The 72,089-nt window shown below is 45.9% G+C and overlaps 1 protein-coding gene and 1 long non-coding RNA gene across 2 annotated transcripts; one reads left to right on the top strand and one right to left on the bottom strand.

Annotated features, from left to right (window-relative positions):
* Positions 1–16,165: 16,165 nt before the first annotated feature.
* LOC140264548 (DNA topoisomerase 2-beta-like) lies at positions 16,166–39,709 on the top strand. The gene is made up of 22 exons (XM_072360401.1): positions 16,166–16,172; positions 17,372–17,523; positions 20,955–21,047; positions 21,143–21,257; positions 22,445–22,566; positions 23,360–23,508; positions 24,075–24,306; positions 25,868–26,002; positions 26,478–26,678; positions 27,760–27,955; positions 28,090–28,181; positions 28,827–28,982; positions 29,148–29,231; positions 30,157–30,354; positions 30,907–31,051; positions 33,941–34,099; positions 35,054–35,258; positions 35,755–35,837; positions 36,150–36,260; positions 38,004–38,120; positions 38,946–39,043; positions 39,238–39,709. Exons 1-22 carry the CDS (start codon positions 16,166–16,168, stop codon positions 39,397–39,399), a joined length of 3,012 nt encoding a protein of 1,003 aa, XP_072216502.1. The 3' UTR covers positions 39,400–39,709.
* A 26,264-nt stretch (positions 39,710–65,973) lies between these two features.
* On the bottom strand, positions 65,974–67,696 carry LOC140263717 (uncharacterized). Its single transcript, XR_011905947.1, has 3 exons — positions 67,456–67,696; positions 66,382–66,584; positions 65,974–66,103 (listed from the first exon to the last, which is right to left on the bottom strand). It is a non-coding gene; the product is annotated as an uncharacterized lncRNA (long non-coding RNA).
* Positions 67,697–72,089: the final 4,393 nt, after the last annotated feature.

The following is a 72,089-nucleotide window of genomic DNA, read 5'->3' as shown; positions in this document are numbered from 1 at the left end:
AGGTAAAACGTTCCCAGTGCCACCACGCTGCAGCACCAAGCCCCAGCACAGCACAGCCGCAGCCATCGGCTGCACCAACCGTGCCCCCGTGCCAAGGAACTGACCCAATCAATCGACCCAACACAGCCTTCAGCCGCTTCAGCGTGAACAGGCATGATGCTGCCAGAGTGAGGCAACACCTGGAATCACATCATCGCCCTCTGAAAGGCAGCAGGGCTGAGCTCAGCAGACCGAGCGCAGCACTGACCTGTAGTGAGGAGCGGGCAGCTGCTGGATGGCGTCCTGCATGCTGAGCAGCCGCTCCTCCTCCGTAGCAGCACAAACAGCGTCCTGGAAAAAGGCAGGAAGGGATTCAGACACCAGGCGGGAATAGCAAAGGGAAGGGAATTCTCGCAAGCGTCGTGAATGGTTTAAGTAAGCACCTCCTGGCACCACCAGAAGTGGCATCAGACAGAGGCAGGAGGTGGCAAAGACATGCCTCATGGGGCTAACAGAAATAAGACCTCGGAGCTGGGGCACTGCTGCAACCATCAGCCAGGACGCCCAGGGGAGAGGTACGTGTCATTTCCAAGACATTGCCCTGAGCTTACCGAGAACTTGCCATACAGCTGCTCGGTCAGCAGAGGGTTTGGGAGCTCCCTGAAGTACATCTTGCACAGGGAGCTCACGCTGTGAATGTCTCGGACGCTGAGCTCGGGAACCTGCTCCGACTCGAATTCATGGCTGCAGAGAAGGACACAGGATTGGGCAGAGGGCTTTGAGAAAGAGGAAAGCAAGTCCAAAGCCACACAGAATACAGTCAAGAAAAGGAAGGGGTTCCTCTGAACGCCCGCAGCATGGCACGTGCCCCTGCTGACAGCTGTGTCAGTCGCAGCACTCTTACCGTAGGTGCTGGATTCTTGACGCCACGCCAGACAGGCGGTAGATCCCCTGCACCACGCCATGCTGCTCAATGAACTCGGCGCAGCTCTGCAGGACCTGGGGGACTACAGAACAAGAGACAGCGGTTAGCTCAGCTTCTTCCTCAAGTCCTGCTTCAGGCCGTGCTCTTCTCACATCCCACCTAGTACGCCCAGCTGGGCGACCGCTTGCTTCCTCCTGAGAGGAGAAAGCTGGCAGAGACAGCTGTGAGGAAACTGCACAGAGACGTGTTCTTGGCTTTCCAGAAATGCCACGACCTATCATGTTCAGATGCCCAACCGAGGAAGATCTCAGCAATGGGCTGTTCCTTACCATCACGGCCAGAGCGGAGAAGGTGCTCCCCCAGGTCACACCCAAACACCCCTTCCTTCGCTGGCTCCGGCTGCTCCGATCTCCTGGGGCGGGCCTTCACCAAGGATCGAAGGAAGGGTGTGAGCTTGCCCCGTTTCCTCGGCACTGCAAAGAAACAAAACAAAGAAACCAGTTCATTTCAGGCTTGGATTGGTTGGATGAGGCAGAGCACATAACAATGGGAAGAACATTCCCAACAAGGACACGCAGGAACAGATTTTCCCCATCCCTGCTCTTGTCTCCTACTAAATGCAGAGGCTGGAGACCCAGACCGAGGCAGGGGCCTTGGAGCCTGAGGATGATCCTTTCGGCCCCTTCCAATCCCAAGCCATTCCAGGAGGATTCCGTGACTTCCCCAAGCCTAATAATAAACACAGAGGGACTGGAACAGATCTCTGCGTGTTCCCATGGAGCTTAATGCAGTCCTCTTGCTAAGCTTGCTCAATGCGGGCATTAACAAACCCCCCGAAAGCCATGCTCTGACTCCATTTTACTAACCCGCATTATCAAATGTAACATGTGTACCTGGCTTTGGCAATGAATCGACGATGGACTCAGGAACCTTTCCGCTGATGAGTTCCACGCACTCACCAGGGAAAGATCCAACCTGTAACAAGAACAAAAAGACAGCTGGGCATTAGCCCGAGCCCAGAGCCAAAGGGAAAGTCCTCTGTCACCGACACAGGGCAACCGTTTATGTCCGGAAGCCATCCTGTGCAGGCAGAGCAGCTCCAAGCTGAGATTCCTGACTCTGCTGAAGTTGGGCTCTCTAGTCAGAAGCGTGTGCCTACCTGAAAGCCACGCTTGCCTCTCCACCAGGGGCTCAGCTCCTTTGGTGGCATAGCAATAATGCTCACCAAGTCTCCTACCTGCAAGAGATTGAAACGTCAATCCCAGCTTCAGCACAGCTGGCAGGAAAGCACAGCTCAAATGACTGCCTGCTTCTGCGCCGCAGAATAGCCTCAAGCTTGACAGCCATTGCACCAATGCAGCCCCCAAGGCAAGGAACGCCTGGAACTGCTTACCTCCAGGGAGAGCTCATCCGGCCCCTGGGCGACGTAGGTCTTGATAACATGGGCTGCCGCAATCGCTGGAACGTTAAGAGATGACTCCGCACGCACCAGCTGCGGCTTCCACATGTTATCAGCCTGCAAAACAGAGCACAGGCCGTGGTCAGGAACTGAGGACAAACTCTTTCTTGCAGGAGAGCACATCTGCGGCTCCCTCTGCTGGCTCAACACAGGGAACAAAGACAAGCCAGAGCTTCATACTCTACCTCCGTCGCTGCCACCTCAGGCTCACTGCTGATCTTGCTGCACGTGACGCCCATCACAACAGGTGTGACAAGCTGGAACAGAGCAGAAACACACTTCTATTGTCTCTACTCACACAGCACAGTATGGAGAGACTTCTTCAGAACTACCCTTGCATACCCTGCCGCATAGGCGTGTGTTTGAGAAACTACCCCTTGCTGCAGTCTGTTCCAATGTGACAGCCTATTAGGCAGCATTGTACCAAGTTGCTATCCCTCTGCCAGCAGATGGGGACTCTGGCACAGAGCAGCAGATGCATTCGCCCAGAGCGCTCTGACAGTGTGACAGCAGGGCATCAGACAGCACCCTTCTGAGGGCTGAGCTGGAGGGCAGTGAAGAAGCCCATGGCATGCAAAACAATGTGGTAGGACAAACATGGCACATACCTGGCAACAAGATCACCTCAGGCTATCTGCAGCAGTTCCTGGTCACTCTGCTCAGATCTTCTGAGAGCAAAAGCTGCACCAAGGCAGTGGGCGGAGGGTGGGCAGAGGAGAGAGAAAGAGCAGGTCAGTGAGCAGGGCTAAGACAGCCATGGCATAACGCACACAGCACAACCGTCCCATCCACTTGCTGCAAGACATGCTGAGTCTCAGGCTACGGGATGCCTGTCCTCCCAGCAACTTGACAATGCTTCCACAATTGAGCACAGAAGCCGATGGAAGCAGCATGGGACGGGTGCCACCTTTACGAATACCCCCTTTGGAACATGTCTACCAGGGAAAGTGACGTCTGATGCTCAAAAGTAAGCAATACGGTGCTGGAAGCTCCGACAGCCAGCACTTCTCAACACCTCACTGCCCACCCGTCCATCCCACGCTGGCTCAGCTTACCTACAGGATGCTGCACACGATGGTACTCAAACAAAGGCACTAAACGCACGAGAACAACAAGAAAACCAACCACTCCGAACTCCAACTCTCCCACAAAGGAACACAGAACGCACCGCTCCTCCCCTCATTCCAGCCGCTTATGACATCACCAACAGCCACCAGCCTGGTCCACCATGACCCCCCACAAGGGGGGGAGGCAAGACCACGGGGTCACATCTGATTCCAACACGGCACCACAACATTCCAAAACTCAGGGTGGGGTTGGAATTACGTCCTGGTGTGGCAGCGCAATGGGAGGTGTTTGGGCACAGCTGAAGAGCTGGCAGACACCGCAGGTTTCCAAAGGAGGGTGCCAGGTTAACTCTCAGCATTCTTTTGCAGGGCTCTCTGGGACAAATGCTCACTTTGTCTGGGTAACGCCTCTATGCATCATGAATGAAAAATAAAATAAAATGGGCACGCGACCCTATGAAACTTACCTCTCTGCTCTTGTTGTTAGCCAGACACCCAAGAAGAGCATTGCGTGTCCCTGCTCCTGAATGAATATGCACCCAGGTCTGTGTTCTACTCTGCTCCACCTCAGGGTTAATAAGAAACACAGACAGAGATGATTAGAAGATCCTTTGCGCAGACGAAAGCGCAGGCTGCACGCGTATTCTCTTTAGCAAGAAATACTACTTGAGGATCCACAGATAGATTTTTCAGAGGTAGTATGAAAGATGAACAGAAAGGAAATAGATTCATTAAAATAACCTAGTTAATACTCTCCCCGTCAAAAAGGAGGCCATCTGGGCACTGTTAGCAGCACCTCCTACAACACCTTGCACCACAAATTGTGGCACATGCAGTTTCTTCCCACAGGCCCCTCGCTTCTGTCGTTAGTGTCAGATTCACTCAGGTTAAAATACGTGGAACAGAACAGCCATTCAGTTCTGCTGAGGCAGGATCCCACCGCTGGGATGTCCCCCAGTCCCATTCCCTGCTTCTCCTGGCACGGGTGGGGAAAGGAACAGCAAGTGATATCACCTACCCAGACTTCTGCTGGGCCTTCCATTCGGTCGCCCATCCCTGGGAGAAGCAGGAGAGCTCTCGTGGCACAAAGCTCGCAGCTGGAGAAATCAAGGCTGCCTCTAAGATGGTGCTTTCAAACAGCACGAGTAACTGGATGTGGGACTTGAAACACAAGGGTAACATGAAAAAGCCACCAGTCGCCACGGATGGGGCTGTTCGCAGAGACAACAGCTGCGTGCTTTCCAGCAGTGTGATGCTCACCCAACAAAGCGCTCAGCCAGCAAACGCGTCCAGCGTCTGAGCACCCATTTGAAGATGGTTTTCTTAACATCCAAGCTGAATCTCCCCTCATACAACCTGAGGCCGTTCCCTCCACTCCTGTCACTACTTACATGGGAGAAGAGCAGGACAACCCCCACCCCCACATAACCTCTCTTCAGGTAATCGTACAGAATGATAAGGTCCTCCCTGAGCCTCCTCTCTTCCAGACTAAATCATCCCAGTTCCATAAGAAGCTCCCCATAAGATTGTGCTCTAGACACCTCACAGCTTCACTGGTCTCCTCTGGACACATCTCAGGATTTCAGTGTCCTTCTTGCAGTGAGGGGCCCAGAACAGAACACAGAACTCAAGGTGAGGACTCACCAGTGCCGAGTACAGGGGGATGATGGATTCCCTGCTCCTGCTGGCTCCAGCCTTCTGCATTCCAATTCCAATCTCAACCATTCCTGCCGTGGTAGGACTTGAATCCTCATTTGGGGCTGGAGCTCAAGAAGTCAGCACATCAGAAATAACACAACGTGCAACTGGAAAACGTGTCTCAAAGCCCAGAAAATCCAACTCTCTGACCTCAGCACAACTCACCAACCAAGAGCCAGGCCTTGACAACTTGGCTGATCTGAGCACGCGGGAGGGGGCCAGACAGTGGACCACAAATGTCCATTTCCACTGTAGCTCCCTGTAGAGAACAGCACCAATCAGCAGGCGTGAATGAATTCATTTACAAGCTGCACAATGATTCTGTTCTTTATACAAAAAAGAAAACCACATCAATTCCTATTCAAAAAAGGGAGGAATTAATATAGACCAAGATAGTTCCTGTTCCTATGCCTCATTCTCTAACCCCAACTTTCCATGCCTCATCCCCAACTCCTGGATGATGTCCACAAGCTTAATGGCAGGTCTCAAACCCATAGGACTCCTTTCACAATACTCCTTCAGAAAGGATGTTACACTTGTTCTATACACTCAAGCGGACTGAGCATCGGTTTCTCAGTCACTTAAAACACACAGAAGCATCCAAACCCAGAGCACACACTGTGGTACTGGAGCCTACAGCTCACCTTCACACCTTCACACCTCTGTCGATTCCCAGAGTTTTACACCCATGCAGCCTCGCTACGGTTCCATGGGTGTCACTCAAGACCTGCAGGACCTCTTTCTCCGCAAACCCCACCTGCAGGCATTGGCTCATGAGGTTCACCACCTGCCCTCCTGCGCAAGAACAAGCATTACGAACGAGAGCAAAGTGCATCAGATCCAACCTGGCCTGCTCCCACCCTCAGTCCTGCCAGGGATGCAGATTCATCCACAGAGCCAGGCTGGACATCAACACATGCATCATTCTTCAAACACCCCATCCCAGCAGCAAGGGATCTAAGCGCTGGGACAGCCAAAACAGAAATGCTGTGTTTCCTGTTGGCACTGACCATGAACAAATCTACCACTGAGCAACAGGATGGCAGACAAACAGCAGAAAACAACCAACCTGCAGAACTAACTCGTTTGGGGTTGGCCCAGATGTTTGCAAGCTCCCTTTCCACGGCCCAGGCCAAGCTTGATGAGCTGCTCCTCATTTGCACAGGGGGAGAACGCTGCAGATGGGATGTGGTGGCTATGCACACCATGCCTTTCTCCTGCTTTTTCTCTCTCCATCTTCCATTAGCAAACAGCATCTCCAAGCTTTTCTTCCTGAAAAAATCACTGGTAAAAAAAAGAACTGGCAAGCTTGCTTTTCAAATTGCCTTGTTTATACAGCTTGATGCTTTAAAGCAGAAGCTCACCTAGCAATGACCTACGTCAGAAAAGCTCAACCTGCAGGGAAAAGTTATTTCTCTCTGTCGGCAGGCTTTGCACACATTCGCAGGTGCAACAGTCTGCCCAGTTCCCAGCACAACTTCACTAATCGCAGAAATCCAGTTTATGCCCGCCACGTTTTTCTCTCTTCTGAAACACTGTACTGCTGCAAGAAGCAATGATGCAAGTACAGAACCACAGAACTGGAGCTGGAAGGGACCGCTAGAGATCATTCCCCTGCTGGCCACGCTCCTTTCAATGCACCCCAGGATCCCACTGGCCTTTCTGGCTGCCAGGGCACACTGCTGGCTCATGGCCGACCTGTCACCCACCAGGACACCCAGGCCCTACTCTGCAGAGCTCCTCTCCAGCAGGTCACAACCCAGCCTCGACCGATACCTGCAGTTATTCCTTCCCAGCTGGAAGACTCTACACTTGCTCTTGCTAAACCTCATCTGCTTTGTTGTTGGCCCAGCTCTCCAACCTGTCCACGTCTTGCTGAATGGCAGCACGGCCTTCCGGTGTGCCAGCCACTGCTCCCAGCTTTGACTCATTGGCATACTTACCGAGGGTGGACACTACCCCTCATCAAGGTCACTGACAAAGGCATTGAACAAGACCAGACCCAGCACCGACCCCCAGAGAGCATCGCCACTCACAGCTCTCCAACCACACTCTGCACCACCCTCTGAGCTTGGCCAGTCAGCCTGCTCTCAGCCCACCTCACCGGCCACTCATCTGTCCCACACTTTCTCAGCTTCATTACCAGGATGTCGTGGGAGACTGCATCAAAAGCATTGCTCAAGTCAAGGTAGACGACATCCACTGCTCTCCCGCCATCTGCCCAGCTGGTGATGCCATCAGAGAAGGCTAACAGGTTGGTCAAGTACAATTTGCTCTTGGTAAATCCATGCTGACTATTCCTGAAAGTCTTGCTCTTCTCCAATTGCTTGGAGATGCCATCCAGAACAAGCTGTTCCAGCACCTCTCTGTGCTTCTTTATACCACAAAAGCTAGGAAAGAAGAAAATAGTTCCACATTAGGCATACATTTCAAGGAGGCTCCAGACAAGTGGAGACAGGGGAAAGCACTGGCAAGCCAAAGCAGGGCAAAATTTCCCACACTGCGTTAGCTACAGGGACAATAAATCATGCCCCCAAACTGCTTGCACTAGAACACCCAACCTGAAATCATAGAAGCTGCCAAGATACGAGTTTATCACAACCCAGAAGTCCTTTAGATCGTGCACTCCCTGGTGCAGTGACACTGGAGGATCAGAACCCTTGGAGAAAAGAACCGGGCCTGCTCAGCTCCTTCCCACCCTCCCAAGGAAAAGCAAACCAACCGCACCGCTGCCAGCACAACCCCGCAGCACACAGCAGGGAACACAAACAGCTACCCAGTGCTCCCCTTCACTCCCAGCCTAACTACGAGTCCACCGGAGGATTCAGCGGGAAATCAATACAAAACACATGTGAGTGCACACAGGATTGCATAAAGCCGGGATGGAATTGCACACGCGCGTGTGTGTGCACAGGGCTGCACAGAGCACATCCCCCTATTGTCCACCCTATAGACATATCCCCCCCATATCAGAGAATCATAGAATGGCCTGGGTTGCAAAGGACCGCAGCGATCATCTAGTTTCAACACCCCTGCTGGGTGCTGGGATGCCAACCACCATACCGGGCTGCCCACAGCCACATCCAGCCTGGCCTTGAATGCCTCCAGTGATGGGGCATCCACAACTTCCATTCCCCCTTGTCCTATCACTATCCACCCTCATAAACTGCCCTTCCCCCTCCTGTTTGTGCGCTCCCTTCAAGTACTGAAAGGCCACAATGAGGTCTCCCCGTAGCCTTCTCTTCTCTAGGCTAAACAAGCCCAGATCCCTCAACCTTTCCTCATAGGAGAGCTGCTTCAGCCCTCTGATCCTCACAGTGGCTCTCCTCTGGACCAACCCCAACAGCTCCACATCCTTCCCAGGCCTGGACACAGTACTGCAAAGAGGACCTCACAAGAGCTGAGTAGGAGGGGACAATCACCTCCCTCTCCCTGCTGGCCACCCCTTTTTCAGTGCAGCCCAGAACACACGTGGATGTATCTTTTTTCATACTTAGATTCCCATCTATGTACATATATAGACCACACCTACACCCCCACCATCTGCTAGAACTCCATATTCCTCCCCATAGCATCCAACAGCCCCCAGGAGCCCCATATCACCCTTAGGCCCCCACAACCCTCTCTCTCTCTAGACACCACCCCTTCAAGCCCATATCTGGCTTGGAAATTGGAGGATCTGGCCCATAATCTGCCCATATCCTCCAATAGCTCCCCACAACCCCTAAACACCCTCATAGCCCCCTAGAGCCCCTAGTCCTCCTATGGCCCACCACAGCCCCATATTCCCCCTAGAGTCCCCCTCAACTCCCTGTAGGTTTTTACAGCCCCTGCACAGCTCCCTACAGTCTTATATGACTACCTAGAGTCCCCCCACAGCCCCCTACTTTCCTACATCCCCCAGTGGCCCCCCCACATCCCTCTACGGCCCCTGAAGAAAAAGCAAAACTAGAGCGGTGGAGTTAGAAAGAGACCATTGAAAACAAATGCAAAATGCACACCTGCACAGGCTCACAGGGAAAACTCCAAGAGAAGCAATCTACACAGAGAGATCCTTTCCCAGTGGCATTCCCCCAGTCCCAAATCCCCCTCTGGCCCCCCACAATCCCATATCGCCCTCTCCCCCCTCTCCCCCAGCCCCATATTCCCCTCTGGCACCTCCACATCCCCATGTTCCCCTATGGCTCCTCCACAGCCCCATATCCCCCTCTGCCCCTCTCCCCCCCACCCCTCAGTCCCATATCCCCCTCTGGCCCTTCCCAGTCCCATATCCCCCTCTGCCACCCCTCCGAGTGCAATATGCCCCTCTGGCCCCTCCCCCGCTACCCCATATCCCCCTCTGCCCCCCACCCTTCAGTCCCATATCCCTCTCTGGCCCTTCCCAGTCCCACATCCCCCTCTTCCCCCTGCCCAAAGCCTCATATCCCTGCCCTACCCCCCCCTCCCAGTCCCATATCCTCCTCTGCCCCCCCCCCCGCCAGACCCATATCCCCCTCTGGACCCTCCCCACAGCCCCATATCCCCCTCTGGACCCTCCCCACAGCCCCATATCCCCCCTCTCCCCCAACCCGTCCCATATCCCGTCTCAGCCCCCTACCCACAGCCCCATATCCCTCCTCTGCCCCCTCCCCAGTCCCATATCCCCCTCTGCCCCCTTCCCCCCAGTCCCAAATCCCCCTCTGCCGCCCCCCCGCACCATATCCCCCTCTGCCCACTCCCCAGTTCCATATCCCCCCTATGACCCCCCCCCCCCCCCCGTCCTATATTCCCCTCTGGACCCTCCCCCCCCAATCCCATATCCCCCTCTGCCCCCCTCCCCCCCAGTTCCATCCCCCCTTCTGCCCCCCCCAGCCCTCTCCCCGCACCAGTGCCGTTCTCCCCGCACTCCGGCGGAGCTCTCCTCAGCACTCGCTGCCGTGGTGCCGGTTTCCGTCCCGATGCAGCTCGCACAGCCCCGGCTGCCGCGCCGGTCCCGCTCGGCCTCGGACCGGGCTCCTCTGTGTGGAGCCGCCCCTCCAAACGGCCGGGACGCAACGCTGGTTCCCGCGCACTGCGGCTCAGCCAATCGGAGCCGGCGGAGCTGCCGCTGCCCAATGGGAGGCCGGGGGAGGGGCGGACACCGGTCAGGAGCTGGGAGCCAGGAATGGCCGCGGGGGGAGGACGGAGGTGTGAGGGAGCAGCATCCAAACAGCAGGAAAAACAGCACTGAACGGCAGCACAAACCACAGACAGGAAGCTCGGGCTGATCAAGAGCAGCACCGGGATGCTAGAGATCGTTTGCTCCCATCCACAATGGCAGCACAGCTCCTGCTGCAGGAGTGCCTTAGGAATCCAACTCCATCACCACAGAGCAGAGATCAAGCAGGTCTGATCGTGGCGTTCCTGAGACCCCATTAGCATCAGCCCCTCCCCCTTGCGCCTGCGTAGTGAGTGGTGGGGGTGGGGGTGGGATGAAGGCTCATCGTCTTCCTCGCCTTCAACTTTTTCACTATTCAGCCGTACAGGAGATGCCCCTAATGGCTACAGCTCCAGGAGACAGCCAGCTGAAGAGATGATCCATTGATGTTATGGAGCCGTTTATGCTTTCATAACAGCCTTGTTTCACATGAATCACGTGTGTTTTGAACATGACATCTACGGATGCAGATGTAAGTTCCTCTCCAGTGACTGACGTGATTCTGTTCGCTCCATGGAAAAGTCAAGGTACGTACATTCTGGAAATCTCAAACCGATGCTGTGAATCAACTTGGCCAGGCGTAAGTTCTTAATGTAATGTAAAAACGTGTTCTGTGCAGTGCGTTAAGCAATTACTTTTTCTAAGGCTATTTAAAGAAGTAGTAAAATAAATAAATGGCTCGGGTGCCAGAGACATCCAAACTCTGAAAATCAAAAGTCACACTGACAGCATCAGAAATTCTTTCAGCTGCAGTTATTCAAGCCTTAACTTTCACCTTGGATTCTACTGAATTCCAGACAAGATCCTAGAGCTCCTGAACTACAGAAAACAACTAGGAAGGAATGCTGGAAATGGGACAAGATGGGATTTAGGTCATGTTATGTTATAGACACGAGTTCTAAAGCAGCATAAAATCCAAAGCAGCAGTGACGGGCCAGGGAAGCACAGAGAGAGGTATGTAGCCAGCAGTGCTCGCTTGGCAGGATTACAGAAGACAGCCGTGGAACCAAATGCTGAGTCCCTATGACACTACCCCTGCCACACAGCTGGAGAATTGCCTGCACTGTGCTGCTTTGCTGAGACTGAGGCTTGACATTTGGTGGGGAGGGGAAAGTGATAACAGTGGCTTTGCCCCCACCCCGTCTGCCAGCTGTTTCTGATGCTCGGAGAAGCAGCAATGGCATGCTCCCAGTGTGATTACTTAATCTTTTCAACATACAGATAAATGGAGTTTCCACACTCTTAAGACTAAGCAATATTTGATGCTTACATGAAGTAACTTGCTAAAGTGTGCCTAAGGAAGAAACTGAAAAGGTATTGAAGGTGCGAGATAACTGGAAATAACCTGTTAATTACAAAACTGTTGGATGCAACAGCAACATTCGCTTTTGTTTCCTGAGGGTAACCAGGAATTAGCACTTACTTAGCCATCAGTGACTGTAACATGGTGTAGAGATCTCAGCCTGGGAGACAGCTCGTTGCACAAATGGCAGATGTTAATGCTCTCATGCCATGCAGCAAGCACAACATTGGTTTTTTGAACTAGGGTTTACAGCACCTTTCTGGGCATGTGATACTCACTACATAAGTGATTGCATCTGTCATGAGCAGCCTGTTTTGTATCTTGTCATGGATAGTTACCTGGTCTATTAGGTAATGATGCACTTGATAAGTACAAAGGTGTTAATGTCTTAATATTCTGTTTCTACTCAGAATACTGACCAAAGGAATAAGTTTGATGTCAGCAGTGGAGAAGCTGTGGAAAAAGCTGGCAAAGTCTTGGAGATGGTGTCTCAGTAAGTATGCTGGGAGTGGGGGGGGAAATAAAGGATGCTTCTTTCTTGCAATTTGCCACCCTCACATCTGGTCATGTTACACAGGATGTTAGTTACACCGGATCACGGAATACCGGCATCTTCACGATCTTGCAGTTCTTAAAACAGAAGTTTCTTGGACAATTTCTGCTCTGAGATAGAAATTCAGAGAAGAGAAACATTTATTTATTTATTTGTTTGTGTGCTTACTTACTAAATGCATGAAATAAATTAGTTGTTTTTAGGTTTAAAGCAGTGTTTTTAAATGCATCAATCCCCATGATGAATACAAAGAATTAGCTAGTCCCTTGCAAACTAAAGCAGGCTTTCTCCAATAGTTTGAATACTGATGTATCATCCTTTTAGTGAGTGGAAAGTATAGAGTGTTTAAGCAACAGGAATAAGTGTTTGTTCTTAAAGCATAGATAAGCATTTGAGTGTGAGGAGAAAAAAAAAACACCATTCCAGTGTGGGTGGTTTAATGTATATTTTAATTAATGAGTGTTTCCTGTATTTCTACTCAGTGGAGAAATGGCAGATGTGGTGTGACAGGAGAAATGTTCTTTACAGGAGAGTTAATAACAAAAACACCTTGTCTTTTTACTTAGTCCTTTTAAAGAAGGCGAAGGATGACTATACAAGGTTTGATCAGACATAAAAACACTTCAGCATTTAGTTCTGTTATTATCTTCCTTGCTGTATAACGTGGCTCTCGGTGTAAAGGCACAGAAGAAGGTGGTAGTTGTAGATACATCTTGTATTTGTACGCCAGTAAGATTATTAAGTTATTGTTATATTCTTATAAAGTTCCTGATACCTTTCATAGCCTTTGTTAAATTAGGTTGTTCTGCCTCTAGAGCAGCTACGAATTTGAGAAGTGCCTTTGTGAGTCAGGAAAAGATCTGTAGCGTAGTATCCCATTTCCAGTGGGGAAAGAAAAGAACGGTGCAAGCATACATTTTTACTTCTCAAGCACTTCTACTGTCTCCATGGACTTAGCAGTGCATAGCTCTGCTTTATGGAAATGTATGTGATTTAGTGCTTAAAAAGGAAAACATATTTGCCTTAGGAGCCTTCCAATGTAAGATCCATAAGTACACAAGATGTATTCTGTATTTTTCCAGGTCTAATGACATGGCTGGTTCACAAGAAGGCAGCAAAGAGAGTGTGCTGAAACCAGCACCTTTCAAAAGAGGCCGAGTGCAGAAACCCAATCCAAACCTAGAAAGAGCTGTTGCATGGAGAAAAGACCACGGACATGAAAAAGATCCTGAAGAGGACAAGCAGAAGGATATGCGTTACACCATGTGAATGAAAGCAAGGATTCGTGCCACAAAGATGTAAGCTTCTCAAGCAGCTGCATAGATGTATTTTTGCTGGGCAGTGGTAAGAAAGATTTACCACTTAATCTGTAAGCATAGTATTTGTGTGTCTTATTCCTTCCAGTTAATCTGAATTTTTCATACATTTGCTGACCTGTCTTGAAGGTACAGGTTCTTGATGTTTGATGTGATCTTAGTTGATCTTTTTCATGGCGTCCCTTACTTTGCTCTCGTTCTAGCTACTGCTGAAAATTAAATACAAGCACGTGAAATGTGATTGGAAGGATTTGTCTTGTCCCATGCCATCAACTGCCTGTTTGGTTTTTTAGGGAGTCTGGTCCTGAGATCCAAGAAGACAAAACTGTTACTTCATCAGTTCAGTTACTGAGGAGTCGATTCCATAGACCAAAGCCAAATTTCAGAACAACAAGTAGGAAGGAAGAGATGGATATAAATAAAGGTGTATCGCAGGAGGATGCCAACAAGAAGGAAAGTTTGATGCAGAGTAGTCATGAGTCTTGCGTCCCTCCAGATGCAGATGTAAGGCTTTTTCTTTTTTTTGTCAGTTGGATTCCAGCTTCTGAGTTTGTGAAACTGATAGAAACACTTGATGATGTAAAGAAAAGATAGATTAATCTTTTTAGAAACCATATATTTTTTCAAAAGCTGTGATTTTCTGTGTGGGAACTCTTGTACTTCCAGTTGTTTCTGACCTGAGGTGAACTTCATGAAATGACGGTGAAGAAATAAAAGTACTGAAAACATCTACTGAAACCTACATTTCAAGGTGTTTAGTTAAAGAAAGACATACGAATTTTTCTTGGGAAGCCTGTGAAATGATTAGGGAGCAACTAAAAGGAGATGGTCTTTTTGGACAGGAAGTGCTCTGAGGAGCGATTAGTACTGAGCTTTGTGGACATAAAGCTATCTCCTTTTTGGGTTTAGTACCATGACTTGCTTTTGCTCATATTTGTTTTTCCTATTTTTCAGAAAGCAGAAAAAAACTGTGAAGTCCTGCAATCATTGGAATCCTTAGGAAAGGCAGAGTCAGTTGGCCCACAGGATGTTTCTGAAAGCTCAAGTTTTAAGTCCCCAGACACACTTTCTGGATCAGAGTGTGGCAACATGGAGGCCTGTCTACCTGTAGATAACCTGAATGAGACCTCACGTACTAATGCTGGGTAAGGGTCTAGCTGCATTTATACCTCGACTAACAAGGAAGGCATTTTAAGAGGAAACTGTTCTGCTGATGGATTTCTAATTGACTAAGAATGTCTAATAAAAATTCTGAATGTTACTACTTGTAGATTTAACGCTAGTTGTATGAAAGCCCTAGTTACTGCTATGCTAAGCATCACATGAATGAATGTTTACTTTAGATTGAGAGAACAGTTTGTGCTGTAAGGGATCTTAAAGACTATCTCATTTCAACTGTCCTGCCATAGACAGGGATACCTCCCACTAGATCAGGATGTTCAGATCTGCTAACCAAACTAGCCTTGAACACCTGCCTCTAGGTGTGGGGCACCCATAGCTCTGGGCAACCACCGCTCTTCCAGGCTCCTGTGAAGTCTTTCTCTGTGTTTATTATATGCCCACTTTAAATATTGAAATGACTCAATGAGGTTTCCCCCCCAGCCTTCTCTTTTGCAGGCTGAAGGAACTCAGTTCTCTGTCTTTCTGCACAGGGGAGACTCTTGTGGCTCTGATCATTCTTGTGGTACTTCTCTGCACTTTCAGTAATAGATCTACATATTTCTTGTGCTGAGGACCCCACAGCTGGATGCAGTACTCTCCATGGGCTCTCCTGAAAGCTGAGTAGGTGGGGAGAAACACCTTCCCCACCCTGTTGGCTTCTTTTGGATGCAGACCAGAATATGACTGCCTCTGGGCTGCAAGTGCATGTTGCCAGCTCGTATCCAGCTTTTCATCTCTTAAGCCCTTATCCACTGTGCTGCTCTCATTCAGGTCACCCTCCCAGTCTTTACAGGTGTTGGGCATTGCCCCAACCTTTCTGCAGGATGCTGTGCTGCACTTTGTTGAGCTTCACGAGATGCACATGGGCTGACTTCTTGTGGGTTGTCTGAATGGCATCCCTTCCTTCTCTTGTTTCAACTTCACCACTCAGTTTGATATCATCCATAGACTTGCGGAGGATACACGCAACACCACTGTCTCATTAATGAAGCTTTTAAATGGTATTACTCTCAGTATGGACTCCTGAGAGATGCTGTTTGCTACTGCTTTGCATTTGGACACTGAGCTGCTAACTGCAATTCTTTAGATACATCTATTCAGCCACTTCCAAATCCATCTAGTAATCTTCTCATTACATCCGTATCTCTCCAATTTAGAAGCAAGAGTGTTGTGGGGGATCCCTCCCCACACCGTGTTCCTTGATTTATTTTGCCCAATGGAAAGGTAGTGACTATAGCATACTTCCCTGACACCGATCAGGTGCACCAAAACAATTTATTAAATGTATTCTGAACAAGATTTTGCATATATATCTATAATCATATGTATTCTAAGCAAACAATGCACTAGCCTCAGGCTGATCAGTGTTCTGCAGGGGGTGGGGGGTGTAAATTTGGGTAGGAAAGGTTATATGACCTGATGTGTTCATTGCAGGGTGGGGACTGAGGTGGGGTGGTGTCTTGTAAGTGGGGGTTCTTAGGTTGGCTAGGGGGAGCTCTGAACGCCATCCTCTAGCATCCTGACTTGCATGATAAGTGGGGAAGGGGGTGGAGGAGGGAAATGAACTGTTACAAACAGTATGGGAGGAGCAATTGTTGAAAACTAAGATAAAGATGTACCTCAGCATTTTCCATGTTGTCTGTTTGCAGATATCCTTGTCTCATTCATCAGAGGGAATGCAGTTTCTTTCTTACACATGTTGTTTGTGTACCCATTAGAATCCCTTGCCTGCATCAGCTTAACTTTCCTGATCCCATTCCTATGCTTCTGTTGGTATCCAAGTATCCCCAGGGTGTGTGTCTCTACTTCCACTGGCTGTGCATTCCCCCTTACATTTCAGTTGGACTGGGAGGTCCTGGCTCAGCCATGCTCTTCTCCTGCCTTCTGTGCCCACTTCTTGAACATGGGAATCAAGAGCTCTTGTGCTCCAAGAAAGATGTCTCTAAATATCTGCTGGCTCTCTTCTGCTTCTTTATCTATGACAGCTGTTTGCAGGAGAATCCCATTAACAATTAAGAATTTCACTTCCTTAAAATGTAGGGTCCTTACTGTACTGCTCAGCTAAAATCATGAATTCCACCAGCACTTAATCACTGCATTTTCTCTGTTTGGACTTTCCTACCACATGAACTAAGAAGTTATCCTCAGTATGCTGCAAGAGTCTCCTTGACTGCTTGCAGCTTGCTTTGACACTTTTCCAGTAGATGTTAGGGTGTTTAAAATCACCTGGCAATATTGGGGATTGGAAGAACTCTACATCAACGCCCTCCACCCAGTAGGAGACACCAACTACGTAGTTTTCTTGGTTGGTTTGGTCTCTAATTGTCACCCATACTCCACAGTGGCTGCTGGCTCCTGGCTTTTACCCATGCTACATTGGTAAGGAGACGCCTTCTATTGCAGGATCACTTTGCCATCTTGTTATTTGTGAGCATTTAGGAGTCATTAAGAATTATTTCTGTTGTGGAAGTAGTTAGTAGATGAATGCCTATACACATTTGCTGAAAAAAAAAAGGATTTGTGTGCGTAATTTAACACGCAACAGAACTTTGCATTTGTGTAATGTCTTTCAAAAAGCAAGCTGTGTTTTATAAAAGTGAACCTGTGCTTTTTGATGACGTGCTTTTGTATTGAATTGGATATTGTTTGTTTGTTTCTGGTTGTCTTAGCACTGATAGAAAAATCCCAGCTCGAGGTGAAAGTAAACAAAGACCTCTTCAACCTGTCCAATTAGTGAGGGGCGGATTCCAGAAGTACAAGCCCAACTTGGGAAGAGGTGTTAGAAGGAAAGAATTACAAATACCAGAAAATAATGAGGATAAGAAATCTGAAGCGGATGACTTGGAGGTGCAACAAACTGAGTCTGCTCGTCAAGTGTCAGCCTTTGTAAGTATACTAAGAATGGCTACTTTGCCTTCGAAAATGTGATTCCAAGTTACATGTTCTATCTTGGGCAGTTGTATTAGAATATTTAACGTTCATTCCCTGCTCTGAGAAAGGCAATAGAGCTCAAACAAATGATGTCTCACAGCTGCTTAGGGGACCTGATTTTTGTTTCTGAGTAAATATGATCAGATGAGGATTTATTCTTTGAAGATTTATCAGTGTGGCATGTGTTTATTCACATATGTGTCTGGCACATTTGAATCTGAAATCTTTTAGGTAGTTGTTTTCAGATGCTATAGACACAACAGACTCAGTCAGTACACCAGGAAGTTGTGTTTCACAGAACTTGAGGAAAGACAAATGACAGGAGTGTCTGGAATGAAACTGTTTTCATCTTTCATGTATTTTCTGTTTTAGTTTTAGATGCTACTAAAAAGAGAAAGGTGTAAGAAAGGGAATGAAAATTGGGAAAATACTTGTATTCAGAAATGATATGTATATATGTATGTAATGAAAGTCATATAGAAACATTTAACAACATGTTATGGATCCAATAAAAGAGTATGTTTTTGCTAACAGAAAACGTGAGAAAACAGTAGGTGCCTGCTTTGTTGAAGGAAAAAACCTGATGTATCAAATGTTATTTGTACCTGTCACTTTACTTCTGTCCATGATGCACTGAAATATAATTCATATATGTAGTTATCTATCTCAGAAAAGTGTGTTCATCTAGATAGGAAGGAATCTGTATGTTTGCATGTCTGCTATGGAATCACAGAAATGTAGGGGTTGGAAGGGACCTCTGAATATTAGCTAGTCTTAACCCTGTGCTAAAGCAGATTCCCTACAGTGAATTGCACTCAGGTGGGTTTTGGATGTCTTTCGAGAAAGTGACCTCACAACCTCTGTGGTCAGCCTATTCCAGGGCTCTGATGCTCTCAAAGTTAAATATATATATATTTTTTCCTCATGTTGTACACAACTTTCTGTTTTCCAGTTTGTGTCCATTACCCCCTTGCTGGGCATCACTGAAAAGAGGCTGGCCACATCTACTTTGCAGCTTTCCTTTAGATATTAACAAGCATTGCTAAGATCCCTTCTCAGTCTTCTACAGTCTGAACAGTCCCAGATCTTTCATCATTTCCTCATACAGGAGATGCCCCAGCCCCTTAGTCATCTTTGTGGCCCTCCACTGAACTCTCTCTAGGACTTCCCTTAACCCTGTTCCTTAAGAGACTCTGGAAAACCTGATTAAGAATCTGAGTTCTGCAAATGGACTTTCACATACACCAGAATTATCATTCAATGGATATTTCGAGGAAACATAGCAGGATTCGGTTGCAATTAAAGTTGTGAAGACTGGAGTCACTTTTGATGCCAGTCTTAGCCCTAGAGGCAGATTCTGTTCCTACTGAGAATTCTTTGTAGTACCTTTGTTTTTATTACTTGCTTTCATTTTTCATCAGTACAATTTCCAAGTGCTTACATACCATTATAGAGGATCTAGTCTTCTGCTCTCTGTTCTACTTTTTACATTCTTCAGCTTGTCTTCAGTCTGATCTTCAGAGGCTAGGTATAACTGCACATGATATGCCAGGGCTGTATAAAGTTGTCCTATTTATGTACAGAATGGTATTAGTTTAAATTATGTCTGAGGCCAAATAACCTGTTAAGACTGATACTTATTGTCTAAAATGATATCCTGTCAATTCCGTATGAAATTAGTCATCTATTACTCAGGGAAGAACTGCTGACTACTCCTAATGCTGTTAACAGAAGCTTCATTTGTGTTCCCATCCATATTTTTGCTGCTGCAAGCTATAATCCAAGCCCTAAGCTCAACTTCAAGTATAATGGGGTTTAAGATTGTAGGTCCTACCAGATCTCATGACAAGAAAAATATTATTTCACATTCTAAATTCTTCCGTGCTCATAAGGACTTATTTTCCTAGTAATGCTTCTGGTCATTTGTCACTCAATTGGTCTAGGAATTATATAGACACATGGAAAGGATCCAGAAGAAAACTGTAGGATTTTAGCCATGTTTGTACAACAGCTTAAGCTGAAGCCTTCAGAGGTCTGTGTCTCACTCCAATTATTGGAAGAGATGGTTCAATACACACATATATATACCCAGAAAAAGATGAAGACAGCAAACAAAGCCAGTGTTTTCCAATTGATTTATTACAATTGATTTTATTTATTATTGATTTATTATTGAAAGTTGGCGAGAAAAGAGAAAAATTCTAGCAAATGATTTATAGAGCAAGGATAGTCCCCATCAGGGATCCAGCGGCGTCTTGTTGGTCTGCAGGGAGGCAGCAAGTTGGTCAGTGGTATCTCATTTGATATGCAGTTGGGTAGAGGGGTACCTGCTCTTCCTTGGGATTTTATCCTCTCTACTGCATCCTTTCCGTTACCGGGGCAACACCTGTTTGTTGGGGCACTCCCTAGTTAGCAGGGGCCTCGTGTTCTGTTGGTCGCAGTGACAGTAGCAGTTGAGGTACTCGCATCTTGCTCGTCAGGAGGAACAGCACATCCATCCTCTTACCACTGCGCTCATGGTAATTAACCATTAACTCCAAAAGCTTGCTGAGCGGGTTCTATCTCAGATGGCTGCCACTGAGCAAGCTTTGAGCCAGAAACTGTTAACATTCTGACTTGTCAAACGGTTGAGCTTTGCTCACAGAGGCAGCCAAGCTGAAGCTGAACAGGGTGATATTGCTTTATCCCTTTCTCTTATGCAGGAGAGTGCTTGAAATGATGGTATCTCTGTCTTTTACTCCATAATAAAAAACGTAGTACTTCAGTAACTCACAGAATTTTCCCAAAGTAGTTAAAATTTTACTTGAACTGCATATTCAGTCTTTATGCATTCTTCTTTTTTTTGGAGAAGAAACTCACTGAATGGGAACTCTACTTCTGTAACAGATCAGGCTTTCGGAACATTTTTGTGTCATTTTATAGTGATAAGCTGTTGTTTTAAAGTGATGCCTTGTATTCGTAAAGACTGTCAGCTAGCCCAAATTCTCATTTAGTCTTTATAAATCATCAATTTTGTTAAGCTGTCAGTGTGAGTTAGAAAAACCTTCTGCGGGAGTGTCCAATAGGTCACAAGCAAGTACTGCTGCATAAATGTAAGCATTAATCACATGGTTTATCTATTTAAATACTGAATACTTGATCAGATAGTTTCCTACACCAGGTCGCACAGGTAGGTGTCCAGGCGGGTCTTCAGTATCTCCAGACTCCACAACCCCCTGGGCAGCCTGGTCCAGTGCTCCGTCACCCTCCCTGTAAAGAAGTTCTTGTGCACATTCGAGCAGAACTTTCTGTGCTCTGGTTTCTGGGTGTTTATACAAACATATCTGTTTATATGTTTATACAAACGTATCTACACTTACAATATTATGAAACTGAAATTTTTTCAGGCGTTCAGTAAGAAGAAGATTGATGATCGAAAAGAAGGGTTAACAGACTTCATGGAGGACAGTCGACAGGGTTGGCTACATGGCCTTCCTGAAGTGAGTCCTAAAGAATAGTAACAAATCTTGTGGATGAGATTTAAATGTAACAAGGTGTTTGTATTGAGTGAATAATGTATGTGGGTTTTTTTCAGCCATTTTTATATGGTCCAGCGACAACACATTTGACCTACAATGACTTCATTAACGAGGAGTTGATCCTTTTCTCAGATTCAGACAACGAAAGATCTATTCCCTCCCTTGTTGATGGTAAGCTGACAGTTTATTATGATTTGTTGGAATATTCTCTTTTATTGTTTTTTTTAACTTGTGATTTGGTTGGAAAGCCAATCTATTTAGACAGAGTTTAGAAGACTTCTGTATTTTTGTTGTCATTTATATGCTGAGGACTTACGACAGTTCTTCTGGGAAGAAGTTTAAACTGATACTTTGTAGCCTTTAAGCTTAACCCTGGACATTACAAGTACTTTGCTTCTACATAAGCAGTCATAAAAAGCAAGTCTTTTAAGTGCTTAATAATGACAATTCAAGTTGTCATCTGAATTTAGATAAAAATGAAAGGATGAAATGTATTCTCCCATCGTGTAGCACAAACACTCTTTTAGTGCTTACTGATCCTTCATGCAGTCATCCTATGGTTCTCTAAATCAGATTTACTAATTCTTCCTTTGCAATGGCGTATGAAAAGAAGCAGCTCTTACTGCACAGTCTTTTTTTTTGAACTTTTGCTCTTACCTAGGTTAGTAATGCGTATTTTAATGCATTTTAGTAGCGTATGTGAGTTGAAACAATGAATAGATGAAGAAGCATGTTTTGGTTATCAGTTACAGGTGGTATGCAGAAAAATTATATGGTTCCTTCCACAAAGATAGTGTACTTCAAGTGTACAGGTCCATCAAGTGTACCTAAATGATAAAGATAAGATCAAAGAGAATGGTTTCTTAAAACTGTACAAGATCTAGAAGGGATAGAAATAGCATGTATTTTTATTTTAACAGAAATAGTTAACTTTCAGAGTGCTTTAAAATAAGTGTAAGCTACAATTACAGTTGTCACTGCTGGATTTGTGTTGATTCTTAGGAAAAAGATTTTGCTTGCTATACTGGAAAGAAGCAACTATTAACTTGCAGAGGTACATTTAGGATGAAGTTATACTTCCTAGAATAGTGTTGAGTGCTACTGGCTTAAAGGGTTAAGTTTCCACTCTTTGGGTGACTTTCTGTTATAATAATCATTTCTATTATTATTTCTATTATTTTACAATAATTGAAAAGAATTTATTTTGTTCAAATTACAATTTTCCTCTAAAATTTAAGCTTCTTTCCAGAGTTTAGAGATGAGAATAAAGCAAAATCAAGTTGTTGTTTTGTTTGTTTTTTTTTTCTTGGAAACCAATGCTTTTTTATGTGTTGAAAATGGCATCTTCTTCTTACTAGGTTTAAAACCAGAGCAGCGCAAAGTTTTGTTCACTTGCTTTAAGAGAAATGATAAACGTGAAGTAAAGGTTGCTGAGCTGGCTGGTTCTGTTGCTGAAATGTCAGCTTATCACCATGGGGAGGTGAGTACGAAGAGTAGAAAAGCTGTGAGAATTTGTAGCCTGTGTACAATGTTTACTGTATTAAAATGCCGAATCTTTTGACTCAAAGTAGTAATTACAGATTTAATTTTAAAGAGTTTGAGCTGAGAAGTAAATACTTTAAAAAGAAAATGTATTTCCATTCCTTCCAAGTCCTTATGCAAGGTGGTATTACCACGTAGTTTATGGATTATGGAGAAATGGTAAGTAAATAATTACGTAGTAAACTTCTTCCAGATTCTCAATCATAGTAACTATGTGCAATGGAAATTTTTGGTGTTGAACAAAAAATAGAGTACAGTGTTCTCCAAAACCTGATACAAGATTGAAACAACGGTTATTTCTTTCTCTTGTTTATTTGTGCTTATCTGGAATATCAACATGAGTTGCCATATTCATTCTCTTTCCATCCTTTCATCTTTGCCTTTGAATGCAGTGAGAAGTAGTTTGTGCAAGAGAAAGCAGGTGCAATCATTTTTTGCCCCTTTAATTACTCCAGAAAAGTGCTTTAAAAAAATCGAGAAAACTTTGGGTTTTTCTAAGCATTGAGTACAAGGACATTTAATTCAGGGATGCAATGTGGCTATGGAAGAGGGAGCATTATGCTTTGCCAGTAGCTCTAGTAAGAGGCTATATTTCTTCCTCAAGCTGACTTCTTTGAAATTGAGGTCAGGCCAGTCACAGAATTCCTGGGCATTGAAAATCTGCATTATTGACTGATTAGGAAAGAGTGTACTTCTAATGTTTATTTCTGTGAACATGTATTTTCTTGCAGCAAGCATTAATGATGACTATTGTCAACTTGGCTCAGAACTTTGTTGGAAGTAACAATGTTAATCTTCTACAACCTATTGGTCACTTTGGTACCAGGCTTCATGGTGGAAAGGATGTTGCCAGCCCTTGCTATATTTTCACTATGCTAAGGTAAACATATTGTCAACGGTTTAAGCTTTTGAGAAGCTTTATTCCTGAAGTAGTCCTTTCACAACAGTATTTTATTTATTTATTTTTATTTTTTATGTGAAAGGAATAGGAGATTAGTCTATTTTGATAGCTGTTAGTGCTCAAACTTTGCCTTATGTTTGTAAGTGTGGTTTTTCATCTCGAGTTTTCTGCAGAGATTTTCTACGCACAGAACTGCTGTAGAAAATGTAGCTTTCAAGGAATTAAACTTTGAATTATAAAGATGAAGACTGAAAATGCTGTAGACTTAGGTCTGTGTGCTGTGTGATCATTTGTTAGTGTATTGTGTACATGTATAATTGGGAAGGAAGCAGACATCATCTGTTATTAGTATGCCATTCCATTGGGAAGAACTTTGTTTTCTCAGGAGGTGTGAAATTACATTGTAATTTCAGCTTCAGAATGGCAAAGAATAGAAGAGATGAAAAAAATAGGTCATATTTGGACACTCTGAGGATTAAAGCACTTATACATGAAACTAGTGGGACTCCAGTTAAACAGATTTTTCTTTTCTTTCTTTTTTAAAGCCCTTTAGCCAGGCTTCTTTTTCCATCAGTGGATGACAACTTGCTGAAATTCCTTTATGATGGCAACCAACGTGTAGAGCCTAAATGGTATATTCCCATCATTCCTATGGTTTTAGTAAACGGAGCTGAAGGAATCGGTACTGGATGGGCTTGCAAGCTTCCCAACTATGATACCAGAGAGATTGTAAACAACGTCAGACGAATGCTGGATGGCTTAGATCCCCATCCCATGGTAAAAATAACATACACTAGCATTTTATCCATTTGGTAATCAAATCTAATTTTGTGCTTAGGAAATGTAGTCATATACCTCCATGAATGCTTGATTATTGAAGTAGTTGAATTGGTTGAATTGTCTGGTAATTTTGCCTTACTTGACTGTTGGAAAGTGATGTGGAGAAGTTCATCTTGAAGAAAAGAAACAGTGCAATTTGTGGATTTCCAGTTATTTCAGAGGACTTTCTGTTCTCTGTTGACAGTAAGACTTCAAAGTTTCAAGTCCTAAAGATAGTCATTTTGCATGGGAGTAGAGTAGAAAGTTGTGCTGCTATTTCTTATACGAGGTGCAAGTATTTATTTTCAGCCAAATATAAAATTTCCACCGTCTTATCCAAATCTTCAACACACCTGTAAGCATAGGAGAAGGTATTGTCACTGTTCAAGAAAGTCAGCAGCTGCTGAACTGTACGTAGCTTCTGCTCCTTTATTTAAAATTTTACAAGAAGTTCTTGGAAGTGGTGTATATTTCAAAAACACTTTGCACAGTAAGAATACTCGTGTGAACCCAGTACCTTTGTAATCAACAGCTAACGTAATCTATTTAAACTTTACAACTAATTGATAAATGGGTATTGCTACTTTGTGTTGTCTAAGTCATAGGGGCAGAAACATCTCTACTTAGATCACATTTCACTGCCTCTGAGAGTGCAATATCAGTTTTCATGACTCAGTGAATTTTCTTTTTCAAATACTTGGGAACAATAATTAGAATTTTTTTAATTAATGCAATCCATTGCCCTTCCCTTAGGACTCTTAGGCCTTCTGTGTAGTCTCAAAGTCAATTGAAGCCTCACTGTGATAGATGGAGGCAGAACTGCCTCTTTTAGTCTCCTTTCTGTATTCTGGTATGTGTTTGTGGCTGCATGGTAAACTGGGTAAGGGAATCAATTCAGTTAAAATAAATAATAACAGTAATTAAAAGTCTGTCACCACATTAGTTGATGTTTAAACTGAATGGGTTCCACTATCTTTGCCAAACAGCACATGAATAGAAAAAGTAAATGACTAGGGAAGGTAGCCCAGCTTCTCCATTTCTTTTAGTGCCGATGTAAACTTAGAGTGAGACTGGGGTATTTATGCACTTTCTGTCCGGTGTTAGCTGTGTTTGCTGTTTTCTGGGAAAAAAAAAATCATACAAAAGGAAATCCAAATTAAAAAAAAATAAAAAATGCCACTTAAATAAAAAAAAAATATTCAAAACAAACAGAAAGAATCTCACAACCAACAAACCAAAGAAAGACAAATACCACCTTTCTGGATTCAGCTACATCTTAATTATGTACCTACTCTTTAGGTAATAAGGTAATTGCTTCTGTCACTTGCACATGTGTATCTTTTTGGCTTTTTCTGGTAATGATAAAACCATGACATAAGATTATTACCAGCATGAGGGGCTGGTTGATGGATTAGCACAGTATAAAGTGATAGCTGTATGGTGCATGGGGAAAAAAAATATCTTCCGTATCTTATTACAAAGTTTCTTAGTATTCCACTGATTTTTATTGCAATTTCAGCTTCCAAACTACAAAAACTTCAGAGGAACCATTCAAGAACTTGGTCAAAACCAGTATGTGGTCAGTGGTGAAATATTTGTGGTGGACAGAAACACTGTAGAAATTACAGAGCTACCTGTAAGAACATGGACCCAGGTAAGTTACAGTAAAGAAAAAAAGCTCTAAATTAAACAGCTTTATCCTACACGCAGGAGAACATTTTAGTCCACTTCTGATCATTTTATGCACTTGGAAAGAAACATGGTTTCATTCTTTTCTTTGCCTTTGTAAAAGAGGGTTCTACTTGTACCATCTCATCTACTGTCCATACTACAAAGAATAACTGCTTCTTCTGCTGAGTTAATACATAATTCCCTTCCCTTCCCCCCCATCTTTTTATTTATTTATTTATTTTTAAGTAGACTTTCTTGACCTTGTAGAATGGCTCTTATGTTTGTTCTAATCCCAGCTTTCATTTTGCAGGTTGTATTGGTTTTGTAAATTATCACTGGCTTCAGTTGTGGTACACAAGTTGAAATCTGAGCTTGGTTGTGAGCTTGGTTTAAAGAATGAGGAATCTAAAGAAGTTGAAATAAGTGTTTCTGGTTTTTTGCTATCTTTTTCTTAATAGGTGTACAAAGAACAGGTTCTGGAACCCATGTTGAATGGAACTGAAAAAACTCCAGCATTAATTTGTGACTACAAGGAATACCACACTGATACGACTGTGAAATTTGTTGTGAAGATGACAGAAGAAAAACTTGCAGAGGCAGAAGCTGCTGGATTGCACAAAGTCTTTAAGCTTCAAACAAGTCTTACTTGTAATTCTATGGTAACTTTTTTTCTGTTTGGCTATCAGAATATTTACAGTTGCTTGTTGTAAACTTGAATGTTTTTGTAGTGATTTTGGCATAAATGAACAAGTCTCTTCTTCATATTTGCTGCTGACAAAAAGTAATTGTGAACTGTTTGAATTCAGTTGTCTTGGAGATAATGCACGTCTTGCTTTTTTGACCATGTTGGGCTACTTGAAGTTTGAAAGTTCCCTGGAATTGTCTAGAATTTTAGTCTTTTTATGGCAGGTACTACTTTCAAACATTATCACAAAGCAAAAATACACACATGTGTGTGTTGAAAATGGCCTTGCTCAATCTATTGTGTAGATTATTTTTGAAAAGCAAATGCACCAGATCAAGGTGACTGTACTTTGCACAGGTTCGAGTAAGTGTAGGGACTACTGCTAGAATCTCTCTGTAAGGCTTGTATTTGTGTAGGAATCAATCTGTCCTGGTGTGAACATGTTAAAAAGTTAGATGCCTGTGTGAGTCCATTATGCATCCACCTACCAAACAGATACTTTAGACAGATGAATTCCCCTAGAGAGGGATTTATTTCTTTCAGCTGACTAGAAAGGGGTGCCCAGGGTGACTAGTCCACCTATAAATGTCTGAACTGGAGGTGTCAGAAGTCAGGCAGAATTGATTTTGCCTGTGAAGTAAAAATGATTTATTTCTTTGTACTTGAAGGATTTCTGAGATGTTTAAAGTGGCAGTTTTCACACTGGAGGTTAGAGATTATAAAAAATACTCTTCAACTGTTATACGATTATTATTATTATTGTTGTTGTGAATTTAGATAGAACTGTAGTTTCATCTGAATTTTGGTGTCCTCTCCAGGGCTTTCTTGCTTGAAGATATAATCATAAATCTTATGTTAAGTTGACTTGTGACTAAAAATATAATCTATCTAGCTATGTGCTATCTAGTCCCAGAGGAAGGTTTGAGCTCTCAGTCTTCAAAATGCTATTCTTCATATAGTGTGCATGTGAGAGCAATAGAAATAAACTCATACACGAAGATTAAAAATCTTGAGTTATGAAATCTCTTTCAAGCCATATGTTATCTATTTTGTAGGTGCTCTTTGATCATATGGGATGTTTAAAGAAGTATGAAACTGTGCAAGACATTCTGAAGGAGTTCTTTGATTTGCGATTATATTATTATAGTTTACGTAAGGAATGGCTTGTGGGAATGCTGGGTGCTGAATCTACAAAGCTAAACAACCAAGCTCGCTTCATTCTGGAGAAGATACAAGGGAAAATTGCCATAGGTGAGTTAACACTCTCTAAAATAGAACCGGGGAGAAATCTGGAAGTGATTTAAATGTCGTAAAATGTATTTGTATGTAAGACATTGAATTTCGCAACACTGATTACTGACTTTGGTTTTTTGTTTGTATTGTAGAGAATAGATCAAAAAGAGACTTGATTCAAATGTTGGTTCAGAGGGGCTATGAATCCGATCCAGTTAAAGCTTGGAAAGAAGCACAGGAAAAGGTGAGGATCAGAAATCTCTGGATACATTTGATGCTGTTGTTATAAATGATTCTCATTTATCAAGATGTTTGGTTTTGTAGTAGTCTGATTAATTTATGACACAACACTTTAACAAGATTAATCATTACTACTTTTTATTGGCTTTCATTCTTACAAATACGAATTTACATACAAATATTGCTGCATAATGGTGGTATTCCACATAGATAATTCTAAGAAGACAACTAGATAATATAAAGGTTGAGAATGAGAAGTTCATACATTCAGTGTTTTTATAGCACTTTGTATACTGCTATACAAAACTGTACTCGTTTCTAAAGAAACAGATGTACGTGCATGTCCAGAGAGCAAAGATCTTCATCCTGTGTGAGATGGCTAGGAAAATACAAGTTTCTGTAGCCAGTGGGATACGGTGCGTATTGCTAATGTTAGGTTCAGCTTTGTATTCTGACATCAATGACTAAACAGTCCAGCCATAAGAAATGACAGGAACATGGCTATTTGGAAAAGACAAGAAAAAATTCCTTGTTACTGAATGCACGAGGAAACACCTTAGTAATCCATCAGGGTATTTTGGGGAATTGCTGCTGTTCATTTACAGAGCTAAGATTATTCATCTGTCTAATTCTGAATATTTCACTTTAGGCAGCAGAAGAGGAGGACCCACAGAACCCAAATGTTGATGCTTCCTCTGCTTCTGGATCGACTTCTGGCCCTGATTTTAACTATATCTTAAACATGTCTCTGTGGTCTCTCACAAAAGAGAAAGTGGAAGAGCTCATTAAGCACAGAGATTCAAAGGTTGGTACACTGTGAGAGGCTTCTTTTGAAATGATTTAATAATTACGGATGTGCCCAATTGTGAATGTTCAGTTCAGATAGTATTTACTAAGTTACTTGTAACTTATGATTCAGCCAACTCATAACGTAAAAACTTATATTTTATATGCTACTTTCACATTTTAGGAGAGAGAACTAAATGACCTTAAAAGGAAATCTGCTTCAGATCTCTGGAAAGAAGACTTAGCAGCTTTTGTTGAAGAGCTTGAAGTATGTTTTACAAATCTTTCTAAAAATATATATTAAAAATAAGCAAAAACAAAACAAAACAAAAACCAAACCAAAACAAAAAGCAGATTGCTCTCCAAATGTAGGGGCAAGTGGGAAATCTGTTTTGTTCTCAGGGATTCTTTCTTGTATTTGTACAGTACAGTGCTTTTCCCAAGTCTGGGAAAGAAAAACTACCAGGAACAAATTTGTTTTCAAATGTCAAAAAAACTGGGAGTAGTAACTAGCAATTCTAAGTGAGGAAGCATTATCAAATGTAAAGCCACAAATTTGGGAACAAAGCATGTAGACCAGAAGTGCTAGACAAAAGGCTTTTACCTTGCCTCATTAGTATCTCTGGCAAAAAGGTAAAGGCGTATTGATGATTGCTGAGCCTCAGCCTTCAGTGTTTCCTGAAAATGGCTGATGTAATCTTTTGAAGTAACACAGGATAATCCAAATAAGATGTTTATTTCTCTGCACGTTCATGGTGCAGATACAATTGGAAGTATTCTGTGCTGAAACCTCAACTTCTGTAATAAAAAACTGGAAAGGACTGGAAAATGTGCCTTATAAAACTTAATCTAAAAGCTCACTGCTTGCTTTAAACACCGAAGGACTGAAAAGTTATATCAGTACCTGGAGATACACATGAGGAAGAGAAACTTGATGAAAGAAAGATATTCCAGAGTGTCCAAAAGTTTTCATTTGTTTGGGCTTGAAAAAAAGCGTAGTTTTTAACCACATGAAGTAGGGAAGAATTTACCAAGATTAAGTGATTGATTTTCCATTAGTAAAATGTGCGCTATAATTCAGCTGACAATTAAGGGCAGTCTTCTACTCCATGTTAATAAAGACTGAAAAAGCACCATGTTTTGCCTTTACTGAAAATGAACATGTTTCCCTCTCGCCCCTGGTTTTTTGTTAGAAAGTAGAAGCACAGGAAAGAGATGACATTCTGGCTGGCATGATTGGCAAGCCAATAAAAGGCGAAGTTGGTAAACCCAAGATGAAGAAGCTTCAGTTGGAAGAGACCATGCCATCACCTTTTGGTAGAAGAATAGTTCCACAGATTACATCTGCCATGAAAGCTGATGCCAGTAGGAAATTGCTGAAAAGGCAAAAGGTAAACTAACTGTTGCTATAGTGACATTATTTAACTGCTATATTTTTCTGTGCTGATAATGCAAATCCAAAGGCTAGATCCCACTAGACCCCATTAGTACTGTATGTATGTATGATGTTTTTCTCACTTAATGTGTAAAGAAATTAATGCTGGACTTATTTTATATTTGAAAGTCTATTATGACTACTTATTGCTGGAGTGTTTTTGTTGCTTTTTTTCCCCTTCCAATACTATTAAAATTGGCAATATAATAGTCTACTTTAATTTATTCTCTGCTAAAAATTGTATTGCAGTTTATCACAGTATCACAGTATCGTGCGAGTTGGAAGGGACCTTAGTGATCATCGAGTCCAACTCCTGGGGTTCGAGCCCTCTAGTGTAGCAGAGCGGCAGTTCTACCACTTGTGCCACAGGGGGGATTCGAACCCGGGCCTCCAGTGTTGCAAGCGGCGGTTCTAACAGCCTGTGCCACCGATTGTTATTTATTAATCATATTTATTGTTGAAATATAAAGGTATAATTTTATTTTGACCAACTTGTTAATATTTTTAGGGTGATGCTGATTCTGTAGCAATAAAAATGGAATTTGATGAAGAATTTGGTGGTGCGCAAGCTGCGGGTGGTGGGGATGACTCGGTGAATACAGCAGCCCCAGCAGATAAAATCGTTAAAGTGAAGAGAGAGAAGGAGGAGCCTGGTGAGATATCCTTACGCAGTCATCATTAAGCTGGAATGAGTACTAATTTGGCATTAATTGTATTTTTAACACATTATGAGAAGGGAAATATACCACAATAAGAATTTCATCTGATTTTCTTCCTTAAAGAGATGTGTAGAAATACTTCAAAACACTTCTGTATTACTTTCAGCATACATGGAAATTAAAAGCAGAGGTATTCAATGCTCAAGTTAAACATGTGGACACGTCTATTATGGTTCTCTAGTTGCAGTAACTGACTGAAATTTCTGTTGAGTATTCTGCTTCTCTTGAGATGGGGATCTTCTGCTTTCTACATATGGTTTTGAGGGGGAGGGATCTAAATCGTTGAATATGTGAGTAGAAAAAAAATAGATTATTTTTTACATAATTAGATTGTGTACAAATGAAAATATATGATGTGTATGTTCTCTGCCACTGAAGGACCAAGCCCCAATCTTCAGTCTCAGTGTACAGTACAGCTTGCAGAACTTGATTAAACAAACTTATTTTCCGACTTACATATTCAGTCATGGTGACTTTTAGAAAGTATGCACACTGTGGTGTGGCAAACTAACCAATGTCTATGTTAACTTTTTTCCTATTAATAGTTTACACAGCTCTGTTGTCCTTCTCTGGACATGCTTCAGGGCCTTGATTCTTTCATGTAGTGAGAGACCCAAAACTGAACATGGTGTTCAAGATACAGTCTGGCCAGAGCTGAGTACAGGGGTACAGGGAGATCACCTCCCTGCTCCTGCTGGTCGCACTACTTCTGATGTTTGGTAGCAGTTTAAATGATGTGCCTCTATTCTTCTAGACTCAAACAAGACTATTTTTTTCTTTTTTCCTCCAATTCTTTTGTAATCTGAGGCAGGCCCTGCTGAGTGACTTCCCCTTGCGTTTATTTATGTGGTAACATAACTATACTGAAGTATGTAAAAATGTATTTTTCTTTTAGCTGAGTGGCCCAAGTATACATTTGACTTGTCAGAAGAAGACAACGATGCCGATTTTGATGATGATACCAGCAATAACAGTGATTTAGATGAGCTTAAATTAAAAGCTTCTCCAGGTACAAATGACAGAGAGGAGGAGTTCGTTCCCTCAGACAGTTTAGAAAAAGATGAATACGACTTCCCTCCATTCAAAATAAAGCCATCTCCAGAGTAAGTACTGTAAATCAGCAGTATATATTTTTAGATAATTTTTTTTTTTGAATACAGAAACCTCTAAAGAGAACTGACAGAATATTAATTATTAATCTACACATAAGATGTAAAATAAAATGTATATGTTTCTGGGGAGGAATGAAAGTGTATATTATCATCTCACCATTGCAACTGACTTGGGCAGGGAAGACATGGCTCACCGAATTGTGATAGAGTGTCAGTAATGTCATCTGTTAATTGTATTTAGTAAAAATTTCTGTTTTCCTTCTTGTACCAACAGGTATACAGACTTACTGATAAATATGTAGTGCTGCTAATTTAAGATGGTTACGATGCATGACAGGATAGGGATTTTATTAAGGATTTGTCTGTTGAAGTGCTAGATACGTGTTACAATGTAAAACAATAATTTAATCTCTTATGGATGCTATAATGTCTGCATATTTTAATATGGAGTTAATGCAATTAATGCAATTTCTTCTTGTGTCTGGAAGCAGAAAAATGTCTCAAGAGAAGAAAAGTCAAGACTTTGGGAACATTTTCTCATTCCCATCCTACTCTCAGAAGACAGATGATGGTGAGCTTGATTTCACTGATCTGATTACCATTAGCAGTTTTTACAGAATACGTACGGGGTTTTATGTCATGAATAGAAACTTAATGCAGTAGTCTTAAGAGTAATGGTATTGAGATTTATGCAGGGGAAAAGAAATAAGCGGTTCTGATCCTTAGAGGAACATGGCTTGTATTGTAGGCACATGGTACACACGTAGCCTAGCTGTAGTATCAGAAGGGTGTATCTGTGAGATTGATCTTGACTGTAACCGATCAGGATGATTTAAAATACGCAGTGAACAAATCTTATTCTGAACATACTCTGTGGTTATAGATACAACAGAATTGGACAGTGACGAGGAGGATTCTACTCCTGTTTTCTCATCACCTTTCGCCTCAAAGCAACCAGAGAAAATTCTAAGTAAAACAGTAGCTGCTAAAAAAGGTAATGGTGACTTTTGGAAAGTATGCCCACTATGGTGTGGCAAACTAACCAATGTCAATGTTAACTTTTTTCCTATTAATAGGAATTTATTATTACTGTTTGAGAAATATTGTGATAATTGGGGGAGAGTCATGACAGGCAGTAACAAAACAGAAAGCTAAAGGAATAAAGAGAAGATCTGAGTATGAATAGATAACCCCCATAAATAGAGAAGCACCCTGAGTACGGTTATGACCACCCTCATTAGTGTTGAGCCAGAGTCAATTAGTCCAGCTTTAGCTGAGCTTGCCCTGCAATTGCATTGTACCACCTCCAACAGAGTATCCTCTGCTTTGCGTGTTAATGGATTTTTCCAATAACCTTACCTGCCCCAATTCTCTGAATAATGGAAAACTGTTCTTGTCCTGTCCTGATAAGCTCCAGTAACCTTTTAAAAACAATAATTTGACTGCTCAGGAGCTATAACTTCAAATTAGAGACTTCTAGACTTTTCTGTCTTAGAGCGAATTTGTTTGGCAGCAGCTGGTTAACCTCTATATGAAATTTTCATCACGTTCTTAACTTTTCCTTTAGGGAGTAAAACAAAACTTATAATGTTTAAAGAAAACATTTCATAATACATTATGCTAAGATTATGCAACATAAACAATTAGAAAAGGCAGAAGTTGTGGTATTTTTTTTTCCCCTGACTGTTAGAGATGCTTTAACTTGTTACAGGTACTAGAGTAAGAAGTGAGCCATCACCTACAAAATCCAATGCAAAAAAGGTGAAGAAACAAAACCCCTGCTCAGATGATGAATCCAAGTCTGAAAGTGATTTAGAAGAGAGTGAGCCTGTGATTAATCCAAGAATCTCGCTGCTTAGGAGAGCTGCAGGTACTCCAACTTTTGTGAAACGTGTACTGAGGCAGAAAGTTTAAACTGCTAACCTGTGTTTTCCTTTGACTGCAGCGTTCCTTAGGAGTCAGCCTGTGATAATTCCAATAGACTCGCTGCTTCGGAGAGCTGCAGGTACTCCAGCTTTTGTGAAACGTGTACTGAGGCAGAAAGTTTAAACTGCTAACCTGTGTTTTCCTTTGACTGCAGCGCTCCTTAAGGACATTATCTGCTGCAGATAACTTGCGTTTTATTCTCTTCACTGTGATGTTTGTGAAAAAGCCCTTAATGACAAGACCAAGAGTTGCTGTGAAAGATTTTGTAACTTGATCCAGAAATCTTTCACCTTATCCAAAATACTAGAGTAGAAATTACTAAAAAATGAAGGGAAGAGGTTTTTGCTCATATCCAAACTGAACCTCCTCTGGTGCATCTTGAAGCCATTCCTTTTCATCCAGTCTCTAGTTACCTGGGAGAGGAGGCCAACCCCCACCTCGCCACAACCTCCTTTCACGCAGTTGTAAAGAGTGATCAGATCACCCATGAGCCTCCTCTTCTGCAGACTGAACAATCCCAGTTCTCTCAACCATAAGATGTGTGCCCCAGTCTCCTCACAGCTTTGTTGTCCTTCTCTGGACATGCTTCAGGGCCTGGATTCCTTCATGTAGTGAAAGACCCAAAACTGAACATGGTGTTCAAGATGCGGTCTGGCCAGAGCTGAGTACAGAGGGACAGGGAGATCACCTCCCTGCTCCTGCTGGTCGCACTACTTCTGATGTTTGGTAGCAGTTTAAATTATGTGCCTCTATTCTTCTAGACTCAAACAAGACTTTTTTTTTTTTCCTCAAATTCTTTTGTAATGTGAGGCAGGCCCTGCTGAGTGACTTCCCCTTGCGTTTATTTATGTGGTAACATAACTATACTGAAGTATGTAAAAATGTATTTTTCTTTTAGCTGTGAGGCCCAAATATACATTTGACTTCTCAGAAGAAGAATACGATGCCGATGATGATGATACCAGCAGTAACAGTGATTTAGATGAGTTTAAAGTAAAAGCTTTTCCAGGTATAAATGACAGAGAGAAGGAGTTCGTTCTCTCAGACAGTTCAGAAGAAGATGAATATGACTTCCCTCCATTCAAAACAAAGCCATCTCCAGAGTAAGTACTGTAACTCAGCAGTATATATTTTTAGATAATTTTTTTTTTGAATACAGAAACCTCTAAAGAAAACTGACAGAATATTAATTATTAATCTTCACATAAGATGTAAAATAAAATGTATATGTTTCTGGGGAGGAATGAAAGTGTATATTATCATCTCACCATTGCAACTGACTTGGGCAGGGAAGACATGGCTCACCGAATTGTGATAGAGTGTCAGTAATGTCATCTGTTAATTGTATTTAGTAATATTTTCTGTTTTCCTTCTTGTACCAACAGGTATACAGACTTACTGATAAATATGTAGTGCTGCTAATTTAAGATGGTTACGATGCATGACAGGATAGGGATTTTATTAAGGATTTGTCTGTTGAAGTGCTAGATACGTGTTACAGTGTAAAACAATAATTTAATCTCTTATGGATGCTATAATGTCTGCATATTTTAATATGGAGTTAATGCAATTAATGCAATTTCTTCTTGTGTCTGGAAGCAGAAAAATGTCTCAAGAGAAGAAAAGTCAAGACTTTGGGAACATTTTCTCATTCCCATCCTACTCTCAGAAGACAGATGATGGTGAGCTTGATTTCACTGATCTGATTACCATTAGCAGTTTTTACAGAATACGTACGGGGTTTTATGTCATGAATAGAAACTTAATGCAGTAGTCTTAAGAGTAATGGTATTGAGATTTATGCAGGGGAAAAGAAATAAGAGGTTCTGATCCTTAGAGGAACATGGCTTGTATTGTAGGCACATGGTACACACATAGCCTAGCTGTAGTATCAGAAGGGTGTATCTGTGAGATTGATCTTGACTGTAACCGATCAGGATGATTTAAAATACGCAGTGAACAAATCTTATTCTGAACATACTCTGTGGTTATAGATACAACAGAATTGGACAGTGACGAGGAGGATTCTACTCCTGTTTTCCCATCACCTTTCGCCTCAAAACAAACAGAGAAAATTCTAAGTAAAACAGTAGCTGCTAAAAAAGGTAAGTGTAGGATTACAATGTAAATCAAGTTTTTTCAAGTTCTTCACTTCCATTCACTTCACAGCATTCACCAGTTTTCATCATCTCTCCTTTGCCCAAACTGTACATGATCACCATTTCTTTGACAGTGTAGTGCTAACTTAATAGCTCAGTTATTACTCAGCTGGTATTCTTTTAGTCATGTCCTTAGTTCTGTGTTCATGCAATGTTCCATCCACTCACCCTCTGGTGAGTGCCTCACAGGGGAGTGTCTATTGTGTAGCTGAAGCAATTGCTACAAACAGTTGTATGTGGGGTTTTTTGTGACTTCAGAGTTTGAATTTTGGAGGACAGGAAGCTGATACTGAAGGAGTACTTGTTCTGTCTTGTTACCTGTATGGCCACATTCCTTTCTCAGTCCAGGGACAATAAAGGAATAGTTAGGAGTTAAATTTCTTCTCAGACCTTGATCAATTTGATATGAAATTTTCTGATCTCTGGCATCAACTGACTCTGACTTGCTTTATGCTAATATAGTTCTTTTCTCTTCTAATTACGATATCTATAGAGACCTATTTGTTGTTTTCAAATATGGTTCCCAAGTTCCGACCTAAGTATCAGTTCTTCACTCTCAAGATCTATCTAAAAGGCTGCCGGAGCCTCTCCTTGATGCCAAAGAGAGCTTTATTTTTAATATTAGCAGGCCATGATACTTGGACTACTTAGTAGGATCATCCATCACACAAAGCAGTACACTGATTCTCCAGCAGGGAGCAGTTAAAGGCAACGCTGCCAAAAAGATTCTGGAGACACTCATCTGTCTGAAGACATTCCCTTAGCAGTATCACAGATGAAAGCTTGAGTACTCACCAGTGTTCACATTCCTGCTATGTGGAGCTTTTTACATGCTCCTTATCTTTAAGGTATTCAGGGCTGACAGATTACACAGAGGTCAGTAGCGAAGCAGAGGGTTTTGTTAAAGGCTGGTTTGTCTTCCAACATGTGGAGTGCATTACTTCTCCATGGTGTGAATGTATGAGGGCTGCTCCGAGACCAGTGCCTCCTGTTTTATTACGCTGGCCCGCGATATCAGAGGTGGATGGTGGTGATGTGGCAGCCGAGGTTGAACCTTCCCAGCAGTATTCCATTCCATTTCCTTGTAATGTAACAGATGGCAGCAAAGGGGCAGTCTGACAAAACGGTGTCTGATGTGGAAGTGCAGGTGAAGCAAAGGGGTGGAAATGAATTCTTCTATGTGGAAAAATTGCACCCACTGACATGAATCAACACTTGCTGAATGTTTATGGACACCAAACAGTGAGCACAGTGAGGCAGTGAGGGGTTCGTTTCAGCAGTGCTGACAGTGACAGTAGGTCACCTCTGCTGGGGCAGATTTTTACCAGCACAGCTCTTGTTCATCGACGATGAAAAGGCATAGATAATGAAAACACTATTGAATGGTGTTATTGAGCTCTTTGTATTCATTGTAATTTCCATGAGAATGAATAGGAGGCATTGCTTTCGGAGCAATACAAATACTGTATTATAAAGATGGCAAGACAGGTTGTGTAGCAGTAATAGAAATTCAGTGAGGATTCCTGTTTATTTCTCACAGTTCTAACATAAAGGTTGAAGTATGTTTTCCTCAAGTGTATGAGGCTCATCTCATTTTAACATCTGCCATTTATTCTGTAATTTATTAAAATTTGATATTTCTAAGCAATATGTGAATGTAACACATTCGGTATCTCTGACTTCTAACAGCAAAAGTAGATGCACCACCTAAACCTAAAAGGGCTCCCAAGGCCATGAAGATTGAAACTGTAAGTTCTGACTCGGATTTGGAATTTGGCATTCCAAAGAAGACTGCGGCACCCAAAGGTAGTAATTTAGGTGTGGTGTTGATTAGCATCACACGATGTCTGTGCTCTCTGTAACACAGGTTCAAGGTTATATTTCAAGGGAAGCAGAGATAGTCTCTAAAAGAACCACACTGATTTATTAGTAAATGAATCACCAGCGGATTACTCAGCCCTGAGCTTGTTCTATGACAGAAAGTGTTCACTGGTGTTTCTTGGCCATCAGTGCTGTGAACTTCTTAAGTGACCTTAAGAAGCTATTCTGTTGGATACTGCTTATTTTCATTGTGTGAGCTCACCTTTCTAGATGTCAGTGAAGTTCTGATGGTTGGTAGCTCTATTAAGTCAGGTTTTCTGGTTCTTGAAACCAATTCATTGGTATCCCAGTTCTCAGTCCTAAGAAGAAAATGACAGAAGCACCGCAGCACAGCCAGTGATTTCATCGGAACACTCTAAAGGGAAAGGTTGTGCTGATAGCTGCCAGGAACAGTAAATTCCTAAGCTGTGAAGGTGCATGAATGCTGTGTTACCAGCACAAAAAAGTTACTGAGGACTTGCAGTACTTTGCAAGTCTGGAAGAAGTTGAGCTGACAAAGTTTGGCCCTGTCTTGAACTGACAGTGTGAATTGGTAGAGAGAATGGTAACTCCAGAAGAAGTCTGAAAGAGAGAGATAAAACTAAGAAAATCAACTGTTACGTTGTATTTTCTGCCTATTGAGAAGAAGCTTGAGCTGTAAACTGAATTTCAACTTTACACACAGACATGATGAGATGTAACAATATCACTGCTGTTTTTTCCAGCGTGCTGAACTCTGATGTTTTATTGAAATTATGTTCTCTCCCCTAGGAAAAGGGAGGGAGGCAAAGAAAAGGAAAGCATCTGGCTCAGAAAATGAAGGTGATTACAACCCTGGGAAGAAGGGACCTGAATCAACACCGTGCAAGGTCAGTCCTCTCATGGTCCTTTCCACTTTTCACTTCAGTAAAAGATGCATGTTCTTATGGCGGGGTGCTGATGTAGTAACCGTGGTGTAGCTGTGATTATGTTAGAGCTGTTAGAGAAGAGTTGCTTCAGGACTGAATGTCACGATGCAAAACGCACAGAGCTTCACAAAGGATTTGTCTTTTGTTTTCCAAAGAAACCCAAGAAGGCCGCTTTCGACCAGGATTCTGATGTGGAAATCTTCCAGTCAGGCTTTGCCTCCGAAACTGCCCCGAAGCCCCGGACAGGTTGGGCTAGCAAAGAAGTGAAGTATTTTGCAGAGTCCGATGAAGATGATGATTTTGGTATGTTTAATTAAGTGCCCAAAGAGCACACAACTGTTTTCCAGCGACTATCTTGTGTTGTCCTTTTGGTCCCTTCTGTCGCAAACTTTTGGACGTTTGACTTATCTTATGTGATAAATGTAATTGATGGGTTTTATTCTTGTGTGTGGGCATTTTAACATTCTGTGCTTACACCAACAGTTTTGTGCTCTTTTTTACTCATTGAAATGTCATGTATTTGTCAGACTGGCTTGTAGAGATGTTCTAGACAGCGGTGCTAAAGCACATTTTAATTGTCATGGTTGCAAGCAGCAAACCTGCTTTTTGAAATAAAGTTTAAACATTAAAAAATGGAAAACTCTCCGTCTTGTGTGTGTGTAATGTTGGGGCGGAGGGACCGACTGCCACACGGGTGCTTTTTAAAAATAAATATATCCCACTTCCCATAGTCAGTCTTCACCAACTATTCTTGAGTAAAACGAGAAGTGAAGCAGGACCCACAGTCAGTCTTAACGTGACTGGGTAAACCGACCACAGCAGCAGCGGTTGCCAAATGGTATCGGACTGCAGTCAAGCCAGACCTGACATGCTGAGTGGCCGTGATGACAGTAGAGGAGGTACTCACAGCAATAGCCAGCCATTGACGGGGAGACAAGCAAGGCTCCCAGATGATACCAGTCTGCCAGATCTGCAGCGACCCTAGGCCAAAGACAGGAGTGCTGGCAACTGTATCTGCTATTGCATTACCTCTGGTAAAAAGGCTTGGCACCTCAGAGTGACCACGCACATATAAGGATGCAACAGGAGCTGCGTGGGAGGCCAAGGTCTCTTCCAAAATTCCAGCAGCCTCTGAACTTGGGAGGCCCTCCCGGCCCATCCGGGCCAACTGCTTGGCTGCAAAGATGGAGTCAGCAACAATGTTAGAGGGTATCATTCGCCAGAGGTGCACTGCGACCGTCACAGCCATCACCTCAAGCATCTGCACGCTGACCATTCGGTTTGTGAAGACAGCAGCCTGTGAACTACGGTTGGGATCCTGCCAAACCACCATCCTGAGATCAAGAGTCTCGTGCTCTACCAACTGAGCTAGCTGGGCCATTTCAAGGCCTCGAGCAGTGTCCCACTGTGCAAGCGATCCTTCCATGCAGCTCTGTAAGATCTTTTGCCAAGCTGCAGCCATTTTGCTAGACGGATTTTGGGGTTCTTTTGGGTCGGATCCCTTTAGCTGACCATACAAGGGCTTCATCAATCGAGAAGGTATCCCCAAAGCACCCCGAACCCACTGGAGGCCTCCTACCAGTTTCTGCATATTCCATAGTTTCTTAACACGTGGTTGAATATCAAGACCCACCAGCTGCATCATCTCAGTGCTAAACTTATATTCCAAGCACTCTGCTCTAATTCCCTCTTGCATGTCTATACCATGCACAGGGTGAAAGGGATCATCTTGTTCAGCTGCCACAACCATCAGTCATCCACCCCTCTTTCCAGAGTGTATATTGCACCAGCTTGAGAATCACGCACGTGTTTAAAGCCAGGGGCAAACGGAACTCGCGGCAGCAGCCGGCAGCCCGGTGCCGGAAGGTGGAGCGGCTCCGCGCCGGGGAATCGAGCCCCGGCCCCCCGCGCGCCAGGCGGGCTGCCCCCTGGGACGGAGGGAGTGCGGAAGCGCCGGCGGAGGGCGGGCGCGGGCAGCGGGGCGCCGTAACTTGACCACGTTTATAGTCCCCAACACTTAAAGCAGGACCCACCCCGTCCGTGCCTCTACCACCCAGGATAGCACTACGCCTACGACCCCCGCATCGGCACCTCCCATATCCCTGTGCCGCACCGCGGCCGCACCCCCCGTCCCCCGGGACGGTCTCGCCGCCCCATCCTCCGCCCCTCTGGGTGGTGCCACGATTGCACTCCCCGCCTCCCAAGGCGATATCACGCCGGCACCCTCCACCCCCTGGGCGGTGCCGTGGTTCCCCTCCACGCCCTCCGGCGATCCAAACGCCGGGCTATCCTGTCGCTGCCCACAGCCGCGCCGCCGCCCCCCCCGGCCCGAAGCCGGCCCACCGGCCGAAACTTGCCCAATCCAAGCCTGCAGCCGCTGCCCCGCGGGGTCTCCCTGGACCTGGCTACTCTGCGGGCGGCACACTGAAAACGGCACCATACTTCCATCCGCTTCCATTTCCCCCCCCGGAAAGGACAGATCTGGTTTTCTTTTATTGTCTCAAAGATTGCTTTGTGAGGCTTTTCTGATGATAAGACTCTGACTGGCGACTGCTGACTATCTAGGAGGGTGAATGGTGGTTGCTATTGTGCCATCCCTGCTTATGATTGCAAAGATAAGCAGAGACAGGACAAGCAGTCTTTTTCAGGGGTGCTGCTTGAAGGAGCTGACCGCTGCAGAAGGCGATAATGCTTGTGTCTGGCAAACAGAGGCACCACCAACCCCTGCTGGCTTATCTGTGGGCCAGGAATGTCACAAAAGCTGGTTTTAAACCATTGTACAAAGAGTGTTTACCTGCTTGTTTAGAAGCTCAGTGTTTGTTCGAGATACATTCCCAAAAATGCTGAGCGTTCTTGTCATCCTCAAACTTCAAAGAAGAAGAAAAACAACCCCACCGAAATGGGGGATAAAAGGCCCTCGCTAAACTGGGGATTTTGGAGACGGACTCGGGAGACGATCTCCCAAAGACACCTTTGATGGAGAATTCCCTGAGGGGAAAACCCCTTCGGAAGGCCGGCTTGCTGCAGTGCTTCCTGACTTTCTGCCGTCCCCCGCGGTGATCAGACGAGTTCCTGAAACCAACGGACCTTACTGTGTACGTCGCTGGACCCACGGTGGTGTCTATCTCTTTTGCTCTCTACAGACTCCTTGCTTATTTCTCCTACTTTTCCTATCGCCCACCTTCCCTTCCCCATCTCCCTAAAACGGCTATGACTGTAATAAACCGGTTGGACCAACATTTGAACCGTTGCTTCTTAATCTCACGCCGGGTATACACATATCAAAGAACCTTGCCTCCCTCCTACAGATTGGAGCGAGACATTCATTATTGGCGTCACGGACAGGATGCCCGCCGTGAGAGTGTTGTCCTCCCAGATACAGCCTGAAACTTTTCTATGTGCACCTCCTGGAGTTGCCAGGAGCGACAGTTTTGGTAACTTAGATGTGAGCACCTCTCCAGGAAGACCGCTCCTTATTCTGAAACTTTACTTGCTTTTGTGTTCACCTCTTGGGTTGGTGAACCCTCTTTATCAGGTGTGGATTGGGCACGACAAAACTGGCATAACTTGCAGTGTTTCAGACCGCATTTGTGTTTTACAACATGGGGCTCGTACCCGAGCCGGGAAAGGAAAATCGTGTATTTGTGCGGTACTCGGTGCAGCTTTAAAAGCAGCCGTGGAGTTCCGAGATGAAAAGCATTCGGCAGAAACCCAAACCGTACAAGCATTACAGGAATCAGTTAAAGTAATGCAAGAGTTGGTAAAAACTCTGCAGAATCCAATAGCGAACCTTGAGGAACAATTACAAAGAGAGCAGCATAATTCAGTTTTGTTGCAAATGGCTTTTAAGGAGCTATTAGCGTATAAGAACACTAGCAATGCTGTTGTCCATAATTTGCCTCAAGAAAAAACTTTTCCTCAGAAGGAACTACAAGGAATGAGGGAAGGGCTTGACAAATTAGAGGGCTCGCCAACCCAATTGCGTCCTCTGATAAAAACTGAATATGCATTTGATAATGGTGAGGACCTAAAATGAATGCTAAAGGAATTCCCTTCTCTGTCACTGAATTAGCAAAACTGAAAAAGGATTTTAGCCGTTCTCCAAAAGAATCAGAAACGGAATATGTGTGGAGAGTCAGTCTCACTGGTGGAGACCAAATACTGTTAACTGAGAAGGAAGCTGAAGGTTATTGGGGTCCAGGAGTATTTTTAACTACTGGTAACAACCGCGCTCCCTGGTCCCTAACGCAGAGGGCTGCCTATTGGGCAGGTGGTCTTAACCCTTTAGAAAGGGGAGTCTCCAAATGATGTATGATAGAAAGTTGCAGCCACATCATGAATCACCTATGATGATGCCTGTTGATCACCGTGTGCCTCCGGTGGCACAGTGGTATAAGTTGCTGCTTGCAACACCAGAGGCTCGGGCTTCGAATCCCCCCTGTGGCATAAGTGGTAGAACTGCCTCTCTGCTACACAGAGGGCTCGAATCCCGGGAGTTGGACTCAATGATCTGTAAGGTCCCTTCCAACTCGCACGATACTATGATACTATGATGACTCCTTTAATCAGGGGGCTTCCAGAATCACTGAAACCCATAGGCATACAATTACAAGGAAAGATACAGGCTATGCCTCAGGGAGAAAGAACCCGGGCAGCATTAGAAGGAGTCGTAACCTCTAACCATCTGCAGTCAGGATATAAAGTATGGACATGGGGGGAGGTTGCCCAAGAATTAATTAATTATGAAAGAAAATATGGGCCGGTGATTTCTAACACTAGTAAATTTGACCCAGGGGAAGTGAGGCTCGCAGCAACCACCCTTGCTTCTAGGCCACCTAGCCCAAAGCTCAGTGGAACTGGAAGGGTCTCATTGCCAGGAAGAACAGGCAGGCGAAATATTGATCATAAACGTAATCGTCTCTGGACGCTGGGCTGGCAAAAGGGTGTTCCACGAGATGTGATGAATGGATTACCCACAGTCAGACTAGAGAAATTAGTTAACTGGTGGCCAGAACAAAAGCTCAAGAAGCCCAAGGAAAGCTGATGCTTTCGCCCCCTCCCCCAGATGAGCGGGAGGTGGGGGGGGGGGAAGGCAATGAGGGGTGGATGTATTAGAAAGCTCACAACAGAAGGAGAAGATCCTCGATTTAACACCTTCTGTCCCAAGGCCTCCCACTCCTGCCAATTGCCCCTGTGAGTCACAATACAGTTACTGATAAGCCAGGGAAGCACTCATCTCCCTGGCCAGCCTGTGCCAACTGACTCAGCTAACCTGAGGACAGTTTCCCTAACCTTGATGAAATCCCTTAACAAATATCCTTGGAAGGCTAAGGCCTCCCCGATAAAGAAATGTAAAATCAACTCTTGCTGGACTGTTCCCTCATTTTTTAATTGTATTTACAAAGCCCCAAAAGGGCAAGTTGTCTTGTTTTATTTTACAGAAGATCCCCGTGGGACCTTTACTGAGCACAGAATGGCTGATAGCTGACTTTAACCATTTGTGTTTTGTGACAGGAAAATTGAAGATGAGATCATGCTGGAATGCTGAATATACCTCTTGATTCCATATTTTGGTAGCAATAGTATTATGTTTTGTTTGTTGTGGATTGTGATCGATATCAGTCCTTGGATCTGTTACAACTTCACAATTGGGTTCAGAGTTTTTACAGGTCATTCTGGCTTTCTGGTACTCTCTGCACAGTAATGACCATCCCTTCTGACCCCTTCTTTCACCCCTCTTGGTTAAACTGATTGTGATTTGCATGTAACTCCTCCATGGTGTTTCCAAATTCCTAGAAAACTGGGAAATGAGCCAAGGGACCCATCTAATATTTGTTAGATGCGGTCACAAAAGAAATCTATCATAAAGCCCTTTGCACTGATACTTTTTCATGTCACATCAGCCCAGGAGTTCCATACAAAATATGGTTGTTGGAAAATGTCTAAGTTTTGATAAGAGATGTGTATCTGGGATTGTCCCTCTTGTGGTTTATACTGTGGGGTGTCCGACACACACTGTCCTGTGAAAAGTTCATAGTATCATAGTATCATAGTATTGTGCGAGTTGGAAGGGACCTTAGAGATCATCGAGTCCAACTCCCGGGATTCGAGCCCTCTGTGTAGCAGAGCGGCACTTCTACCCCCTGCTCCACAGGGGGGGATTCGAACCCGGGCCCCCTGGTGTTGCAAACGGGAATTCTACCGCTGCGCCACCGGAGGCACACAAAGTTCTGTAGACTATAACAGTACTCTGACTTGCCAAACTAGTATTTATATCTCTCAGCTGACACAAATACCCCTATTTATTTATTTGATTTGATACTGTTGGTTATTGTCACTGTCTTTGTGATTGTTAAATGTTTATGGTACATGGAAGTGTAATTGAGGGTAATAATTGTGGAATTGTGGAAAACAAACAAACAAAAAAACTACTACAAAAAACAGCAAAAAGGTAAAGCAAGTAACAATGGGAGTAAGTGACTGTAGCTGTAAATGACTTTCTGTGAGTAGTTTAGTTTATGAGTGCAGATGTATTGATTGAAAATAATTACAACCTTATGTTTAGGGTGTTATCAATCAAGGTTTTGATTGAGTGATGATGGTTATGTTAACATTTAACTCCCCCTTATCACCCATCCCTCTTTTCCCTTACGCTTACTTTTTTTTCTCTTTCTTTTCCTCACCACCATGGAGGGTCACTTATGCTTCAGTCTTGAGCAACCTTTGAGCCACGGGGTGGTGTGAGAACCCTTCTTTGTTTTCTGGCTCAAAGCTTGCTTCCCGAGGTGTTTTCTAGTGATGAGACTCTCACTGATTTATGGAGGAGGCAAGTGATGGGTGCTGCCGTGTGACAATCAACATCACCCTGTAGGCATCTGACAGCACCTTCCTTCATAGCTGTTTGCTTCCGGAACAGAGTGCACAGGAGTGTTTATGGGTAGAAGATCTGGCCTGGGACTAAATAGCTTCAGCTTGGTATGGGAAAACTGGGGAATGATGCCATCGTGTCCTGTGAAAAACAGGATGCAGATGTGCATCCCTGCTCCCTCTTATCTGCTGGCAAGGCCCGGAAGATGGGAACAAAAGGAGTTTTTGCTGAGATCCCAAAGCCAGAATTTTCTACCCCAAGGAGAGCTGACTCAGCTACTTTGGATTTGAGCTGTCACTCCAAAGAGAAAGCTGACTCGACCACCTTGGACTTATAAATAAGTTGGTGCTACCATTGGAAATTCATTCATTCATTCATCGTCATCGTCATCGTGGTCACCGTCATCATCAGTGGAACAACAACGCCTGACGACCCACCACTAATGAAGATCAGTGACAAACCTCGCTGGATCCATGGTGGTGACTATCTCCCTCTTGCTTCCTGCAAAGACTCCTTGCTTCTATTTCCTACCTTTACTATCCCTGCCTTCCCTTCCCCATCACCCTATATCATAATAGTGTCCGTCCTCTCCTTCCCCATCTCCCTAATTAAGATATATAATAAACTGGTTGGACCAACATTTGAACCGTTGTTTCTTAATCTCACGCCGGGTATACATACATTAAAGAACCTTGCCTCCCTCCTATGAGTTGGGGCGAGACAGTCGGAGACAAGGATCACGTGCAGGGAGTAACAGTGCAAACACGAGAGTGCGTGGCAGTGTGTGATGAAGGTCTGGCCGTCTGTTTGCTGTTGGCCCTTCTGGACGTCAGGACAGCCAGACAGGTTGTCCTTCATCATGTGCACGGTACTCTAAGGATTGGCTCTTAGGGCTGCTTTGGTTGGGCAGCAATAATTCACTGCGCTCATTAGGATCTCAGCATCAGTCTGTAACTTCCACTTCTCGGTCCTGCTTTGAGTTCCTAGGAGCCCTTGCACTAAGAGCAGACTTTTATAGACCCGACTGGTGCAGAGGCAGGTTTACAGGAGGAAAGTGTGTCCATTCGCTTGTGTTCTGGGCATTAATTAATGAAGGGGCCACAAAGATACAGCGCAACTGATAGGTTCAATCCTGCATGGAGCCATTTCTGCCTCTGTTCAAAACCTACATGCATCGTTGCTTTTCCTTGGTAATGTGAGGAGGTGTCACGTTACTGTTAAAGACATGAAAAGTAAGGTCAGAAATTAACTCCAATACTGAAGCACAGTATTTCTACTGACGGCATAAGAAATCCTCCCGTGAATTTTCCTGCGGGAGAGTAAATAAAATAGCTACAGAAGTCGTTAATCCCGAATTGGATAAGCAAGACTGCGATTGCTGTGCCCCTCTTAATTCCCTCTGCCGTTTTTAGCTGGATTTTTTCCTATTTCCAGGTGAATATTTACTGCCAGCAGTGTGAGGAGAAGCCGAGTGTGCTTAGAGGAAAGAGGCTGACTGAATAAGGGGGGACAGTGACATCTTGTGCAGTGCTGGAAGGTGGGCCAGCTGACGCTCAGACACACAGTAACACAGAGTGCTGTGACAGAGTTGGACAGGGATGGACTTTCACAGGACAGCAGCTCTAAGTGGTCTTTTGAGGGACTGAGATCAGGGTTTTTCTCAGGGTGTGTGACTGCAGTCGCTGTTCAGTCCATCACAGGGGTGATGCAGTCAGACTCCTGGGGCTAAGGGGCAAGAAGGGCTTCCTTGACAAAGTCCTGGGCAACCAAAACGCTTTGAATGCGGAGCGCCTGTGCATGTGTTTTCATTCCGTTTGCCCTTCACACTGTGGTGCCTCTCTGTGGTTCAGAGCTAAGCAAACCAAACTGCAGCACTTGCTACTTCCTAGGGTGACCCTAATCCTACCTGTTCACCTGTTGGATATTAAGTCTCCAGGTTTTGGGGTTTCTTTTACTGTTAGATTAGGCTTTCCTATCTCCTAAATGAGAATTAGACAGGACTGATTTTTCTCACGCTGCAGTTAATACATCTTGCAATGCACGCAAAGAAGTTACATAGGTCATTAAACTTCCAGCACAGGAGGCGCAGCAGCACTTCATTTGAGTACCCGTGCTTTATTTTGCAAAGTTCCATTTGTGAAAGGCAAACAAAATGCAGAGCAGTAAGTTAACAAAACCTGAAAAATAGAGTTTGAACATCAGAAACTGCTGCAGTCAAAGCCATCTGAGAATCCAGGTCTCCGGGAAACAAGTAAAGCAAATCCTCTCCAGGACTGTGTCCTAAAAGGAAACAGATCAGAAAGGTGAGTTCTTCCCCCCTTGGAGCACCCACTCACGTAACGTCCATGTAATTTCTAAGGATGCTGCCCAGACGAAGACTGAGGATGCTTCAGAAGAAGACCTTCCTTGCTAAGCCAAACAGAACAAGTAAGGTACCCAAACATTTAGAGCTAATCTAAACCTTAAAGCATATAGGACCTTACAGCATAAGCCTTAAAGCGTAGAAGCATGACCAGCAGGTCGAGGGAGGTGGTGCTGCCCCTCCACACTCATTGAAACCCCATCTGGAGTACTGCATGCAGTTCTGGAGCCCTCAACACAAGGAGGACTTGGAGTTGCTCAAGCAGGTCTAGAGGAGGGCCATGAAGGTGATCAGAGAGGGCTGAAAGCACCTCTACTATGTGGATAGGCTGAGAGGGATGGGGCAGGTAGCAAAAGAATGAGGGGAAATGGCTTTAAACCGGAAGAAGGTGGATTTGGATTGGATATTTTGACTACTATGAGAACCGTGGGTACAATGCTTGACAGACTCAGTGTAGTACAATAGGCTTGAAATACTTACAAGGCATTAGAAGTCCTCTGAATTAAGATTGTGAAAATATCACAGACTTGAACAGAAGCACTTTTTCCCCTTGTAGGTAGATTGTTCTCTTTATTCCCTGTACCTAAAAAGAAGTAACAGTGACTCCACAAATGATCTCTCCTAGATATAACTTACATTTTATATCTATTCTTACTAAAGTTACACGGAAAGATTGGAATGCCATTGTTAACACTTGTACAGCATCTCTGGAAGCACTCAGTTCAGCTTTCCTCATTTATTTCCAAAAGTTACTGGAATGAATTTGTTTCTTTAAGCATTTGTGAACTGTAATTCCCCAAACTTGCTTGGCTGTCTGAGCCACGTGTTGATATTTTCCACCTCTTAGTGAAACATTTCACTAATGTGAGTTAAGCCAGCATGTGACATCTGTTGTTCGTCCATAAGTTTCTGTTTTGAGTCTGCCTGGACTTCCAGAGATCCACAAGGATTTTAGCATGGTAGAACAGAACATATAAATAACACAGAAAGGCTGAGAAGACACAATGAAAGGAGAAAAAAAGAATAAATGTGAACGTTTATTACCTCTGATGTTAATGCTGATAGACTCTCTCTTCTCCTGTTGTGAAGCACAGAAAGCTCTGTTGCACAGTCTTCATGGAGGCGTCCCAGCTGCAAGAAGAAGACCTATACTGAGGAAGCAGCTTTCAAGTCATCTCACAGCCCAATCTCACCGTGATAGTGTTCTGCTATGCAGCAGTCAGTAATTAGCCATGATTTCAGATGCTTTTTAAACAGTTAGTGTTATGGCTACCTATTACAAGGAGCAAACAGAAAGAGCCATCCAACTTCAGCAACTAGTTCCTCTGTGGCAACAGGTTCTGAGCTCTGAATTCAAGTACAAAACCTGTCAGCAGATGAGACTTTTTACTAGAGCAGAAGTTCTGCAGAGACACAGCGCCACCCAGTGACCAACGGCAGCCATTGCCTGCAAATACACAGCAACTTCCCAGTATCTGCAGCAACAATCTCCCCACGCGTGCACTTACTGAACCAGTGAACAGCATCAGAAGGACCTTGCACGAGACAAGGGTGACTTAACAGTTGTTTAACTGCAGTCTGCTTCTTTGGGTCTACCTAGTGGGCAGAAACACTCGAGCTGTTACTTACAGCATTGAAAAGAACCGGAGACAATTCTTCTATTCCTAAGAGCATCGAGGTGCCTAGAAGCACAAATAGAGACCAGCAGTATTTCATCACTTCACCAAAAGGAAGGTCAAACACCTGAGCTGGGAAGAGCAGTTACAGAACCTGTGGTTACAGCAAACGTTCCACGAGCATTTTGTATTTATGAGACTGCCTAGATATAGCTCAAATGCATACTGAGTATGTTCAGCTTTCTTTATGAGACATCTTTGGTTTACAGATCGGTTTTAGTTCTACGGCACAATTAAGAACATCCAAGCGCAAGCTGCTTGAAGACTGTTTAATTACTAAAATAGTAATTATTTCTATTACCTGTAACTGGTACCATGTTTTTATTTGAGAATTTTCAGCACAAGGCAACGCTCACCTTTTCTTCATGGCATGGAACAATTTAACTTGTTTAAACACTGAATAATTTCCAGGTACTCCACCAGTGTTTTGAGCTCCTGCAACAGCATCTTGTAGATCCATCTGAATAGAAGCGGCTCTTTTTCCTGTAGCAGCTGGTGAACTAGCAGGGTACTGCGAGGTGAAAGCCATTTGGGAACAGCGTATCTTCCTCTCTGCAATAAAACAGTTTAATGAAAATAAAACAACTAAAATAAAAGAGGATTTAGAATGAACCTTGAACAACTATTTGGGTGATACTGACGTCTCTTTACTTTCCAAACGTAGGAACAGACCTATGAGAAATCAGCCTTAAGAATCACTTGAATAAATACAATGGTGAAATCAGTATGTGCTTGGCTGAGGGCAATGCTGGAAGGCAAACTGCTCACAAGAGCTACAAAATGCATGAGATCACACCAGACATACTTTGTTCTGACCACAGTTATGGCACATAGTCGATTTCCTTCAGTATTCCCAAAATGAAATGATGTGGAGCATCACAGGGAAAGAAACACTGCACACAGACACGATGACCCTGATTAGATTCAAGCAGCAGGCTTAAAACAAGTCAGAGTTTTAGATTCCAGGACATTTCAGGGTCTATAATGTGTGAAATTCAGTGACACAACAGTGCCTAGGTGCCTGCGTTTCAAGCAACCTTCAGATCACAGCCACGTAAAATAAAAGCCAATTCGGTGCAGAAATAGCAAGCCTGTATCTTAATACCCGTGAGATTATCCCCTTTTTTACTGCAGTCTGATTAAGTTCTAAAACTTGCTCATCCCCGTTCACTTACACAAGTTCCACCAATTCAAGCAATGCAGCTCTGAGATCCTGTGTATGTGAGGCAGGTAGAGCTGAACAGTGCAGAAATGATCTCTGACAGCTCTAAGAGCTCCATTCTGCTTGCAAACTCTCAGTCCAAAACTATTCACAACTCTAAGGAAACGAACACCTGAAGCAGTTGGATCATCTGCCATGTGCCGCATTCTGCTTCTTGGCATAATGATGAACACAAAGAGTTTTCTGCTGCCCTGCAGAGATGGGCAAAGTCCCGCTCACAAATGGACCAAGTTTCAGTGCACAGACAGGCCTTTCTACCCACAGCTCAGCATGTTCTGCCATCCGAACAGCAAGGCCTCTTGTCAAGCTCAGCTATTTCCCTTCCCAGTGTATTCTAGCACCACTGATACCCAATGTTATCCTCCTGTAGAGTGCCATCGTATTGTCATCATCCAAAGGAAAAACCCCCACAGCAGAGCATACAGCAGGACACCCGTGCTCCAAATATCCGCCTGAAAAACAAAAAGACAAGCTTACAAACCTGAAGCACCCAAAATGGCTTACTGACAGATTACATTGTCTGCCCTTGCCAAAGCCCACACATGGCCCATGAAAAGCTGGCTCTTTCCCTCAGCAAAAAAAACCTTACAGTCCCAGAGAAAGCACATAACCCTCATTCAATTGCTCTTCCACTCAACTTAGAGCGCTACTAAAACCAGTATCTTCATCTTAGCTCATCACACTGCTGCAGTTCCTTTGACCAGGATTTCACTGGCAAAAATGAAATCAAAGCCATCACAAGGGATTTAGCACAGTTGTGTGTTACTGGCTACGAGAGCTGTCAGCACAATCACCTGTAAGGCTCTGCTGCTGTTCTACTGATGCACAGACACAACAAGGTTCATACGCCTCACAGTGCAATTCTCACTTGGACTGAAAAGAAAAAGGAGGCTTGAAAACCAGTGTGTGGAAAACAAACAAAGCTTGAATTAGAACAACAGTGGGGCCATGGCACTTGTAGGAATCGCTCCGCCTTTAACAGCAGAGCGATTCAAGAAGTATAAGGGCATTCCAAACCAGACCAGTTTGGACAGATGAACAGCTGCAAGGAATGGGCTCCAAAATTTCAGACATGAAATCAAAGCTGGAGAAACTCTTCACATTTTAACCTCTCAATTTTTAGTACATGATGCATTACAATGGAAACAAGTGTTCACATACCACTTGGAAGCTAAAGACAAGTCTGACAATACAGACTGCACAAAAATGTGACAAATGATGGATAAATAACAGAGCAAATTGCTCTTTCAAAAACTTAGTAGTAGAAAGAGATCTCTGAAGCTGCTGTTTTGTAGAGCCCCAAAGCAGTCGCTTGAGACAGTACAGGATTAGCCAGAGACAAACCAGCCAGCTGCGTGAACTGAGACCAATTGCACTTTTCTAGTCTGCGGCCACTGACAGCTTCTGAGAGCTACCAAGCAATGCAGCCTAGCAGAATTCAGAAGGGAAACTAAGAGAGCCTACCTGAGCTCCACTCGTTTAAATGCTCCATGCAGAGGGGAGGGAAAGAGGGTAAAACAAACACCGGTCTACATACCTCTGAGCCAGTATCCACTTTGCCCTGGATTAGCTCTGGTGCTGAAGAAGCCGGGCTTCCACAGCATGTGCTCAGGCGGTAATCAAGGCCTCCCTGGAATAACACAAAGAATAGAGAGAAACATTGGCTTTAACAGAGTTGACGTCTTCGGGGAATAACACTTCAGAAGCCTCAGAGGCTTCTTCTCCTGTGTATGTTTTCATTCATCTTACATTTTGCTTTCATTCAATGTGACCTCACTAAGCAAGTATTGTCTAAGACCGTGAGTATCACGTAAATGTGCAGATCTCAAGCTGCTCACTTATCCAGTGCCCTTGGCATGATGCATTATTTTCCTCAGCTGATCATCTGGATCGTGCCTGTTGGTTGTGCAACAACAGCCTGTCGGCCTTGATTACCTGTGGGAGGTCCAACTTTGGCCAGGAAAAATTATTTGAGGGTACGTAATTCTCTTTGAATCAGTAAGGCAGCCTTCCCATTCGTTCTTACCAGCACCCATCTTCCATGTTAATAAAGGTTTCTGGAAATCAGTTTGAAGATCAAGAAGCAATTCAGTTCAAGCATATGCAATCATAGGATCCGTATGTCACCTGCAAAAGTCATTTTATTCTATCCCCAATCTCAGATTACCTACAGTTCCTTAGAAGGTTCCTGAGGCGCACCAACCCCATACTCCGAATACAGACCCTTGCATAAGACAGGTGATGTACCTACAAGGTTATCTACAGCTTAGACTACGAAAATAGGGAGTCTAGGTAGACAAAATGATCTAACTGTGCTTCTGAGCAATCTGTTAACCACTCTCACACAGTTCAGGCCATTCCAAACAAGATGCAAGTACATGCCAGCCACAGAAACAGCTTGATTTTAGGGTGTTTGCTCGGACAAGTCCCTGTTGCATATGGTGGTCAAACATGCATTACTTGGGGGCACGTTATGTTTTATTTAACAGACGCTCTTCCCTTTGGCTTTGCACAGAGTCCAAAGTCTATCAGCTTCAAATTATCAGTCAGCAGATTTTCCCGGTGGATGGGAAAGCAGTCAGGATTGGTTTTCACCCAAGTGCCCAAGGAAAGACATTTTCTCTTCTGTTATTTCTTGCTGTGGACAGTGGTTCCCAGTCTACTAAAAGCTCGCTCGCTCTCGCCGTCTCAGAGATCTTCACTGACTGCTAGCAAGTACCCATCTTCCAATAGCCCAGGTGGGAAATACCAGCTTGTATCTGTTGGAAAGGACCTGGGGACTAGGAGGACAAGTGGTGATAGAGCACAGGCTGAATGCAAGCCAGCAGTGCGCTCTGACAGAAAAGAAGTACAACAGTGTCATCAGCTGCATTAAAAAGCAGCACAACCAGACCAGGACAAGTCATTCCTGCTTCAACACTCATTGGACCGCATCTACAACACTGTATCTAGTTTTGGCCAGGAAGGATAACAACCTGAAACAGATTCTGTGGGTGACCTGCAGCCTGTGCAGGGGGCTGAAGCTCCCACTCAGTGAAGAGAAGCTGGGGAGAAAGATGTTTGTTCAGAGGAACCTCGTGGCAGCGTCTCAATGCCTACGGGGGGCAGAGGGGGCGCGTATGAAGATTGACTGAGGCTGTGGCCAGCAGGTCACGATGGGATAGTGACAGGAAACAGCCATACACCAGAACAGCAGACTAGATAGAAGGAAAAAGCTTTTCAAGCACTGAACGTATTCCCCAGAGAGAACATGCAGCCTCATCCCTGGGAGAAGGCGATGATGAGAGTGGGAAAAGCTCTTGAGAAACTTGGTCTGACGATTCCCAGAGCAGCAGGTTCAGGCACAGATCTCTACAAGTCCCCTCCACACCAAGTTACCGTCCAAGCCTATAAATCCATCAGCCTCTCAGCTGGAAGCCAGTTTCTTCTAAGAGGGATAGACAGGGCTTCCTTTTTCAGAGGGGAAAGGTTCTTTAGATAGAGGGATTTCATAAGATGCCTAGGAAAATGCTCGTGCTGTAATGATTTGCTTTACTGAGAGATGCCGGCAGCTTAAAAAATGCAAAGCTCTAACCTACTTGTGAGGAAAGATTCAAGCCTTCCAGTACCTAACCTGTGCTTCAAGTCTTCAGTGACAGAAAATCCACTGGATGGGGCCAGAGGAATGCATCTCACCCCACACACACCCTCTGTATGGCCACCATTTGTTTAAAGGATCACTCTTCCTTGAGGCACGAAACTAGAGCAGTTTACACAACAGACTGACACCACAAGGGCTGTTCTCTAGATACAAACTGCAGCAAAGAGCGTAACAGAAATGGGAAACCAACACTCATATCAGATCTGTGTCCCATGAGGAGCATAATGTTGTACTCCTCTTCCAGAGGAAGATACAAAATCCAGCTCAGCTCCAGAACGTAGTACCAAATAGCAATAAGTATCTAACGTTTCCTGCAGTGAAAGAATTCTAAGCACAAGATGATGAAGGATGTCTGAGTTTCAGCTGGGACTGAATTTTCTTCAGTGTCTGATAGTATGAATGCTTTTGTTCTAGAAAAGCAATGTAGACAGCGCGGTGATGCTTGAAGTTGCTGCCAGGCAGCGTTGTGCAGAGCCAAAGTCAATCTCAGCTGAGTGCCCAAGGAAGTGAGAAGGAACAGAATTAGGACAGCTGACTGAAACCGGCCAAAGGGATGTTCCATACCATACGACAGCTTGTGGAAAGAGTTTTGAAGGGGTAGAACTTCATGTGAATCTCTTCCACTACCAGGAGGCTAACTGGACACGGATTGGTAGGTGGCGAGCAATTGCTTTTGCATTCATCATAACTATTTCCCTGTTCTCTATCTCAGTAAATAATTCCATCTCACTTTGTGTTACTTTTCCCCCCTTCAGTTCTCTCCTGCAGTCCACTGGAATGGAGTGGAGGACTGTGTGATGCTGAGCCACCTGCCTGGTTAAACCACAACAGCAGGGTAACTTTCTCTCTCCCCCGGCAGAAACATAAAAACACGTTAATGGTTATTTATGAAAGACTGACTACAGTTCAGGCTTACTGGTTTGAGGTCTCTGTGGGCATAACCCTGACTGCGAACAGAAGCAATTGCTGAAACAATCTGTCGAAAACAGACTCGAGCTTCCTCTTCCGAAAGGCGGTCCTTAGAAACAGTGAAATCAGAGAGCTGCCCTGTAAGATAAGGTGATCTGAAAATGCATGTAGAAAGTATCAGAGAAAGATCAGTAACAACGGCAGCACAGAAAGCACGGAGCAGCACCGACAGGACTCTCTCCCATTCCCCGTGCTCAATCAGAGCAGTATGCACAAGTGCTCCAGTTACGCCCTGGCTCGTCACTGTGGCAGACCACACCAGCTAAGAAATCTGACCCTGGCCTCAAACTGTGTCACTGAAGCATTGCATTCGTGCTGTGGGTGGCACAGATCACTCAGAAGGTGACAACATTCGGGGGCTCTGGTGTCCCACAGACCTCGCAGATGCTACTTCAAAACACTGAAATAGGTTAGGAATTAAAACCAGTTCTCTTACCGTGAGTGCTGATTAATGGCTTCTACAAAGAGAGAACATGTCACATTTCCTACTTAATTTTCAAACCAGTGAATCTTGAACCCGGTCTCCACTGAGATCTGTCAGAATCATTTCATCTCAGCTTTATTTTTATATTATTGTCTACTGCTAAAGATCAAAACAGTAAACCCAAGTGTGGCAGAAACTATTTCTTACCTCTAAGGCTATAAATATTTCTTTGGTGTCTCTCTTACATGATACAGTGGGCAAACATGTGGATGACTTCAGTTCTTCGTGGCATCAGTTTCTGTTTTAGCATGAGGCAAGTCGTCCTTAAGAGACCATAAAAGCAAGCTATGGAATCGCTAACTACTGTGCCACACCAGGTACCACATCTGACTGCTGTGGAACATAAAAAGCACACATGGCACAGTGCACAATTCAACATCAACTCAGCAAAGACTGACATCACTCCATAGAAATTCTGGAACGCAGATCTGTGAAAACTGAACAGAAAAACATTCAGCATTTTCATTGGCATTTTGTGAAAGTTGCTGTCATGATGTTGAACTTCCTCCACTTTACAGCCAGAGAATATTGCCCTCTGAACAACGAGGAACAAGGTTTGTGGTGCTCTGTTCAGCTCTTTCTAGTTCTACAGCCTCTTTCAAAAGGCAATGGGACCAGTAGGCTGCATTCCTATGTACCATCCCCCTGCCCCCGTGTTCTTGAGAACTCCGCAACTCCAACAGAAGATACGATCATATTGAAATGCGTTTTGGCTTACCCCTAAAGTAACTTTGTCCATGTCTTTTATTGCAGCTCTTTCACCAGTAAGAAGATGCCGCCCGAGTTTTACCTTTGCAAAACCACCCACAGTTCAAAATACAGATGCTTAAAGTTGAGGGTGAATTCTTCTCTAATGTAACACTACAGGTAAAGCAGAGCACCTAGCATACACTGTGTGTAATGCTTTAATTAGAGGAAGAGGTCATCGGCACCATCAATTTCCAACTGGTTTCAAAAGTTCAAGTTTATACAAATGAAACCTGACTCAGAGAACTGACAAGAGCTGTCAATCTATTCTCAGATTAACTCTGGAGTGGTGACACAGACTGTTAGGCGTGCTGTTTCTGTACAAAGATTACACTTACCCGTTCCAACTGTTCAATGCAATTCCCAGGACTTGAGAATTTCCTCGTAGCTGTTGACAGACATCCTGAAATGGGCATGAACTGAAGATCCTCCAAGCACGTGCAATGAGGAAGTGCCAGCAGTGTTCACCTCCTCCTTAGGACATCTTCTTAGAGGCAGATCCAGCACTGCTCATCTTCTCACCAAGGTGCATCCCCCTCTCACCCGGCAACAACAAAACGCAGTGCATGAAGCTGACTTCCCTTGGGCTAACAATAAGTAACACCCCTCAGGGCTTTGTGCCACAGAGCAGTAGCAGGGCTGCACTACAGCTTTAGGAAGCAGTGGAAGCCTTTCCCTGTATGGTTACAGTGTCCCTGCACGCACCCCACAGCCAGAGCGGTGCAAGCTGAGCTGCCTTGCTGTTTCTTGCACTCATCCCAGTCTCTGCGAATGAAGACTCGGAATGCAGTCAAGGCGTTGATTGAGCACGAGCGGGCCTTTATTCAATAGGAGAAAGGAGGGGGTGTGAGGTCTGAAGGAAAGGTGGGATTCATCCTCCCTTATCATCATGAGAGCGGCTCACAGCTCGTGCTGTTGCTTGGGGGCAGGGACTGGTGGTCTGATTCTATGTCCCCCTCCAAGATGCTCAGCTTCTCCTCACTGATGCTGACCTGAGCCTGCATGGTGCTGCTGCTGTCGGGGCACTCGGGCTGTGCTTGGGCTGGGCTGTCCTGGGACCCCTGCACTGGGTCCCAATCCAGGCTGGTGCCTGTGGTGTCTGGCAGGCTCAGGTCAGCAGCTTCCGGAGGGATGGGATGAACGAGGGCTTGAACGACGATGACATTCTTCTCTTCATTGATGGTGCCATATGGAAGGCTGTCCATTGAAATGCAGCACCCTGTGCTTCCTAGCAGCTCTGCGTTGATGGAAGCACAGGATGCGCTGTCGTAGCATGCCCTGCGTCTTCGGGACACACATGGGCTCGGGTCACCTAGGAAGGAGTAGATGCACAGCGGTTAGTGTCAAACGTTCACAAGATGAATCATGAAAGAGGTTCTTGACATCTGGCTATGTAGTGGTGGTGGGCAGAAGCAAATAGGCTTCTAGCAACAGTGTCACTGTCTTGACAGTGATTCTCGTGCAGGTCCAGCTCTTGTGTTGACAAGAGACTCATTTGGGAAAGACAGGGGTGAACCAAAGATGTCAGGCACGGGCTCGAATGCCAGAAGGAGGTACAAGCCCACTGAAAGCATGAATCCTACCTGTGCTGCTGACAAGCAGTGTTTTGAAAGCTGCATTTGCACCCTTACCTGCCAGGACCACGACTTCTTCTTCTGAGGGATCCCTGGCACTGCTCTGCAGTTGGCGTTCAGCCACAGGGGATGGTTTGCCCAGGCAGAAACAGGAACGCCAACTGCCAGCTGGTGACTCTGTCCTCTTGCTGCGACAGCTTGGTCTGGAGAGAGAAAACAGAGCATGCTGTCAGTCGCAGTGCAGGGTGAGGGAAGAGCTGCTCTGAGCCCTTGCTGACAGTTGCCCGTTCCTGGCAAACCCACCCGACTAATGATGATAGGGGCTGGAAAGGGAAGACCTCTTTACCTTTCAGATGGAAAATCAATGACCGTGTGGAAGTTCCTCATTACAGCTGCGGGGCCTTCCTCCACCTCAGTGTTGCTGCTCCGTGTCGCAGCAGGAGAGCTGCTCTGGCCTCTCCTCTCAGCCTGTGCCTCCTGCAGCGTGAGCAGCTTTGCAGATGGAGGAGGCACCCACACAGACTTGGGCCCGTCCAAAGAACTGTGCCCTGCAAGGGGAAACCACAGGTAAGAGGGAGGATCAGAAAGCAGCCGCACAGCCATCCCAGTTCTGCATTTATCTCAGACTTGCTTATCAGAGCAACTGGAAGAGGGGCTCAAAACATCTGAACGGCAGTGATGGTTTTCTCCATGTAAATTAGGGGTTTGGACACTCTCAGGATCCAGGAACGGGGCACCATATTCTAATCTAAGCCCAGAAGCCTGCAGTCTCCTCGACAGAAAAAGCATTTTCAAAGGTCTTGGAGAAGGCCTGGCTTGGATCAAGGTGTCAGATCAACATCAAGCTAATGGAGGAAGACGCTCACCTGCTTCCTCTCCCACGGCTGATGTGGATGTGGAGGGGAAGAAGACGTCTGTGTGGCTGATGAGGAACTCCACAACATCTGACTGCATCTGCAGCTCCATGCAGGCAGCTTCTCCGTAGGTGGAGGCAGACTGGCTCTGCTGGGATCTGAAGAAAAGGCAGATCTTACAAGTCATTTCCCCAAGATCGTTTCCCCCAGTCTGAATTTTTGTAGCCAAAAACTGACAAGTTGGTCTCTGGAGACTTCCACAGTGGGCAATCAGCGATGCCACTGACGAAATTCTCCTGGATGATCAGGGACACAGCAGTCCCAGCTAAACAAGTGACTAGAAACTGTTGTCTAGAAATTGTGCCCCTGGGGTTGGGGGGAGCAGAAGTAAGCATCGTGTTGAAACAGAAAAAGAAGTTTACCTTAAGAGGTTTGGAGCCCACACTATCGCCAAGTTCTGAGCACCCATGTTGGTGACGGAGCTGTTCCCGGCCAGAGACGCCAAGTGTCTCATTAGGTACTCCAGCGTCCTGGAAAACAAGAGGGGCAGATGTTCAGCACCAAAAAGCAAGCCGTGCTGCAGTGCACAAAACAAACCTCACTTCATGCTGGTTGTTGTCATTGCTACCGTCCCTGAATATGAAGTAGGTAAAACGTTCCCAGTGCCACCACGCTGCAGCACCAAGCCCCAGCACAGCACAGCCGCAGCCATCGGCTGCACCAACCGTGCCCCCGTGCCAAGGAACTGACCCAATCAATCGACCCGACGCAGCCTTCAGCCGCTTCAGTGTGCACAGGCATGATGCTGCCAGCGTGAGGCAACACCTGGAATCGCATCATCGCCCTCTGAAAGGCAGCAGGGCTGAGCTCAGCAGACCGAGCGCAGCACTGACCTGTAGTGAGGAGCGGGCAGCTGCTGGATGGCGTCCTGCATGCTGAGCAGCCGCTCCTCCTCTGTGGCAGCACAAACAGCGTCCTGGAAAAAGGCAGGAAGGGATTCAGACACCAGGCGGGAATAGCAAAGGGAAGGGAATTCTCGCAAGCGTCGTGAATGGTTTAAGTAAGCACCTCCTGGCACCACCAGAAGTGACATCAGACAGAGGCAGGAGGTGGCAAAGACATGCCTCGTGGGGCTAACAGAAATAAGACCTCGGAGCTGGGGCACTGCTGCAACCATCAGCCAGGACGCCCAGGGGAGAGGTACGTGTCATTTCCAAGACATTGCCCTGAGCTTACCGAGAACTTGCCATACAGCTGCTCGGTCAGCAGAGGGTTTGGGAGCTCCCTGAAGTACATCTTGCACAGGGAGCTCACGCTGTGAATGTCTCGGACGCTGAGCTCGGGAACCTGCTCCGACTCGAATTCATGGCTGCAGAGAAGGACACAGGATTGGGCAGAGGGCTTTGAGAAAGAGGAAAGCAAGTCCAAAGCCACACAGAATACAGTCAAGAAAAGGAAGGGGTTCCTCTGAACGCCCGCAGCATGGCACGTGCCCCTGCTGACAGCTGTGTCAGTCGCAGCACTCTTACCGTAGGTGCTGGATCCTGGACGCCACGCCGGACAGGCGGTAGATCCCCTGCACCACGCCATGCTGCTCAATGAACTCGGCGCAGCTCTGCAGGACCTGGGGGACTATAGAACAAGAGCCAGCCGTTAGCTCAGCTTCTTACTCAAGCCTTGCTTCAGGCCGTGCTCTTCTCCCATCCCAGCCACTAAGCCCAGTCGGGCCACCGCTTGCTTCCTCCTTAGAGGAGAAAGCTGGCAGAAACAGCTGTGAGGAAACTGCACGGAGACGTGTTCTTGGCTTTCCAGAAATGCCACGACCTATCATGTTCAGATGCCCAACCGAGGAAGATCTCAGCAATGGGCTGTTCCTTACCATCACGGCCAGAGCGGAGAAGGTGCTCCCCCAGGTCACACCCAAACACCCCTTCCTTCGCCGGCTCCGGCTGCTCCGATCTCTTGGGGCGGGCCTTCACCAAGGAACGAAGGAAGGTGCTGAGCTTGCCCCGTTTCCTCGGCACTGCAAAGAAACAAAACAAAGAAACCAGTTCATTTCAGGCTTGGCTCGGTTGGACGAGGCCGAGCGTAACAACTTCATAGTATCATCATAGTATCATAGTATCATAGTATTGTGCGAGTTGGAAGGGACCTTAGAGATCAACTTCGACCGAGCACGGAACAATGGGAAGAACATTCCCAACAAGGACACGCAAGAACGGATTTTCCCCGTCCCTGCAAGTGTCCAAGGCCAGGTCGGAAGGGGCCCCGGACAGCCTGCTCTCGACTCCTGCTAAATGCGCAGGCTGGCCACCCAGACCGAGGCAGGGGCCTTGGAGCCTGAGGATGATCCTTTCGGCCCCTTCCAATCCCAAGCCATTCCAGGAGGATTCCGTGACTTCCCCAAGCCCAATAATAAACACAGTGGGATTGGGACAGATCTCTGCGTGTTCCCATGGACCTTAATGCAGTCCTCTTGCTAAGCTTGCTCAACGCGGGCATTAACGAACACCCCGAGAGCCACACTCTGACCCCATTTTACTTCCCCACATTGTCAAATGTAATATGTGTACCTGGCTTTGGCAATGAATCGACGACGGACTCGGGAACCTTTCCGCTGATGAGTTCCACGCACTCACCAGGGAAAGACCCAACCTGTAACAAGAACAAAAAGACAGCTGGGCATTAGCCTGAGCCCAGAGCCAAAGGGAAAGTCCTCTGTCACCGACACAGGGCAACCGTTTGCATCCGGAAGCCATCCTGTGCAGGCAGAGCAGCTCCAAGCTGAGATTCCTGACTCTACTGAAGTTGCGCTCTCTAGTCGGAAGCGTGTGCCTACCTGAAAGCCACGCTTGCCTCTCCACCAGGGGCTCAGCTCCTTTGGTGGCATAGCAATAATGCTCACCAAGTCTCCTACCTGCAAGAGATTGAAACGTCAATCCCAGCTTCAGCACAGCTGGCAGGAAAGCACAGCTCAAGTGACTGCCTGCTTCTGCGCCGCAGAATAGCCTCAAGCTTGACAGCCATTGCACCAATGCAGCCCCCAAGGCAAGGAACGCCTGCAACTGCTTACCTCCAGGGAGAGCTCATCCGGCCCCTGGGCGACGTAACGCTTGATAACATGGGCTGCCGCAATCGCTGGAACGTTAAGAGATGACTCCGCACGCACCAGCTGCGGCTTCCACATGTTATCAGCCTGCAAAACAGAGCACACGCCGTGGTCAGGAGCTGAGGACAAACTCTTTCCTGCAGGAGAGCACATCTGCGGCTCCCTCTGCTGGCTCAACACAGGGAACAAAGACAAGCCAGAACTTCACACTCTACCTCCGTGCCCGCCAACTCAGGCTCACTGCTGATCTTGCTGCACGTGACGCCCATCACAACAGGTGTGACAAGCTGGAACAGAGCAGAAACACACTTCTGTTGTCTCTATTCACACAGCACAGTATGGAGAGACTTCTTCAGAACTACCCTTGCATACCCTGCCACATAGGCGTGTGTTTGAGAAACTACCCCTTGCTGCAGTCTGTTCCAATGTGACAGCCTATTAGGCAGCATTGTACCAAGTTGCTATCCCTCTGCCAGCAGATGGGGACTCTGGCACAGAGCAGCAGATGCACTCGCCCAGAGCGCTCTGACAGTGTGACAGCAGGGCATCAGACAGCACCCTTCTGAGGGCTGAGCTGGAGGGCAGTGAAGAAGCCCATGGCATGCAAAACAATGTGGTAGGACAAACATGGCACATACCTGGCAACAAGATCACCTCAGGCTATCTGCAGCAGTTCCTGGTCACTCTGCTCAGATCTTCTGAGAGCAAAAGCTGCACCAAGGCAGTGGGCGGAGGGTGGGCAGAGGAGAGAGAAAGAGCAGGTCAGTGAGCAGGGCTAAGACAGCCATGGCATAACGCACACAGCACAACCGTCCCATCCACTTGCTGCAAGACATGCTGAGTCTCAGGCTACATGATGCCTGTCCGCCCAGCAACTTGACGATGCTCCACATTTGAGCACAGAAGACGACGGAAGCAGCATGGGACGGGTGTCACCTTTATGGACACCCCCTTTGGAACGTGTCTACCGGGGGAAAATGACGTCTGATGCTCAAGAGTAAGCAAAACGGTGCTGTGAGCTCCGACAGCCAGCACTTCTCAACACCTCACTGCCCACCCGTCCATCCCACGCTGGCTCAGCTTACCTACAGGATGCTGCGCACGATGGTACTCAAACAAAGGCACTAAACGCACGAGAACAACAAGAAAACCAACCACTCCGAACTCCAACTCTCCCACAAAGGAACACAGAACGCACCGCTCCTCCCCTCATTCCAGCTGCTTATGACATCACCAACAGCCACCAGCCTGCTCCACCATGACCCCCCACAAGGGGGGGAGGCAAGACCACGGGGTCACATCTGATTCCAACACGGCACCACAACATTCCAGAACTCAGGGTGGGGTTGGAATTACGTCCTGGTGTGGCAGCGCAATGGGAGGTGTTTGGGCACAGCTGAAGAGCTGGCAGACACCTCAGGTTTCCAAAGGAGGGTGCCAGGTTAACTCTCAGCATTCTTTTGCAGGGCTCTTTGGGATGCTTCAAACCCATTTTCACTGCCTACGTCATTTCTAGCAAGTCCAGCTGACAAATGCTCACTTTGTCTGGGTAACGCCTCTATGCATCATGAATGAAAAATAAAATTAAATGGGCACGCGACCCTGTGAAACTTACCTCTCTGCTCTTGTTGTCAGCCAGTCACCTAAGATGAGCATTGTTTGTCCCTGCTCCTGATTGAAGATGCACCCAGGTCTGTGTTCTACTCCGTTCCACCTCAGGGTTAATAAGAAACACAGGCAGAGATGATTAGAAGATCCTTTGCGCAGACGAAAATGCAGGCAGCACGCGTATTCTCTTTAGCAAGAAGTACTACTTGAGGATCCACAGACAGTTTTATGAGAGGTAGTATGAAAGATGAACAGAAAGGAAAGAGATTCATTAAAATAACCTAGTTAATCCTCTCCCCGTCAAAAAGGAAGCCTTCTCGGCACTGTTAGCAGCAGTTCTGAGATCACCTTGCACCACAAATTGTGGCACATGCAGTTTCTTCCCACAGGCCCCTCGCCTCTCTTGTTAGTGTCAGATCCACTCAGGTTAAAATACGTGGATCAGAACAGCCATTCAGTTCTGCTGAGGCAGGAACCCACCGCTGGGATGTCCCCCAGTCCCATTCCCTGCTTTTCCTGGCACGGGTGAGGAAAGGAACAGCAAGTGACATCACCTACCCAGACTTCTGCTGGGCCTTCCATTCGGTCGCCCATCCCTGGGAGAAGCAGGAGAGCTCCCGTGGCACAAAGCTCGCAGCTGGAGAAATCAAGGCTGCCTCTAAGATGGTGCTTTCAAACAGCACGAGTAACTGCATGTGGGACTTGAGACACAAGGGTAACATGAAAAAGCCACCAGTCCCCACGGATGGGGCTGTTCGCAGAGACAACAGCTGCGTGCTTTCCAGCAGTGTGATGCTCACCCAACAAAGTGCTCAACCAGCAGATGCCTCCAGCGTCTGAGCACCCATTTGGAGATGGTTTTCTTAACATCCAGGCTGAATTTTCCCCTCATACAACCTGAGGTTGTTCCTTCCACTCCTGTCACCAGTTACATGGGAGAAGAGCAGGACAACTCCCACCCCCACATAACCTCTCTTCTGTTAGTCACAGAGAATGATAAGGTCTTCCCTGAGCCTCCTCTTATCCAGACTCAATAATCCCAGTTCCATAAGAAGCTCCCCATAAGATTGTGCTGTAGACACCTCACAGCTTCACTGGTCTCCTCTGGACACATCTCAGGATTTCAGTGTCCTTCTTGCAGTGAGGGGCCCAGAACGGAATACAGAACTCAAGGTGAGGACTCACCAGTGCCGAGTACAGGGGGATGATGGATTCCCTGCTCCTGCTGGCTCCAGCCTTCTGCATTCCAATTCCAATCTCAACCATTCCTGCTGTGGTAGGACTTGAATCCTCATTTGGGGCTGGAGCTCAACAGGTCAGCACATCAGAAATAATACAACGTGCAACTGGAAGACGTGTCTCAAAGCCCAGAAAATCCAACTCTCTGACCTCGGCACAACTCACCAACCAAGAGCCAGGCCTTGACAACTTGGCTGATCTGAGCACGCGGGAGGGGGCCAGACAGTGGACCACAAGTGTCCATTTCCACTGCAGCTCCCTGTAGAGAACAGCACCAATCAGCAGGCGTGAATGAATTCATTCACAAGCTGCACAATGAGTCTGTTATTCATACAAAAGAAGTCACATCAATTCCTGTTCAAACCCATAGGATTCCTTTCACAATACTCCATCAGAAAGGATGTTACACTTGTTCTATACACTCGAGCGAACTGAGCATCGGTTTCTCAGTCACTTAAAACACACAGAAGCATCCAAACCCAGAGCACACACATCCCTTCCTGTGGTACTGGAGCCCACAGCTCACCTTCACGCCTCTGTCGATTCCCAGTGTTTTACAGCCATGCAGCCTCGCTACGGTTCCATGGGTGTCACCCAAGACCTGCAGGACCTCTTTCTCCGCAAACCCCACCTGCAGGCATTGGCTCATGAGGTTCACCACCTGCCCTCCTGCGCAAGAACAAGCATTACGAACGAGAGCAAAGTGCATCAGATCCAACCTGGCCTGCTCCCACCCTCAGTCCTGCCAGGGATGCAGATTCATCCACAGAGCCAGGCTGGACATCAACACATGCATCATTCTTCATACACCCCATCCCAGCAGCAAGGGATCTAAGCGCTGGGACAGCCAAAACAGAAATGCTGTGAGTGTTTCCTGTTGGCACTGACCATGAACAAATCTACCACTGAGCAACAGGATGGCAGACAAACAGCAGAAAACAACCAACCTGCAGAACTAACTCGTTTGGGGTTGGCCCAGATGTTTGCAAGCTCCCTTTCCACGGCCCAGGCCAAGCTTGCTGAGCTGCTCCTCATTTGCACAGGGGGAGAACACTGCAGATGGGATGTGGTGGCTATGCACACCATGCCTTTCTCCTGCTTTTCCTCTCTCCATCTTCCATTAGCAAACAGCATCTCCAAGCTTTTCTTCCTGAAAAAATCACTGGTAAAAAAAAGAACTGGCAAGCTTGCTTTTCAATTTGCCTTGTTTATACAGCTTGATGCTTTAAAGCAGAAGCTCACCTAGCAATGACCTACGTCAGAAAAGCTCAACCTGCAGGGAAAAGTTATTTCTCTCTGTCGGCAGGCTTTGCACACATTCACAGATGCAACAGTCTGCCAAGATCTCGGCACAACTTTACTAATTGCAGAAATCCAGTTTATGCCCACCACGTTTTTCTCTCTTCTGAAACACTGTACTGCTGCAAGAAGCAATGATGCAAGTACAGAACCACAGAATTGGAGCTGGAAGGGACCTCTAGAGATCATTCCCCTGCTGGCCACGCTCCTTTCAATGCACCCCAGGATCCCACTGGCCTTTCTGGCCGCCAGGGCACACTGCTGGCTCGTGGCCGACCTGTCACCCACCAGGACACCCAGGCCCTACTCTGCAGAGCTCCTCTCCAGCAGGTCACAACCCAGCCTCGACCGATACCTGCAGTTATTCCTTCCCAGCTGGAAGACTCTACACTTGCTCTTGCTAAACCTCATCTGCTTTGTTGTTGGCCCAGCTCTCCAACCTGTCCACGTCTTGCTGAATGGCAGCACGGCCTTCCGGTGTGCCAGCCACTGCTCCTAGCTTTGACTCATTGGCATACTTACCGAGGGTGGACACTACCCCTCATCAAGGTCGCTGACAAAGGCATTGAACAAGACCAGACCCAGCACCGACCCCCAGAGAGCATCGCCACTCACAGCTCTCCAACCACACTCTGCACCACCCTCTGAGCTTGGCCAGTCAGCCTGCTCCCAGCCCACCTCACCGGCCACTCATCTGTCCCACACTTTCTCAGCTTCATTACCAGGATGTCGTGGGAGACTGCATCAAAAGCATTGCTCAAGTCAAGGTAGACGACATCCACTGCTCTCCCGCCATCTGCCCAGCTGGTGATGCCATCAGAGAAGGCTAACAGGTTGGTCAAGTACAATTTGCTCTTGGTAAATCCATGCTGACTATTCCTGAAAGTCTTGCTCTTCTCCAATTGCTTGGAGATGCCATCCAGAACAAGCTGTTCCAGCACCTTTCTGTGCTTCTTTATACCACAAAAGCTAGGAAAGAAGAAAATAGTTCCACATTAGGCATACATTTCAAGGAGGCTCCAGACAAGTGGAGACAGGGGAAAGCACTGGCAAGCCAAAGCAGGGCAAAATTTCCCACACTGCGTTAGCTACAGGGACAATAAATCATGCCCCCAAACTGCTTGCACTAGAACACCCAACCTGAAATCATAGAAGCTGCCGAGATACGAGTTTATCACAACCCAGAAGTCCTTTAGATCGTGCACTCCCTGGTGCAGTGACACTGGAGGATCAGAACCCTTGGAGAAAAGAACCGGGCCTGCTCAGCTCCTTCCCACCCTCCCAAGGAAAAGCAAACCAACCGCACCGCTGCCAGCACAACCCCGCAGCACACAGCAGGGAACACAAACAGCTACCCAGTGCTCCCCTTCACTCCCAGCCTAACTACGAGTCCACCGGAGGATTCAGCGGGAAATCAATACAAAACACATGTGAGTGCACACAGGATTGCATAAAGCCAGGATGGAATTGCACACACGTGTGTGTGTGCACAGGGCTGCACAGAGCACATCCCCCTATTGTCCACCCTATAGACATATCCCCCCGTATCAGAGAATCATAGAATGGCCTGGGTTGCAAAGGACCACAGCGATCATCTAGTTTCAACACCCCTGCTGGGTGCTGGGATGCCAACCACCATACCGGGCTGCCCACAGCCACATCCAGCCTGGCCTTGAATGCCTCCAGTGATGGGGCATCCACAACTTCCATTCCCCCTTGTCCTATCACTATCCACCCTCATAAACTGCCCTTCCCCCTCCTGTTTGTGCGCTCCCTTCATGTACTGAAAGGCCACAATGAGGTCTCCCCACAGCCTTCTCTTCTCTAGGCTAAACAAGCCCAGATCCCTCAACCTTTCCTCATAGGAGAGCTGCTCCAGCCCTCTGATCCTCACAGTGGCTCTCCTCTGGACCAACCCCAACAGCTCCACATCCTTCCCAGGCCTGGACACAGTACTGCAAAGAGGACCTCACAAGAGCTGAGTAGGAGGGGACAATCACCTCCCTCTCCCTGCTGGCCACCCCTTTTTCAGTGCAGCCCAGAACACACGTGGATGTATCTTTTTTCATACTTAGATTCCCATCTATGTACATATATAGACCACACCTACACCCCCACCATCTGCTAGAACTCCATATTCCTCCCCATAGCATCCAACAGCCCCCAGGAGCCCCATATCACCCTAAGGCCCCCACAACCCTCTCTCTCTCTAGACACCACCCCTTCAAGCCCATATCTGGCTTGGAAATTGGAGGATCTGGCCCATAATCTGCCCATATCCTCCAATAGCTCCCCACAACCCCTACACACCCTCATAGCCCCCTAGAGCCCCTAGTCCTCCTTTGGCCCACCACAGCCCCATATTCCCCCTACAGTCCCCCTCAACTCCCTGTAGGTTTTTACAGCCCCTGCACAGCTCCCTACAGTCTTATATGACTACCTAGAGTCCCCCCACAGCCCCCTACTTTCCTACATCCCCCAGTGGCCCCCCCACATCCCTCTACGGCCCCTGAAGAAAAAACAAAACTAGAGCGGTGGAGTTAGAAAGAGACCATTGAAAACAAATGCAAAATGCACACCTGCACAGGCTCACAGGGAAAACTCCAAGAGAAGCAATCTACACAGAGAGATCCTTTCCCAGTGGCATTCCCCCAGTCCCAAATCCCCCTCTGGCCCCCCACAATCCCATATCGCCCTCTCCCCCCTCTCCCCCAGCCCCATATCCCCCTCTGGCACCTCCACATCCCGATGTTCCCCTATGGCTCCTCCACAGCCCCATATCCCCCTCTGCCCCTCTCCCCCCCACCCCTCAGTCCCATATCCCCCTCTGGCCCTTCCCAGTCCCATATCCCCCTCTGCCACCTCTCCGAGTGCAATATGCCCCTCTGGCCCCTCCCCCGCTACCCCATATCCCCCTCTGCCCCTCTGCCCCCCACCCTTCAGTCCCATATCCCTCTCTGGCCCTTCCCAGTCCCACATCCCCCTCTACCCCCCCCTCCCAGTCCCACATCCCCCTCTTCCCCCTGCCCAAAGCCTCATATCCCTGCTCTACCCCCCCCTCCCAGTCCCATATCCTCCTCTGCCCCCCCCCCGCCAGACCCATATCCCCCTCTGGACCCTCCCCACAGCCCCATATCCCCCCTCTCCCCCACCCCGTCCCATATCCCGTCTCAGCCCCCTACCCACAGCCCCATATCCCTCCTCTGCCCCCTCCCCAGCCCCATATCCCTCCTCTGCCCCCTCCCCAGTCCCAAATCCCCCTCTGCCGCCCCCCCGCACCATATCCCCCTCTGCCCACTCCCCAGTTCCATATCCCCTCTCTGACCCCCCCCCGTCCTATATTCCCCTCTGGACCCTCCCCCCCAATCCCATATCCCCCTCTGCCCCCTCCCCCCCCACTCCCACCCCCCCCCTCTGCCCCCCCCAGCCCTCTCCCCGCACCAGTGCCGTTCTCCCCGCACTCCGGCGGAGCTCTCCTCAGCACTCGCTGCCGTGGTGCCGGTTTCCGTCCCGATGCAGCTCGCACAGCCCCGGCTGCCGCGCCGGTCCCGTTCGGCCTCGGACCGGGCTCCGGGAGCCTCACTCTGTGTGGAGCCGCCCCTCCAAACGGCCGGGACGCAACGCTGGTTCCCGCGCACTGCGGCTCAGCCAATCGGAGCCGGCGGAGCTGCCGCTGCCCAATGGGAGGCCGGGGGAGGGGCGGACACGGGTCAGGAGCTGGGAGCCAGGAATGGCCGCGGGGGGAGGACGGAGGTGTGAGGGAGCAGCATCCAAACAGCAGGAAAAACAGCACTGAACGGCAGCACAAACCACAGACAGGAAGCTCGGGCTGATCAAGAGCAGCACCGGGATGCTAGAGATCGTTTGCTCCCATCCACAATGGCAGCACAGCTCCTGCTGCAGGAGTGCCTTAGGAATCCAACTCCATCACCACAGAGCAGAGATCAAGCAGGTATGATCGTGGCGTTCCTGAGACCCCATTAGCATCAGCCCCTCCCCCTTGCGCCTGCGTAGTGAGTGATGGGGGTGGGATGAAGGCTCATCGTCTTCCTCGCCTTCAACTTTTTCACTATTCAGCCGTACAGGAGATGCCCCTAATGGCTACAGCTCCAGGAGACAGCCAGCTGAAGAGATGATCCATTGATGTTATGGAGCCGTTTATGCTTTCATAACAGCCTTGTTTCACATGAATCACGTGTGTTTTGAACATGACATCTACGGATGCAGATGTAAGTTCCTCTCCAGTGACTGACGTGATTCTGTTCACTCCATGGAAAAGTCAAGGTACGTACATTCTGGAAATCTCAAACCGATGCTGTGAATCAACTTGGCCAGGCGTAAGTTCTTAATGTAATGTAAAAACGTGTTCTGTGCAGTGCGTTAAGCAATTACTTTTTCTAAGGCTATTTAAAGAAGTAGTAAAATAAATAAATAAATGGCTCGGGTGCCAGAGACATCCAAACTCTGAAAATCAAAAGTCACACTGACAGCATCAGAAATTCTTTCAGCTGCAGTTATTCAAGCCTTAACTTTCACCTTGGATTCTACTGAATTCCAGACAAGATCCTAGAGCTCCTGACCTACGGAAAACAACTAGGAAGGAATGCTGGAAATGGGACAAGGTGGGATTTATGTCATGTTATGTTATAGACACGAGTTCTAAAGCAGCATAAAATCCAAAGCAGCAGTGACGGGCCAGGGAAGCACAGAGAGAGGTATGTAGCCAGCAGTGCTCGCTTGGCAGGATTACAGAAGACAGCCGTGGAACCAAATGCTGAGTCCCTATGACACTACCCCTGCCACACAGCTGGAGAATTGCCTGCGCTGTGCTGCTTTGCTGAGACTGAGGCTTGATATTTGGTGGGGAGGGGAAAGTGATAACAGTGGCTTTGCCCCCACCCCGTCTGCCAGCTGTTTCTGATGCTCGGAGAAGCAGCAATGGCATGCTCCCAGTGTGATTACTTAATCTTTTCAACATACAGATAAATGGAGTTTCCACACTCTTAAGACTAAGCAATATTTGATGCTTACATGAAGTAACTTGCTAAAGTGTGTCTAAGGAAGAAACTGAAAAGGTATTGAAGGTGCGAGATAACTGGAAATAACCTGTTAATTACAAAACTGTTGGATGCAACAGCAACATTCGCTTTTGTTTCCTGAGGGTAACCAGGAATTAGCACTTACTTAGCCATCAGTAACATGGTGTAGGGATCTCAGCCTGGGAGACAGCTCGTTGCACAAATGGCAGATGTTAATGCTCTCATGCCATGCAGCAAGCACAACATTGGTTTTTTGAACTAGGGTTTACAGCACCTTTCTGGGCATGTGATACTCACTACATAAGTGATTACATCTG

Source organism: Excalfactoria chinensis, chromosome Z (assembly GCF_039878825.1).
Source record: "Excalfactoria chinensis isolate bCotChi1 chromosome Z, bCotChi1.hap2, whole genome shotgun sequence".
Classification (NCBI taxonomy): Eukaryota; Metazoa; Chordata; class Aves; order Galliformes; family Phasianidae; genus Excalfactoria; species Excalfactoria chinensis.
Note: the sequence above shows the minus strand (reverse complement) of the source record. Positions and strands in the feature narration are given on the sequence as shown.

Excerpts from the sequence above, each read along its gene's own strand:
- LOC140264548 (XM_072360401.1), top strand. Across the intron at positions 21,048-21,142 it reads GGCTACATGGCCTTCCTGAA|CCATTTTTATATGGTCCAGC; the intron begins GTGAGTCCTAAA and ends GGTTTTTTTCAG. Across the intron at positions 24,307-25,867 it reads GCTTAGATCCCCATCCCATG|CTTCCAAACTACAAAAACTT; the intron begins GTAAAAATAACA and ends TTGCAATTTCAG.